A 72,089-nucleotide genomic window follows, 5' to 3' on the forward strand; every position below is an offset into this window, starting at 1 on the left:
TAGGTCAATAGCTTTAAATTTCCTTATCAAACATGATATTGAAATCATGTTTTTATGCAAAAATATGTTAATTTATGTAAATTAGCAGTTGATTTATGCATGAATAGTAAAAATTAGTAAAAAGGAATAAAAAGAAACCAAACTTAAAGAAAATCTCTATCAGATCCATAGATTTAATTTCCCTATCAAACGTGCTATTGAAAATCCCGTCTTCATGCAAAATATGCTAATTTATGTAAATTAGCAATTATTTTATATGTGTAAATTAGTCCCATTCCAGTGGGTTTAACAGTGGAAAAGGGGCCAAACTGTTGAAGTACCTCTATCACTCAGTTCAAATCTTCAATTGTATGCTATTGAAAATCCCGTTTCCGTGCAAAAGTGTGTTATATTATGTAAATTAACAATAATTTATGTATGAAGCTGTATTCCATTGACTGAGATATATTACATAAAGCATAAAGCCGTATGCCAACCAGAACAGTGGCAAAAATCAAGCCAGAGCGGCCAGAATCGAGCCGAATTGAGCCCGAATCCTCTGATTTTCGCCAAATGACGACCTGAATAACGACCAAAATTGAACGATTATGCCCGAATTTGCAAAGTAAGCCACAGAATTTTCCGAAAATGTGCCAGATTCTTTCGAAATGGGCTATAATTTACCGATTCGGCAGCTTTTTGGATGCCATTTTTCTAATTTCTGGCCATCGTCTATATTCTTCTTTCTATTCGAGTAATGATTCGTACGATATGGGGAGGGGGGGGGGGCAAAAGTCGGACCTTTAATTACTCTACGACTGATACGAATCGAGTCTTCCCAAAATACCCCAAAATGCCTCCAAAAATCCAACCGAATTCCATCGGAATACATCCCGAATGTGGCCCGAATGGAATTTGTTGTGGTCACATTCGGGAATAGTCTGGAGGCCTGGATTCGGTATACTCATTTCGGATTCGGGGAGCTCCCGGAATCGCTTCGGAAGGATCCGGGACTATTCTGTTCTCCCTCCCCAACGGAAACATTCGTGGAGAGATTCTGCTTGTCTTGAAAATTTTAAAACCAGCCGAATATCCTCCAAAATACTCCAGAATGTGTCCAAGAAACACTTTTTTTCGAGCCACATTTGGGATGTATTTGGATGGAATTCGGTTGAATTAATTTTGGGGAGGCATTTGGACAATTATTTTGGGAAGTCGATAGCTCTGATTCGGGACCTATTCCAGACAGATTCGACTCTGATTCGGCCTAAAATTGATTGGGAGAATTTGGTCTTGGTGTTACCTTAGTTTTAGAGATAGAGATCAATTCATAAGCCAATAAAGAAAAATCACTGAAATTATTCAAGTCACCTTCAATCAAGGGACGACAGAAAAAAAAGGAGGATCAGGTCTCTTTGCTCAAATCTTATGTGTCCCTGTTCTAAAAAAATGTACATAGTTGTCAGAGGGGCAGACATGGACAGCTTTTTCTGCCATGAGAACCATCCATATACCTCCTCTTTCTGACAGGGGAAAACTCTACTTGGGAAAGAAATCTGACCTCTTGAATTGCTTTGAAAAGAAAGATGAAATACTGTTTATCTTTTCCATATGATTTCGGGGTTTTTTTTAATTGTGAAAGGGGTATGCACAGGATTTTTAATTTGCATAAATTTGCATTTTAAACATGATGCTCTCCTCTGGTCGCATGGAAAGTCACCATAATGAATGAATTGTGTAACAGTGTCTCATATGCATAGTGTTGTGCTTGTCCCTCGGTTTAAAACCTCAAAATAGGATAGTTGATGAGTTTTACACATATTTGCATAAATTTTGCATAAATTTGCATTAACATTTAAAATTGATTCTTATTCAGAAGCTGTATAGAAATCAATCTAGATTTGATGCCCCGCCAAAATAAATCCCAAATACCCCCACCCCATGAAAAAAAAGAAATGAAATATGCCTCCGTCTATAGAAAACTTTAGGTCTGTACTATATATATACATTAATTCAGGGTGAATAGTGTGATGTTGCATAATTTTGCATAAATTAGCCATTTGAAAAAGGATTCCAGTCATTGATATCGAGGCATCCTATCAATAATGAATGCTTTTGGTACCAGTGACACATGTGGAAAAAAAATGGTAATTTTGACAATTCTATATGTCGATATATGGTAATACATGTGTTTTTACATGTGATTTGCATATAATTTGCATAAATTAACCTTAAAAATTGATTCATACTCACCAATTTTATAAAAATCGACCTGCAGTTAAATGCTTAGCAAAAGAAAACCCAAATACACACAAATTGGGCATTTGAAAATTATTTTTAGTGAGATATGGTGAATTATGATTTTTTTTTGCATAAAATTTGCATAAATTAGCATTTTAAAATAGGGTGCCCTTCACCGATTTCAGGGCACCCTATCTAGAATTAATGCTTTTGATACCAGGGACCCACATGCAAAAAATGGCGCTTTTGTAAATCCTGTCCCCAAAATTTTGCTAAGGCCCCTGACTACATTGAGGATAGAAGGAAATATGACTCACTATTGAATGCTATTTATTTAGACTGGTTTCTTGATCCTAAACAAAATAAAGAATTTGTGTCTTGTGAAAGGATAGAAAGGAAATGGGAAGAATGGTTAGGTTTGGATTCCAATGACATTGATTGGCCAGCAGTCCACAAGAGAAATTTCAGATCTACTATAGAGACCCAGTTAAAGTCATTTTATTTCAAATTATTTCATAATGCTATTGCAGTGAAGTCTTTCTTATTTAAAATCGATAGAAGTGAATCACCACTGTGCTATTTTTGTGGTATATACCCTGAAACTTTAAAACATATTTTTTGTGAATGTGTAAAGGTCTTACCATTTAGAAAGAAGCTCACAGACTACATTGATAGTATTATTCATGAAACAACAGTCTATCCTGATATCAGTTTCATTTTTGGTTTTGATATTGGTGGCAAACATGATATGTGTATTAATTTCCTATTTTTATGTCTTAAATTCTATATTATGAGATGCAAGTTTCAAGAAATTGATTTAAACTTTCAGGCTTTCATAACCTTTGTCAAAGTAAAGCAGAAAACAGAATACTATATAGCTGAAAAGAATGATAAGTTGGCACTGCATTTCAAGAAGTGGTCCTTTAATGTAGATTAATGCTTATCCCTCACAAAATTATTGTTTTCTCCATATTCTGGAATCTGGATGCCTTTATGTATTTTTTATTTATTGATTAATTTATTTACTTATTTATTTATTCTTTATCTTTTTGCTACTGAGAGAATCGTGTTTGTCCTGTATATGTGTCGTCTTGTCATCAGTTGTGTAGATATTTTGTGTAGATATCTTAAGTACAGTAGCTATGAAGTTTTGTTGTTATTGAATATATTATTTTGTTTTACAATAAAAACATAAATACAAAAAAGAAACAATTTATAGAGAATTACGGGAAAAAACAGAAATACAAAATAAACGTTTCCGTGAGGAGTTTTAAATTCATTATTCAATATCGCCAACTAAAATGTTTTACTATTGCCTCTTTACGATACGATATATGATTTTCAAAACACAGGGCAGTTCCAAACAATGCGTCTTAACTGCTTGATTCAATTATCACAAAAGGGGCGTTTTCATTGCTCTGCAAATGTACATGTCAATACCCCAAGATATGGGGGCAATGCATGCAAAAAGAAATATCGTCATCATGATACTATAAATTTTGTTATCATTGTTATTATTGTTATCATCAGTATTATATATATATATATATATATATATATATATATATATATATATATATATATATATATATATACAGTGCGTATCAAAAAAAAGTTTACACTTTGAAAAAATCCTGTAAAATCATACATTTGTAATATCCTGAAAATTATTCCACATTTTAACGTTGGTACAGATCCATTTAAGCAAATGACGATATAACTATCGAAAAATATTTCCGCTTGAGTGAGCACCACTTACATTTGAAAAGTGAGTGAAAAATGATTTGCGCAGAACTTTGAAATAGCAATGCGAATAAAAGTAAACCTTTATCATGAAGAACACGTAGAATTTAGGAAGTAAAATTTGTTTGAAGATATCTTTGACCTCTTTTAACTTGTTTCCTTGCCCAATACACTACAAAGAATGCATTGCGCCCCGCCCCACTCCCCCACACACCAAGGCCATCAAGACGATATTTGATTTACACTGAGCTGTGATTTACATAAAATGAATTAGGCTTGATTTTCATTTTGTTAATCATTGTCAAGCTTGGGAAAAGTGTGGAGAAACAAGTCTTCAACGTAAAATTAAATGTCAACCCACTTTTAATAATAAAAACTTAGTGAAAAGGTGCTGGAGATATCTGATGTAAACTTTTGTTCAGATTCAGTTACGTCCTCAGATCCAGCTGGCACACTAAGGGTAAAAGTTGAGCTTACCAAGTGTTGAAATTTCAATTTGGATGGCAAATTTGATTAAAAATGCCTGAATGTATCTGCTTTATCTTAATTGACTAAAAGTGCAAGGGAAATGTAGGAAAAATGTATCGCAGGGTAAGTTTGATTTCGCCCTTTCCCCTTGACACTGCGTGAAAACGAGCATTTCTGCGCAAACAGATTTCTGCGAGCTTTACAAAACTGGACAGTGCTCACTCAAGTGTAACATTCTGTCAAAACTTTTACTTTACCAGAAACGATGGAACAAACTCCCCTTCACTGGCAATGTGCAGGGCGATAATACATGTATATAATATATTGATTGAACAGGTACAATGCATAATGCATAAAACTTAACACATATACATTACACAAGAAATCAGAATATTCAGATTACTTGAATAAATGAAATGAAGTACAGTATGCAGAAAGTGACAAGCAAGTTCAAAGAAAAAGAAAGGTGACAGTATAAACAAAAGAGAGATAAAGAGAGGGGTCAGATAGAAGTAAAATGCAAAAGAGAAACCATCGCTCTCTGATGGAGATATATGCAGTCGTGATACATGTAAGAGTCGCCACAACAAAAGAGTGCTTGTAAGGTTTTTTTTATCATTATTCAGACTTATGGAATCTTGTTATGACAAATATTTCCATAAAGTTAACAGAATGTATAAAGGCAAACACAATCATAATCGAAAATGGTGAACGGTAGCGAGCGGTGATGATTTTTTTCTCTCCGCTCCACGACCACTCCAACAACGCTCGGGGGTGTGACCAGGCTTGAAAGGACAAGTCCATCCCAACAAAAACTTGATTTGGATAAAAAGAGAAAAGATTCAACAAGCATAACACTGAAAATTTCATTAAAATCGGATGTAAAATTAGAAAGTTATGACATTTTAAAGTTTCGCTTCATTTCACAAAACAGTTATATGCACATCTCGGGCGGTATGCAAATGAGGGAACTGATGACATCACTCGCTCACTATTTCTTTTGTATTTTACTACATGGAATATGAAATAATTTGATTTTCTCGTCATTGCCATGTGAAATAAAGTTCCATTCCTTCCTGAACAAATGGGATTCCATTATTTCAACATTTTGTGCTACAGGCATGGAGGTCCTAATCGTCAAATTCGTAAAAATTGAAATATTGTATAATTCAAACAATAAGAAACAAAATAAATAGTGAGTGAGTGACATCATTGACTCTCTCATTTGGATGTAACTGGCTCGTTCATTTAACCATTTTGTTCAAAATAAACGAAACTTTGAAATGTCATAACTTTCTTATTTTACATCCGATTTTGATGAAATTTTCAGCATTGTGCTTGTCTGATTTTTCTCTACTGATCCGAATCAACATTTTTCTGAGGTGGACTTGACCTTCAAACAGATGACCAACGATTTTACAATTCATCGGGAAATTTTAAACATGTTCAGAATTTCCGCGCGAATTTGAATAATCTTTGAATAATCAAAGCTGTTAGTTCAGAAGACATACGAACCCAAACACGAAGGGTAAATATAATTTACCATTTTATGTATTGACCATTGAAAACGATTTGTAAAACAATGCCTTTCGTCAGTCATCTCAAGGCATATTTCAGGCAATTCGGTTAGATGTGAGGGGGTCTTCAGCAAGAAATTTACCTTGTGCTGCACTCAACCCATGATAAGTGTACCAAGCAAGATGAATTCCTCGTATACATGAAATTTTGCAATTTTATTGGCTTGTAGTTAGTTTATAAGAATAAATCTAAAAATTAATGACTTTGAAGACTACCTCTTCAAAGAAACATCAACTTTGTGCGGCCGATTGGCCCCATCCTCTATTAGTGAAAGCTGGATTCACCTCTGTGACACATACAAAAAAATCCCCTCTTAAAAGCAAGGACCCCAAGGAAAAAATTCTAGCTACGCCATTACACTTAAAATGAAATAGTTTATCCTTTTTGAACTTTCGCATTTAAAGGTATTGTTTTAATTTTGTGAGCAGCTCATTTAAAAAAAATCATACCCCCCCCCAAAAAAAAAAACATGTGTACAAGTGCATGTATTAGAACTAATAAAACTTGAAAACAACCATTATTAAAAACGAAAAGCTAAAACTACAAGGCAAACCCCGATTTTGTAAATAGGCGTCTATAAGACACCTAAGTAGTACACAAGTGTATGGGATGAAATTAAGATGGTGTTTCCGATAACTTTATATTTCAATTTTTGAAGCAGTAAGAAATTATTTTCGAATGCAATTTTTCTCGGCTTCATTTTTGTAACATATCACAGACACAGGTGACAAGTGTGACCTTCTAGCTCAGATTTTTAACAAGTCAAACCAATTTTAACCAATAACTTTAATGCAAAATGCGATTAAATAAAAATCGCGTCGCATCAGATCGCAGTGTGCATTGAGCTTTAGACCACAAAGCCGCGGTCCCTCCATTTCTTGGACAAATTTACAGATTTTATATCAAAATTAATTTCGAGCGGTTTCCTGCAGCCTGATCAAATTAGCATATTCCCGTAAGTCTGTATGTTTGTCTTATTTATGAATGCACTTTCTCAAGTATAAAAAAAAATGAAATTGTCAGTAGCTTTCTCATATCAAATTTCCACATGTTATAGACTTGAGCCATTCTGGAAAGAAGATGTATATAAATTATAAACTTTTAAAGGCATTTTCGGGTAAAAGTTGGGAACCGGAATATTTCACACAATTCAAATGTGCTAAAACCTGTTCTAAGCTATTTTCCCATATCTTGATCATCCAGTTTACATGGACAAAATGGCTGACAAATTTACCATTCAGAATCTTATCTGTACAATATTCTTTGTTTTTTTCAATATTCGCTTTCACGGCCTGTCCCCTGGGATTTCTGTCCCTGCTCTTTTTCTCTCTCCAACTCTATCACATACACACTCTCTCTCTCTCTATTCTTTCCGTCTCAGAACTCTATCTCTTTTCCTTCCCCCTCTCATCATCATTATCGTTCTTATCCCATCTATATTGCTTGAAGATCTTGTTGGTTAGCAGTACTCTCTTCTGAAATATACTTACTTCTTAATTAATGAAAATCCAAAAGTAAAGTTCAAGTTTACCCGATGTAGTAATGGTTCCCTCTGGCTAAACGTGTGGCAGTTACAAAACAGACGACCAAGAATCATGAAAACGAAGATGAAAGAGAACGAGTAGAAAAAATTCGTATAAATGTAAAATAATGACCAAATATTTTGACGATTGCTTCTTTAAAGCGTTATTGTTCCTCTTCATTAAGAGAAAAATTAGAAGATATATCCGACACTCTATTGGCTGCAAAGAGATTTCCCTCAATCTATTCTAATCTTAGTCGAGGGTGAGTAAAGCTCTGGGCAAAACGCTTACTTTGCTTTCCAAAAAACACCCGTCATCAATATAACATGCATCACATGACTTCACCCAAAGATTCCTTAGCCAATCAAAATGAATGCAGCAGTTTCATAACCAAATATGGTCAAATTACTTCACAGATCGTTTTTATGGCACCATGGTAAATGAAACGCCCCTTTATTTTGAAGAATAAAGGAATATATCATATCGAGATGTCATATGATAAAAATAACTTAAACTGGATATTACGGGGATTCATTCACACCATAACCTCCTGTGATACATTGGTGCCCATGATGGGGGAGATGACTGATACAAATAGGCCTATTGTTGTCTGGATTTTTTTTCTTATTTTACCTTTTTTTTTGGGGGGGGGGGGCAGTGGTATTAATATAGGTCTAGCATTTTTTAGGGGGGCCAAACATGGCACTAAAGGCAACATTTTTTTAAGCTGCAAGCGAGTGAACTGAGCGAGTAGAATTTTGACGATTTTAATACAAAATCTTATTTTTGTTACAGACATGATAGAGGGGTATTTTTAAACCATATATCATATTACATACTTAATGCAGGAAAATCTTTACTAACGGCGAGATATATTTTACAAATATACCAGGCTTTGAGCAAGTATAGCGGGGATTATTCATCCGAGGTTGGACTGGCATTACTATTTTATCAAATTAGTGATTATGACAGTACAACCGAGGACCTTTTTTTAGTGACTGAATCTAGAAAAATAAGCTTGCTTTTCATGATCGCGTTATCTGATCAGTGAAATACATGTCTCTGTTTAATTGCAAAGACTTTAAGATGTCTCTATTACGTCAGTTTACATCTACATGGAAGACTCAAAATTGTTGCTGCCCCCCCCCCCCCCCCTCATGTCGTGACCCAAGGTACACTACTGTACCAAAAAGTACATACAGATTCAAAGAATAATGAAATACACAAACACTGATTGTAATGTGATACTTAAGGGCCGTGCAATTATTCATAATGATACAGTTCCTATTTGTATAAAACAAATAATGAACATTTCAGCAGAAGTTGTCAAATTGTAGCATAATATTGCAAAATATGCATAGATTTCCATGACCAATATACCGCAAACAAAAATAACCAGTTCTTCCGAATAGTAGACGGAAGTATGTACGATTTTACACTCTCCATGTCTGTGAACGCGAATATTATACATAAATGCTGTACAAATAATATTCTGAAATGTCAATTAAGCAGCAATTTTGTTTACGTAAATTACGTTGTCACTACATTAGAAATCGACTTGGGGACGGGTCTTATGCCCAAACTTTTACCTCCAATTTTTCAAGAACTTAAATTTACTCCATATGGGAAAGTTTTGTGTAATAGGTGCAGTGCTTTCTGCTCGATGGGTGTAGGCATCAAAGTAGTCGCTAGTGCTAAATGAGAATCGAGTTGGAGACTAGCCTAACAAGTACGCTTTTTTCTACCCAAGTTCTTAAAATAATTATGTCGATAAATATTTTTTCGAAATTCAAAGATACACGTGTTAAATACGATTTTATATGTTAATGTTCTACTTTTACCATCATAAAAGACGGAAATAGGGGAGGGGTATTTGGTATTGAGCCCGACCCTTTCTAAAAAGTGGAGAAGGGTCGCCCACACCTGTCCCCCTGGGATTTCTGCCCATGCTCTCTCTCTCTCTCTCTATCCCAATTCCCTCTCAGAACTCTATCTCTTTTCCTCCTCCCTCTCATCATTTTCGTTCTCATCCCATTTCTATTGCTTAAAGTTCTTTTTGGTTAACAATACTCTCTTCTGAAATATACTTACTTTTTAATCAATGAAAATCCAAAAGTACAGTTCAAGTTAACCCGAAGAAGTAATGATTTCCTGTGGCTAAACGTGTAGCAGTTACAATAGACGACCAAGAACCATAAAAACATAGATGGAACAAAATGAGTAGATACAAAATCATATCATGCAAACGGAAATATTGACCAATGATTTTAACAATTGCTTCTTTAAAGAGCTGTTGTTCCTTTTGATTTAGAGAAATTTCAGAAGATATATCCGACACTCCAGACGGCAAAGAAATCTCCTTCAGTCTATTCCGATTTCGTGTGAGTGTGAGTAAAGCTCAAGGTAAAAGTCTTAGTTTGCTTTTCAAAACAACACCCGAATCGCTCGTCATTTTAGCATGTATCACATGACTTCATGCCCAAAGATTCCTTAGCCAATCAAAATGAATGCAGAAGTTTCATAACCAAAAATAGACAAATTACTTCACAGGTCATTTTTATGACACTATGGTAAATGAAACGCCCCTTTATTTTGAAAATAAGTGAATATATCATATCGGGATGTCATATGATAAAAATAACTTAAACTGGATATTACAAAGATTCATTCACCCCGTAACCTCCTGTGATACATGGGTGCCCATCGTGGGGGAGATGACTAGTACAAAACAATAGGCCTATTGTTCTCTGGGATTCTTTTCCTTTTACCTTTTTTTTTGGGGGGGTCAGTGGTATTACAGGTCTAGCATTTTTAGGGGGGCCAAACATGGCACAAAAGGCAATAAGCTTTTTTTAAGCTGCGAGCGAGCAAACTTAGCGAGCAGAATTTTGACCATTTTAATATATTTTTTTTTTGTTATAGACATGATACAGAAGTATTCTTAAAACATATATCATATTTCATAGTTTTTCATGTTTTTCCTCTCATTTCTTTCTTGAGGGAAAGGGCAATTAATTTTGATCTCTAAGTATGGGATAAGTAAAAAAAAATGGTTTTCACTACAAAACGCACGTTGTTTTTGTTATATTTCTGCATTTACCATATATTTTTTTACATAATTCCGAGGGATGCTGCCTATGGATAATAAACACCCAGCATCCCCGCTTGTCAGGGCCATGTATTGGCCCCTTCCCTATGAAATCCTAGATCAGCTATTGCGACATACCCCAACAACACCCCCCATCCCCCCCCAAAAAAAAAATGGAAGACCCATACACACCCTGAATATATAATATGTAGGTTAAAAGCGCACCTTTAGCTCTCGTTTCATCTTAATGTCTGTGATTTAGTCGGGATAAATTGGACAGAATACAAACTGTTGGCAAACAATCACAGGTCGCATGCTTTACAGAGTTGGACAAATATATAACTCCTTGTAACAATATCCAATTAACGGTCATAAATCGATAAGGTCTATAACAATTTCCTCAATTAAGAGTTAATGATCACTTATAGGAGTCTAGTGGTAAACAGAAAATGCACTCTCAGCAGAAGAATATTTATTTTCGGATGATTTTATTGACTTGTATTGTATGATAATTGATTTTCTTATTGCAAGCGAAAATGACGTGCAAAAATCGGTTAATGCTGTTTTGTCAGACTTCTTTATGAGTATTAACAAACAGCTCAGCCCGCCTGTAATATGAGGGTCTTTCAACATGTTCAACGAAGATAATAATGTTTCAGAGAAAAAGAATCAACTAGAACTATATTTCCATCAACTTTAATAGTGCATGATCAGTCTCTAAATTACGGCTTCATATTTTACCAAACACGAAAAGCAGCATTAGTGACGAGACAGAAAGGGGAAATAAATGTTTAAACGAACGAGTTACAGATAAAAATATGGAATGTTTAAACTGAATTGATCATGTGGTTAAGCTATCACAATACCACTAAAAGACTTCATTATAATATAACAAGCTTATTTCATTTCATATTTCCAACTATTTCCAAGGCAAATCAGTTAACCACCCTGACCATGACTATAATTATGTAAAAGGTACATTATATTCAACATAAACTAGACATATTAATTTGTATCACCTGACAAGGACTCGTACAGCACTTTCACAGAACATTTTTATATTCACTGCCACAAACTTTGGAATTTCCTCCCTCTGAATAAAAGAGAGTGTCTAAGCTTAAACACTTTCAATAAACTAAAAGTTTAAGAATTCACCTTTTTGCCTCCTACTCCCAACTCCCCCCCCCCCCCTTCGAATATTGCAAAACTTACTTATACCATCTTCGACCCTTTCCATTAAGATTTTGTTGTATCTTACTTTTTCTTTGTAGAGCACCCGTTCCCATACAGCTTCGTTCAGTTAGTTTTTTTTATCATACATGGCAACGCATTAATAATCCATGAAATCAAATATCGTCTTACACTGCATAATCACCTACTAACGTTCGTTAGCAAAACACCTTTTTTTATTTCACTTTTTTTTTCTCACACAATATCACATATGAAACTTTTCAAATATTAAATATTTTTAATTAAGTTTTAGAAAATATGTTTGACAATTTTAATTTTTTTCTTTAGGGAGGGCAATCCAGCTAAGACACATGACCATGACAGAGTTTCTTTTTGGTGATAAATACTCTTTCCAACATCAAAAAATAAATTTTGATTGCTTGAGAAATGTGAGGACAGCTGAGGTAACCGATGTGAACATGAAAATGTTTAAGAGGTACATTAAAGACACTTTCTTTTCTTGAGTGCTACAATCAAACCTATTAAAACTCAACGTACTCAATTATTCTCAAAATAAAAAAGAGATTTTCCGGATGCACAAAAACACATAATTAATTTAATTTAGTCGAATTTAAACCACTAACAACATTTTTTTCCCATGAAAATTATCATCACCTCGGCCTAATAACTCATATATTTCATATTATAGCAACATAGTCTCGGCGCTGGACCTTACGTCCCACCCCCTCCCTTTTGTTTTGTTATATCGAAACATACATACACTTACATAAACCCATACATGTGCAGTGCATATATATGCACCTGCATGAGGAACGTTTTAGGAGTTTGAAAAATAGCAAAGAAGCAAACATAAAAAACAGAAGCAAAACAAAACAAAAAAAAAAACAAAAAACATAACCCCTCAAAACCCCATGGTACATGTATGTTTGTGTCCCCTGCTTGCTACCCCTCCGCATAGCCCCCCCCCCCCCCTCTGCTTTTTCATGCCCCTTTACCGTCACCACCTTTCCTCCATTCTACTCGTGTGGGGGCGGAAAGCCCTTTTTTCTTCCTGTGATGAGTGGTAAGAATGAAATATATGGACTCCCAAGTTTGATGCCAATTTTCTGTCTTTAAATTTATGTTTAATTTCATTCAAATTTATTTCTATTTTTTTTTCATTTTCCATTGAAAACCAAACACTTCACAAGGATTATGAAGTAATTAATCATTTTTTGTTTTCCTTGATCTGCTAATTTTACCCCCCCCAAAAAAAAAAAATCGTGATGAAACAAATTCGAAGCTATTCTCGCATTCCTTCCATGTTGATTTTGCCTAAGACTCTTCTTTTTTTAAAGTAACCACATAGATCAGAATAAACTTTCCCAAATAAATACAAATGAATGATTCCGTGTATTAATTTAAATCTGTACTCTCTAAGTCGGCTACTTAATCATCTTGTTATCATCTTTCTGTCCTCTGTCTTTATCTTAAAACAATAGTTGCATTTTAGTCTTGTGAATTCTCCATGTGCTATTCCTTTCTGGTAAAGAAATGTATATTTTTAATGCAATATCATTTATCAATGCAATATTTCTTCCTGAAAAATGTTGTCAGGTTCATCAGGAATCATGTATCTATCTTTTCTCCTATTTCTCTTCCGGCTGACGGGAAGTGTATCATAATTTATGCCAATCATTTCAACGTCACTGGATTATAATCTTCGTGGTTCAACATCTTCAGCATGTTCAGGGTAATACAATACTTATAAACACCATCAGTATAATCGATTTAAAGGTCAAGTCCGCCACATATTTTTTTTATTCGAATCAATGGAGAAAAATCTTACAAACAAATCGGATGTAAAATAAGAAACTTATGACACCGTGAAGTTTCGCTTATCTTTTACAAAAAATAGTTATTGCACCACTTAGTGTCATGTATATGACTTAGTTTGATGATGCCCCTCACTCAGTTTTTATTTTGTTTTTTATTGTTTGAAATTAAATTATTTCAATTTTCACAGATCTTACGTTAATGACCAACCTGAATGAGCCACGCGATGTCATAGCAATGGCAATTTTACATATCTAGAAAGGAGTAAAATACCTTTCACATGACAGTGAAAAAATTTGAATATTTCACATTTCGTTTAATAGAATACGACAGAAAAAGTGAGTGGACAGTCTCATCAGTCACCTCATTTGCATACCAACAAGGATGTGCATATAAGTTTTTTTGTGAAATAATGCGAAATTTCAAGATGTCATAACTTTTCAATTTTACATCCGATGGTGATGAAATTTTCAGAGCTTGTTAGATTTTCTTTTTTTTAATTCATATTAACTTTTGTTGGGGTGGATTTCTATTTTCCAAAAAAAAATAAAATATTCTCCGTGACAAATATTCGATTTTTTTTGCCCAATTAACAATTTTTTTTTGATATCTAAAAAAAATTTGTTTTACTATTTTTCAAAGTAAAATGGAAACCCAAAAAAAAATCAACCGACCAATATAACATATGTCTTAAAGTAAGGTCGAGTACAGACAATTATAATCGATTACGAAAACATTATCATTACAATTTGTTTTATTTTTGTTTGTATAGGTATTTTGGCGATGGCTCCGACACACACACACATCCTCACACACAACATCTACAGCCAAATCCCAGAGCCATGGCCGATGTTTCATTCAAAGTAACTGTTTGGTCCAATTGTTGTGTGGTTCAATGGCCATTCAATATATAGTCAATTCGTGTTACAGCCATTTGGTCCGTTCATCAAATACCGATATTGTCTACGCAAAATCTAGAATGTAACAACCATTTGATGGTAACGTCTATTGACCAAATATCTTTCACACTTAACCCCCCCCCCCCCAAAAAAAAGGGGGGGTTAAAAAGATACTCAAAAAAGATGTATGTATTTAATAATACCAATCAATTCAAAACTTCATTTATTACATAAACTGAAAAAAGTGAAAACAATAAACCAATCAATGTTTTCTGAGCTTCTTCATTTATTAACTTTGTCATGTTGTCTCATATTGTGATATTCATCTCTCATTTACATTATAGAAAAGTTTCGTTTAGGCATGCGGTTAAAATATGTAGGCCTATGTTGTGAGAGAATAGATTACATCCTTTGCCATTTATTTTAATTGACATCAAATACATCTGGATTCAGCAGCTTCACACGTTTTGATATATATTTATGCCATAATGTGCGCTCTATGGAATTGTCATTGTTATCCTTCTGTTCTACATATCATACAATGTACATGTATTTTACCACATTACATCAGCATCCTAAATTCAAAGTTAATCATTAGGTTATAGTTCGTATGGTCCCCCCCCCGTGTTGTGATTACCTTACAGAAAGTTGTACTCATAGAGCGATGTAATAAAGACAGACTTTATCATAGCCGATTTTACATTTTGAAAGATATCAATCACGTTAATACACTTATTTGGAATAAAGATAAACATGACAAGACAATATCTTTACAAACCTCCAATTATCATGATTATTGTACTTAAGCAAGGCTAAGATGTTCTAATGAAACTAAAACGCAGCTTTACATTTTCATAATTCTAATTCTATATACATGCGATATAATGACACTGTTAAATGTATTGGAGTTTAGATATTACTTTGTATTTCCTTTGTACAGTTACAGCAAGTTCTGTACAGAAACCATGCTGTCAGTAAAGAGAAAAATGCATTCACCAATAAGCAATGTTAAATGGAACTTCGTGCGCATATACCTTTGATACATATACATAATCAGTCATGAGGTTTATTTTGTTTCTTCAGTGTGACTTTTCATATTTACATGCATTTTTCCCATCGGTTTATCCCTATTTATATATATGTGCAAATCAACTATCGCTTTTTAAAAACGTATGTTTTTGTGTACTTAACATAACATTTGAAATTCGACCATATTCATATTTTTTACCATACACAAATGTAGGCAAACACAAATCTATACACATTTCAACGACTTTTCGGGCACCATTGGCCATTATAACAAGCGGGCATCGTCATTCAAAGATTTCCGATTGATCCGATCAACCACCATTATGGAAAGCCAGTATCACCAACATCTAAAATTCATGCTTTTTTCTAAAATTATTTCTAGATATGGTGTATACTAATTCATTCATTTGTGTCTTGACAATCCAGCGTGTTTTCTATTTGTTTACAAAGAACATTATGCAAATTTCCTGAAGGAAAAATTATGACAATAGCCGTTTTAATACAGTCGAGTTAGTCTGAGTCGTTCGCAACACTTATAAGTCAATATTCCTACTATTTTATTTATTCATCTATTTATTTTGTATCTAGTGGTGTTTATTTGGTAATAACTTAAATTCTTGAAATGAACAAAATGAAATGCCACTAGCAAATAAAACATCACCTCTTTGCAAAGTGGTAGATACATAGTCAATGCACATTTGAAACATTATATATTTTCTGTTCTTCGCTTTTTGGGGGCACTAACATGGTATATCATTTTATTATAACTTGCTACTTCTTTCTTTTCTTACAAATGGTTTAATGATGTATTATTAACCCAGTGACATATCATTGAGTATGTCACTGAAACTCTATTGTACACTCTCTTCAAATACATACTTATAAATTGTATTGATGGTAAATAATATATTTACATTACTGCACATATTCCTTCTCTTTTCGAGTGTCAAATATTCTGAACAGAACATAAAAAAATGTTCCAATACAGAAAAAAATATTTAGGGAAACCTAGCCGAATCATTTTCTTAAAACCCTATTACCTGGGCCTTTTTTCCTGAGATATTCCATATTCTAATAACCTAGCATCGGCCCTAAACCCGACCTACAAACATCCCCCTCGTGCCTCTCCTATAATCCTTAGATGAAAGTTAAACTTTACCATTTCATCTTTATGAATTATTATTTTTACCAGTTATTTGCACCAATTGAACTGATACACGAACTTTAAATGAATAGATTGTGTACTATTGTGATCCATTACAGATACTACATTATATCTATTTACAAGACCAGACATGGCTGTAGAAATTCTCGAAGAAACCCAAAAAAAGTGAGGGAACGAAACGATCAAGCTTGCCATTGCGGCGTTTTGTATACATACAAAATGTTAAATATAAGAACTTCGTGCACACTTTTCAGTATAAAACTGTAGGTTTTCAAAAAAAACAATCCGGGGGAGAAGCAACTGGCCCGTGCCTCAGCCTAACTGTTTACGGTCATGACTAGGAAAATGTTTCCCAACCTGTAATCACAATCAAATATAGGCCTATATACAATGAAATATATATACAATCTTACTCGCGGAGATAGTGAGGAAAAGTCTACGGCTAAATATTATACTCAATGACAAGTCGGCCACTGTCTCAATAGACATCCTTGTTATAAACCATATGTGTGTGTATATAAATCATAACTTTGGAAGAAACTGTTAAATATTCAGCTATATTAAAATGGAACATTGCATAACGTAATTACGGCTTACTGTGAGAATAAGGCAAAGTAAGGTTAACCATACGACCTAGTTGATATTTACAGCGTGGTAAAATGTTTCAAGACCTTGTAAGACACTTTATAAAACCTTAGGGATTCATAAAACATTCAATGTACATAGAAATCGTTAATTGCCCTATATCTAATTAGGAGGTCCAAAAGTTCCATTAAACATTCATGACATTTTGGATTTGTCATTATCTTGATCGTTTCTAGTGTTTATAACACTTTCGTTCCTTCAAAACTTGACAGTTTCCAAACATGCAAATGAACCCTATCTTTTGTTTAATGACTGCACCTCTTTCGCTTACCTTCCAAACGACTTTGCGAAATTTAGTAAATATTACATTGGTTTTGAAAGAACTGCAGCGTAGAACTTATTTTTTACATTTGTTATAGAAATTTAAAGGTTTGTGAAATATTTTCTTGTCGTCTTTCACACGTGTTGTCAGTATCAAAGGTGGTGATATAGGCTTACAAGAGCTTGGAAGCAAAAACAAATAATAATTTAAAAAAAAGAAATAAGGCAAGCACTGTCAAACGCTGATCTCGCAGCGTACATGATCATGATGCTCAAAGTGCAACACTGCCATAAAACGTTGGGATTTTTTTAATTATTATTACTCTCTTTCTCATTTTAATGACTAGATTATAACATTAATCTCTCAAAACTCACTTATTTCGGCAGATGTGTAGAGATTAATGTATTTGATGAGCCTGCGCCTTGAAATGCTTTAAAAAGATAATATGGCGCAATATAAATGCTGTGGATCATCATCAACAAGTTTGTGTTCTAAAGAATTGAACTGATTCAAATTACACCGTCTTCATAAAGACATTTGAATATGATTAAAAAAAGACTTTGTTATAATGATAATGAAAATGATAATATTCATAAGTCTCATTTATCTACGACAATGTAAACACTTTAAATAAGCTGATCTTCCAGCAGACACTGTATTTTATCAACATTTCTGTAAATGTTAAAAGTTATTACTTTTTTCTCCAGTTAAAACTCCATCCATGTTCCTGACAACAAGGTAGAAGTCCCTATATCTTTATTAATACAGGTAATATACAGATATATATAAGAGTCGGGTGCTCTAATTGAGCCACTTTTTTGGTACCTTTGAGACCGCCTGCATCTAAAAAACATGAATAGATGTGACATTTCTTTTTTAATTTCCAGATGAATAGTTGTTTTTCAATTCAATTCAATTATTTTATTTCATTTTCATCCAAAACATAACACAAAGTAATATAAAGCAATACAAATCAAGTACAATTTTATAGGGCATTCTTACTTCGTAAAACAGAAAAAGAAACAGTATAGAGCACAAATGGAAATGAAGGGGATCCACTAAAAAGCAAAGCTTGTAAAGTGTGGATCCCCTTGGAAATGAAGAAATTATAGTTGACTTATTCATTATATGCGTACATACCTGTATTATAAGAAAGAAAAAGAGAACAAAAGAAATCATGTTGATGCAACCATAATTACTGAAATGATGCAAAGCTTTTCACACAATGCTATATGTTCATGTGCAAAAAAGAAGTCGTAGAAGAAAAAAATCCTTGTACACAATTCTTCAAGTCTGTATTTCCGAATGTACGAAATGCTCTAAGATGCTCAGTTTGTCAAATGGCGACCGACTTCATTTCAATTTTCTTGAAAGATAACTTCCGATTCACGTCTCAATCCCGCGGCCTCTAAAGCAAGGCGAAGTTCATTAACCTGCTCACTAGGTCGTACACGCCTTCTCCAGTCTTGAAGCATCTCTTTAAGACCTGATCCTGAGACACTGCTGGCCGAGGAGTCTGCTCTGGAAAGGTACCTGCTGACCATCGAATTGGAGAAACCTAGTTTGTAGCCAAGCTCACGCGCATCCTTTATTTCACAGTCTATACCTGAAAGCATTCGTAGCATGTAGTTTGAAACAAACCGTATTCTGCCTCTTCTGCAAAATCAACATGAGCGAAAGTGAATTGCTATAGATCATACTTTTCAAAGACTTGTAACTATTAAATTTAGAGATTCGTCATGTTTGCTATGTCACGTTCATGGCAAGATTGTTGAAAGATTAAAGAGAAATGCCAGTAGTTGCAGTAAAAACTGGTTTCATGAGAAAGTCTGTACAACCAGGCTTAATTGTCAGAATATCATCGAGGATCAGGATCTGGTATACAGTTACATAAACTGAACTTTATGAAATCTTGAAATCTACGCTGAAAAACGTTCACACTGAAGATTACCAACACAGATAGGCACACGTGGGACAGTGTATTATTATTGCTGGAATAAAGACCCGACGAAAGTGACCGATTCCGTGCTTATTTCTCAGTAATTACACAATTTCTCCCAGAATCCGTTGGCATATATTTTTTATTCATACAAACAGACACTTGGGTGGTCATTATATTAGATTCTGTAAAAAGTGATTCTGAGATCGTTACCAAAACTGGAATTTAGCTTTAAAACATACTATAGCTTAAAAAAGTAGAGCTACTGAGAGTTATTCATCCATTAAGATTTTCAAATTTGGAAGTAAAAGACAAAGAACGTAACAAGACGTCAATAACTATTAGGTATCCCATGGCATGTCATTTGTTTATACGCGATATAATTCTCAAATATATTTTCAATGCCTTATTACCAAATAATTTTACAAACTATTATTACTAGTATTGTTCACTCCTCAAAAAGTATTTGACGTGTCATTGCTATTAATTTAACTTAATACTGAATATGTCACGATACCTTGATAAAAATTCAATATGGCCCTTGGAATTAAGCGGGGATGATGAAGCACCCCGTGATGTTTCCCTTGACAATCAGGTTGATACGCTAATATGTATAGGTTTGATAAATCACCTTCATTTTTAAGCCTTAACCCACTATTTGATACCGAAGACAACTAACTCTTGTTTCATTATATATTTTTTGTAACGAGCACCCCTCTTTAAACATCGTTAATGTTATCTCTGTGATTTAACATAAAAAAAATTTTTGAAAAGATTTAATGAAGCTCTCACCTGTGAGGCTGTTCGTAATTAGGTTCCACTGTACAGAAGAATAAAAAAAAAAATACTCCATGATCTTTCCTTAAGACATCTTACAGTGAGTTTACTGCTCCTATGAACATTGCAAGGATGGCATATTTACAATGCTAAATTTGTTACCATGGATACACTAGATGTCATGCACCTAAGAAATCGAGTAGGCCCGTGCTTTCTGAAAGATTAGTTAGTCCCCGTAGTTTGTTTTCTTCCATTACCTTTACATCCATTGCAAAATCTTGTTTAAATCTGTAGTAATAGTAGGGAGTTACTAGTCACTACAAGCGGATAAGAATTTTCTTTTAATTGTGTTCTGTACTGTGAGGGTGTGGGTCCGTAAGTGGGGTGCAAAATGGTTGAGTCATAACTTTTCATGAATTGCAACCTTTACACGAAAAGAAACCTTCTAGTACTTTGAAGATGAACAAAAAATCTGTAAAACGTTTGAAGTATATCAATATTATCTACAACCTCCCGTCTCTTTCAATCTTGAGGATTCTTTCTCCGAAGTAAGAGTTTTGTTTACCTTCACTAGAAATGTGTATTTCTTGTTCTGCCTGTGTGGATGAACCCTGCTGAATGCTGACACTGACACTTTTCTGGCCGCTAGAGGGCTGTAGATTGAAGTGTGCTGTAATACATCCTCCTGAGAGTAAGGGACCAACTTGAACCTTGAGAAGAAACAAAACGAAAGATGTAGAATAAAGTAAAGAAACATGAAAAAAATTGAATGAATAAACAATACAGCAAAAGAAATCCAGAATACAAAAAGCAGAGAGAAAAGGGGATGCGTAGCGTGATGTTGTTACGATATTGTGCTTATCCTAATAATTTAGACGCAGCTGGCTAGTAGTGTCACCTCTCATATCAAATAAAACATGAATGTGTACAAGGTCTTGTTGGTAGATTAGCAAAAATGTAACATATCGTCCGTCGGGCTAAATATATCTTAAAACTAACATTTGTCATTTATTATTCATCTCATCATTCATGACAACATGTTGTACATTTCAATTATTTGTGTCCTACATGTCCTAGTTGATCATGAAAATAGCCCTTTTAAAAATTAACGTTTTTCATATTATATTTAAATAAAATCTGGAATTGTGACTTGAAACCGAAGGAGGTAGGTGCTACAGGAGAAAAATTAGATGTACATACTACCAACATAGTTTAAAGATGCTTACGGTTTCCTGTGTCTTCTTTGAATCAGAAACACACAATAGCATTATATCGTCTTCTGCTGAATCCAGAGTGAATTTGATGACATTCGTAACTTGGTAGATATCTTGCGAACGACTGTCATTTCTTTGCCGAAATTCCTGAAGGCAAAAGAATTGTTAAATGAGCAGGAAGTCCATAGAATAAGTTACATGTTATAAAAAAAAGGTGACAAACGTTGATGAAAACTTTATAAAAGGTGAATAGATAGAAAAAAAAACATGGACACTTGAATGATGAGACCATCAATCATATATGTACACAGTAAAACAAATAGACAAAGCTGTTTACTATATAAACCTTACAGTAATTGTTTAAACAGTTTAAGCAAGTGTTTAAATCTTAAGCAACAAAGTTTAATGTTCAATATCTAATCTTTGATAAATCAAACATGGTTGTTTAACCGTTAAACAAATAATGTAAGGTTCATATATTAAACAGCGTTGTATAAAATCCTAAACAGCGTTTTCACTGTGTACATCCTCTCATTGGCAAGGGGAACGAGATGTGCGACTAATGTCACACAATATTGTACAGCCTCCGATTAAGTCTGCGTATACTTTGCTTAAACTGCCACTTTTTAAACTTAGCACATTTGTATCTTACAAAGCGTTACGATTGATCCAATCAACCACAACTATGGACAACCAACGGCACCAACATATAAAATGAATGTTAATTCACAATGTTTTCTAGATATGTGATGTATATCCATATGTTCATTGTTTTCTTCACCGGTTCAGTATGGTTCTTTTTGTTTATAAAGGACAATGTGCACATTTCAAAGAAAGAACAAATGACCTTTTATGGATTTCCATACAATTGAGGTTGATCGGATCAATTGCGTCTTTTTGTATAATGGGCCAAAAATAATTCTTCAGAGGATGACATGTAGAGGATTCACCAAAAAACACAATCAAGACAGATGATGTATTTTCATTACTATTTTCAGGTGTACAATTTGCTAAAATTGCAAATACTGGTCGCATCGCCAATGGGTGTGTATACAGTGCGTATCCAAAAAAAGTTTACACTTTGAAAAAGCCATGGGAATTAACAAATACAACATGTGGGTAATTTTTTCACATATAATTATGGGTTTGGGTCTCATCTATACAATGAAAGAAAACAAATTGACAGAATGTTACACTTTAGTGAGCACTGTCCATTTTTGTAAAGCTCGCAGAAATCTGTTTGCGCAGAAATGCTTGTTTTCACGCTGTGTCAAGGGGAAAGGGCAAAATCAAACTTACCCTGCGAAACATTTCTTATAAATTTCTTTAGCACTTTTAGCCAATTGACATAAAACGGATACATTCAAGCATTTTGTAACAATTTTGCCGCCCAAATTTGAAATTTCAACACTTAGTAAGCACAACCTTTACCCTTTTTTGTGCCAGCTGGATCTGAGGACATAACTGAATCTGAACAAAAGTTTATATCAGACATCTTTAACATTTTCACTAAGTTTTTATCATTTAAAGTTGGTTTACATTTCATTTTTCATTTAATACTTGTTTCTCCACACTTTTCCCAAGCTTGGCAATGATTAACAAAATGAAAATCAAGCCTAAGCCATTTCATGTAAATCACAGCTCAGTGTAAAGCAAATATCGTCACGATGGACTCAGTGTGTGGGGAAGTGGGGTGGGGCGCAATGCACTCTTTGAAGTGTTTGGGTAAGGAAACAAGTTAAAAAGGTAAAAGATACCTTCAAATCACTTTTACTAATGTTAAAGGTCTACTTTTTTCGCATAACTATTTCAAACTTCTGCGCAAATCATCTTCACCAACTTTTCAAAAGTAAGTGGTGTTCACTCAAGCGGAAATATTTTTCGACAGTTATATCGTCAGTTGCTTAAATGGATACGTACCAATGCTAAAATATGGAAAAATTGTCAGGATATTACAAATATATAATTTTACAGGATTTTTTCTAAGTGTAAACTTTTTTTGATACGCACTGTATATAGCCTTTGTGTTCTCCACATTCGAATATTCCATATTCGAATTTTGACATGCTCTAAACTGTCCTGGTACTTGCATAATATTTGTCAAAATTTAATTAGTCTTTGATTCGTGGGTTTTCCTATTTCATACAAGCTAACCTGCTTTCAACAGGCTCTAATTCTCCTTTTTATAACAGCTAATAACCATTGTGATACTGGAAAATGAATTACTTATAATTATATAAAATTGACTATTTATAGGTAAATTTAGCATTCCTTCGGAGTGCGGAATTTTCTCGTTCAAATTTGAACTAGACAAGCACTCCGAAGTGCAGTCACTATACACGCACTTTAAGAGCTAAATTAGTTATAAAGTGTAGTTTTATCAGGCATTGGTGTCTAAAATTACTATCAGAAGTAATACACGGTTCTGACTTACTGCAGAGTCTTTGTTGTAAGGATGTGCTATGCGGATTCGTAGAGTGGGCTGTGGAGTGTTGCACTTGAAGAGAGGTTGTGACACCTCACAGATGAAATGAATTCCTCGGACATCATTCGAAGACAAAGCGAAGTACTCAAGATGACGTGTCGAGAATGTAATCCTGTCTTCTGAGATCTCAAAACCTTTCGATGATTCAATAGTCCTGCAACCAAATTGTCCTAATTGAATGGCAAAGACATCAGGAAAGTAACATGGCGTTACAGGTGTCACAAGGATTTCGATTCTAAAATTATATGATTGATTACAATTTATATTAGACAACCGAAAAAATCGTTAGTTTTATAAAGGTGTAAATGTGAATAATATAAAATAATTATTTTCTGTAGGAAATACGTGTAGTTTCTGCAAGGAACCTGCGAAACTGTTTGCTGAAAGATCTCACCTCACTAACCGAATAGAAGCGACACCCTTATTTAATATAAATTTTTTTTCAATATACGCAGGTGCACACATATGAACACACACACACACGCACGTATACACATAACGTACCGCATTTAATACACCACTGCGCCACACACAAACGCATTACTACCGAAGACAACTATACACAGAATCCCCGCATTCAAAACAAGCAAAACCATTCATACATACATTAAAACAAAGGAAATCGCGACAGAAACTCGCAATGAAGCTCGCGAAACACCATCAGACATACCCACTCTCAGACCCCCCCCCCCACTGTCACATACACATACACTTTTACACACCAAACTAACACTCTTACATCACATAGAGTTACGTTAAAACATTTATACCTATACCTTTCTTCTCTTGGTAAATCACAGATTATCCAGTCGTTAAAACATAGCGTTAGGCTTTAAAATAGGCCCAAAATTAATTTCATAGACGAAATGAATATCCCATCATAATACTAAACTTAACATTTTGCAGTGTTACTCGCCGTTCTTTGTTTTGAATTTGGTTTACAAAGATATTTTGAAACTGACATTATACAAACACGCAGTGGCAAAACCAATAAAAAAGTCCACATTATGCCTTATTCTCAAACTTACAGGAATGTCATTTATTCAACAATACCTTGTCCTAGTTTGGTATATAACTTCAAACACAAGTCTTCCTTCTTCTGTTGATATCGATCTGAGAGGATGCAGTGTGGAAGCGTCACAGCCGCGGGTTTACGAAGCTCTTGCGAGAAGGAACATCGGATGATGTGTGTCACGAGAACCTCTCCATTATCCAGGGGAATGTTAAATGAATTACTCCTAGGGACACATAGAGTAGCAATTGATCTCATTCCTTTTGAGATCGCACCCGAAGGAATGGATACTCTGATTCCAAGGTCATGAAGCTTCAACTCTCCACCATTGTGATCAATGGTGGCATGTGAAAACGGATCCGGGAAGCCTGGATGTTGTGAAATTGCTGTAATTGATGGCACAAGAGAATATGTTCAGCAAAACGATATTATCGATTTCCTTTTCTTCTAAAATTATCTCTGCAATTTATGTTATAATAGGAAACAGGTTATTAATGAATATGCTGCTACCTATAAGGAATAGAAGTAGTGCCTGTTATTTCCCTAACTTAGTGAATAATGAAACGTAAATACTTTGACGTTGTTATGCGATTTCATATTACTATTAAATTCTGAGAAAAATTGTGAAAGTACTGGACCCTGAGTTGACAGGAATTGCTATTGATTCGCTTCAAAGGCCAGCAATGTAAATGTTTGTTCGAAATCCTTTTTAGACATGATAAAATAGACAGTATTTCATCTTTGTCTTGACAAGGAGTGTTCTTCCTTTTTATTTATAAACATGATAAAAGGCATTGTTTAAATTTCTGGCAACGAATAAATGGGAACGATGAATTTCCATATAGTTGATGGTAATTGATTGAATTAAGCACAACTCTTTGCGAGACGGGACAAATTAATTACTATTTAGGGGTGGATCCAGGCTTTTCCAGGGGGCTGGGCAAATTCTCATAGGCAATTCTAAGAAGCAAAAAATGTCACTAAAAATGAAGGTATTTTTGCCTGCGGAAAATTTGAGAAAACAGAAAAGAAAATGTACTCATTTGAGCATGAACGACATATTCCCTTTAAAAAATATGTGCAAGGGGGCACACTTGGGCATGGACGACATAATAAAAAAATAATGAGTATGACTCTCAAGGGGGCACGAGCCGGAAATGCCCCCCCCCCCCTGGATCTGCCACTGTGACTGTAACCTGGAATAGTAATGACACAATTTGCCTTATGAATATTTTTACTTACCTGTGGCTATCTGCTCTGCAGCATCGTTAAAATGAAAAGCTCTAGCAATTTCAAGCAACCTCAGTCTTGTTCCTCCTTGTTTTGTCCATTTCTGAAGAATCTGTAGAGCAACCTGACGTATCATGGCAGGTTCCAAGGACAGACATGACGCCATCACCTTCAGAATTTCGGAAGCTGATAGACCCAGCCACTGTGAGAGGTGTAGGAGGTCTGGATTCGTGTGAATCTTTTTGGAGATTTCAGAAATATCTTTAAAAAGAAGGAAATAGTTGTGGTGTCAGTCATTGAATAATAATAATCCTGTACGTCTTTAATTATTCAAGGAAAATTTGGTAAATGTAGATATTTTTTCACCCCCTTACAAAAATATTTTTTAATTATACAACACAACATCATTTTAAAAAGCATTTGTGAGCAAAGAAATATTGAAATCATAGTTGTTATTAAAACCTGTTTGAGTTTCTTCGATGTGATATCCTTGCAGAAGCCTAGCCAACTTCTCTTCCTTCTCCTGTTTTCCTAAACGTCTATACCATTGGTTGATGAGTTGCCATGCTAGTCTTTCCATTAGTGCAGGGTTGGAAGGAGCTATAAGACCTATAATGTCGTCGTCGACACGGAGAGCTCTACTGAGGTCCAAAGCCGTATTGAGATTTCCAACCAGGCGAACGGCTCCACACAGTTCGCCATTACTCGGTGAACCCCCAAGCACGTCGATGTCTTCAACAGTTCCATCTTGGTCTATGATTAGGAATTAGAATTGATAGAATGTTATTAGAAATGGTGATAAGAATAACCGTTACCTGGCTGACCTGTAATATATTCATGAAGCTGGATCGGATATTTACCATGATAATGGTATTTCTGACCACTTGCCATTATAGAAAAAGGCTATTCGGTTTCCCTATAAATATTGATTTTTGACTTTGCTCCTAATTTTGCCAATAAGACCCCACCACCCTCAATATATGTCTCTCTCTATCCACACCCTCTTCGTTTCTTAATATTTATTTCATACCTGACTCTGTGTATTCGATGATCTTCCATTCTTCATGGTATTTGTCTTCATCTAGTTCTGATCCTTGTTGAGGTGATGGGTTGTGATTCTCTTCCGGCTTCAGAGGGGTCTCACCATCAGTTTCCTCTTTTTCATCCTCAGCATCTGCAAGGTATTATGGTCATAGTGTGACAACAGACCGTTTTAGTGACAGGACGTGTTCAAAATGTTAAAATTCCGTCGATCATCTATGTACAAACAGGTAATGTATAGAGTGCAAAATTTCCAGATCGCAAGGTCGGAGTGGAATATCTTGCTTTCTTCTGTTCACAAAACCATACTACGTGCATTTTTATTACGCCAAGAGCATACAGAGGACGGAAGGAACTATCATTGTCGCATATGTAGAATGGGAATAGATAAGACAAATATTTGTTCTATTGATTCATGATGATGTCTTTGGCATTTCCATCCTCAATTGGCCCTATTGTCTCATTGATTGTGTAGGCAAAGTGTACCTATTGGTAATTTACAAATTTTGTAGAACAAAAAAAATGCACCTCGTAATTTGGAGTTTCGGGTCTTTGCTTCATCTGGATAAGTATTCAAAAAAAGATTTTCTAAGTACTGGGCACCTTTTATACGAATTGAAAAATTGCCTTTTCAGTTGGATCATTCGAGTAAAAATTCGACGAAATTCGAATAATTAGGCCCTAAATAACACAAAGGAAATGAAACTGACAATAAGTGCATTTTCTGAAGAAAAACAAAATAGTACTGGATACCATTCGTGCAAGTCGCTTGAGACGTTTCGGTAACAGATTTCCAGACCATGTGCAGTTTCTCCTCTCCTTTATCCATTGATGTTTGGGATGCCTTCCAAATCGAGAGCATTTGGATGTTAGCATCCTTTCTATTGTACAACGATCGTTGTTCGATGTGCTGTAATTCTGTCCTGTCAAATCCCAGTTGATTGCCAATCTCATAAAACTTTTCTTTGCTGATGCAACGGGCAACTTGTAACAACATACTATCAGGAATCTCTCTGTGACGTTGAAATAAGATCATTGTAGGTAAATGAAAAAAATGAACCCAACCCAATTTAAATGTTTATTCTATATTTTTATTACCTCCGGCTTATTTCAGTTTCATAATAGTCCCAATAAAAGAAATAATTAGGTTGGTTGACATGAACCTATCGAAATTTTAGGTACAAGAAACTTGAATGTAAAGCTAGTCCACACGTTGTTTGAGACCATTTCTGAGAGGGTATGATACGAACAGACAGGGAATAATATAAACGCAATGCATTTAATTTGACTGAAGAAGACATATTGACGGAAAATCTTTTTATTATTCATATACATTCTATTGGTCGAACATTCTGAAAATCGTAAAGAGCATGATAAATATAAGGTTTCGGCTGCTATTTTTCATATATTAAACATTTATTTAACAGAAAATACAAACTTACTCATTCGGTCCAATGTCTTGATGACCGCAGTCAAGTCCGATAAAGTCCGATAAACGATAAAGAGAAGACAAAATACTTTAAGCCACACAAGTATAGTATAAAGCCAATACTAAGCATTTTCTTTTCTTCTTTAAACTATAAAAAGAACTACGCATACATTCGTAATTCCGAAGCTTCGTAGTTCCGAAGGTTCGGTTATTCCGAAGGTTCGTATTTCCGAAGGTTCGTAATTCCGAAGGTTCGTCAATCCGAAAACGAAATAAGGTTCGTAATTCCGAAGGTTCGTCAATCCGAAAACGAAATAAGGTTCGTAATTCCGAAGGTTCGTTAATCCGAAAACAAAATGAGGTTCGTAATTCCGAAGGTTCGTCAATCCGAAAACGAAATAAGGTTCGTTAATCCGAAAACGAAATAAGGTTCGTTAATCCGAAAACGAAATAAGGTTCGTAATTCCGAAGGTTCGTTAATCCGAAAACGAAATAAGGTTCGTAATTCCGAAGGTTCGTTAATCCGAAAACGAAATAAGGTTCGTTAATCCGAAAATTGAATAAGGTTCGTATTTCCGAAAATGAAAAATTATTCATTTTTGTAACAAAAACGGTGTTGTCATTACAAGATTACACGATATTATGCAATGACGATCGATGATACATGCATGTGTTGTGGCCCAAAAGCATGCATTTCATTAAGAATAAGCGCCCATCAAGCATAGGCTAATTTCGATTTTATCTGAGCAATTGCTGCCTAAGCAAATGGTTTAAAGATGCAGGGGATCAAGTGTGTTGGTCGCGTGCGAGTAACCTCTAGATAATAGGATTTGTATTGGAGGGGATGTCATTTTTAATAACAGCTTCTGTTGGTAATAAAAATAATACTATAATAATGATCCTTGTGAGATGTTGAAAACGCGAATCGCAAGCTCAAACTAGTAGACGTTTCATGTAACACCACGTGAACTTAACATTCTGAGCAGTTTTTTAATCGTGAGAAAGATGTGTATCTTTCTAAAGAATTAACTCGAGGGCGAGCTGTAATTTGTTTATATTAATAAGCATAAAACTTTTTACCTGAGAAAACTCAGGATGTTTTTTTAGCGGAGTTTTTGCCCTGTGCTAAAGTCAATGGCGGAAATCAGACTAACCTTAATAGTTATCAGTTTTTACCAGAGTTTTCTCAGGTAAAAAGCTTTATGCAACAGGTTTCTAAGTAATCTTTTAAGGACTGCATTTAGTGACTTATGAATAGAATATATATCTCACGAACTAAATAATTAGAGCGCGAACCGCAAGCTTAAAATTTGTGATATTCCACCTGAAAACTGGACATTTTATATTTTTTGTAACCAACAATAGAATGAGTTCCTCAATAAACAATACTTGATGCGAGCGATACACGTGTGCCAAGATTTTCCGATTTTCCAACCTGAAAACTGGACATTCTAAGCATTCTTGTAAAAAAAAAATAATAGCTTGGAGAACAGCTTTCAGAAATGAATTGGCTTCCCTGGGTAAATAATATCTATATCATTATTATCATTCTAGGCCTACATGAAATTTCCAAAAGTTTGAGCACGTGATTCGCTCGCAACATCTCACAAGGATGCCCTTTTAACAGTAATTGACCAAAAAGGTGAATTTTACATCTTCAGATTTGACTTTTTCCCTCAAACCGCTTGCTCGCTACGCTCGCAGAAATGAAACGTAAATATATAATTTATCAATCAGTGATCACTTAATTTTTTTGCTCAATTCAATTACTACAAAACACACAACCTCTTTACACAGATGATAATCTCATGGTGAAAATATACGTTTGCACCAAATTGCCCCTATTGGCCCCTTTTTTGGCTTTGCCCCCCCCCCCAGGAAAATATATTCCGCCGCCACTGGTTGAAACACGCATCGTCTTCATGGCTAACTGCAAAAAGTTCTTTAAATGTCCCCTTTAGATCAGGTCAGAGCTTATATATTTAAAATTTCTGTTTGCGATCTTGCTCGCAGTTATTATCTAAATTTAGTTACATAGGCATCTCGTTTTGAAGATCACAAACATATTGCCCATCATTTAAAAAAAATATATAGCTCGCGCTCGCATTATTTAAAAAGGGTTTATTATGTTATTACATATTTACTTTATTTTATAAGTATAAAGCTAATTATTGACTGTTAGGACTACCCTTTCAAAGAAACAAACAAAAATCAACTTTAAGCTGCCGATCGAGGAAAATGTGGCTGAAAAAAATATTGCCCCCCCCCCCTATTTGACGAAAGTTGGATCCGCCGGGAGGGAGGCAGGGGCACTTGCACCCCAAAAATGAATTAAAAAACAGGGAAATTAATATTTTCCAAAATGGGAAAGTTCCTTTTTCAAAAATAAATATGCCGGTTTTCGTGTTTTTTCGAAATAAAATACTCTTTTTAAAGTATACAAGTTAAGTTTTCAGGCTGGAATATTGCAATTTTTCAGCTTGCTCTTCGCACTCTCATTCGATTGGTGAAATATGCATCCTAAAGAGGTCACTAAATGCTTTCTTTAACAGGTTCCTTTTCTGGTCAGTATGTTTAAGCTGCGTTTTGCGCTCGTGTTAATTTTTTTAGTTAGATGCACATCTTTTTAATGACAGCAGAAATCTGCTCGGATTTTTAACAACTTATTTTCATTTTTTTATTGAAATACCCTAAAGTTTTAGCTTGTGATTAACGCTCGCAACACCTCGCAATTATGCCATTTTAAGAATAATTGACCCCAAAAAACGTTTTACAACTTCACCTTTGAATTTGTTTTACCAAGCCGCTCGCTCATTACACTCTCTCCCGAAAAATAAAGCCTAAATATACGTTTTGCCATAATAAGAAATCACTTCAAAAAAGGTTTTTCTCTACTTAATCACTATCAAACAAACAATGACTTCAAGCAGATGATAATCTTAAGGGGAAAATATCACCAAAGTGTCCATTTTGACGTATGAGTTTCATTTTTTGGCTTTACCCCCCAACGAAAATTCGTTCGGCCGCCCTTGCCTTCCCATCCTCATAACAATTGAACGGCAACAGTGTCCCCGCCCGCCCCCCCCCCCCTCGCCCTTGCCTCTGCTTTCCCGTTTTTCATTTTTCGGATTAACGAACCTTATTTTTTTTTCGGATTAACGAACCTTATTTCGTTTTCTGATTAACAAACCTTCGGAAAAAACGAACCTTATTTCGTTTTCGGATTAACGAACCTTCGGAAAAAACGAACCTTATTTCGTTTTCGGATTAACGAACCTTCGGAATTACGAACCTTATTTCGTTTTCGGATTAACAAACCTTCGGAAAAACGAACCTTATTTCGTTTTCGGATTAACGAACCTTATTTCATTTTTGGATTAACGAACCTTCGGAAAAACGAACCTTATTTCGTTTTCGGATTAACGAACCTTCGGAACAACGAACCTTATTTCGTTTTCGGATTAACGAACCTTCGGAACAACGAACCTTATTTCGTTTTCGGATTATCGAACCTTCGGAACAACGAACCTTATTTCGTTTTCGGATTATCGAACCTTCGGAATAGCGAACCGTCGGAATAACGCCACAAATGTTGCTGTTTCTGTTTGTGGTAACTCCCGTAGGAACTCGGCAGGACAGCATTTTGCTGGTAAACGCCAAGCTGGTATATAACCAATTACCAATGAAACATTTAACGTCTATGTTAATCAGTCATAGTGGCTGACGTTATAGACGACAGATATCACTCTCGGGCCTTTCTATCAAAGTGGAGACAATGGCAGAGTTGGGATTCGAACTCACAACCTTGCGATTATGAGTCCAATGCTCTAACCACTGGACCACACGACCCGTGTTCGGATTAACGAACCCTTTTTTGTTTTCGGATTAACGAACATCGAGGTATAGGCAATTTACGTGTTTCGGAATTACGAACCTTCGGAATAAAGAACCTTCGGAATTACGAAGTGTAACCAAAAGAACTACGTCTTGATATATACCCCCACAGAATTTTTAAAGCTTGCGGCAAGCATGCGAGAAGCTTGCGCAAGCTTGCGGCATGCTAGTAACTAGCATGCGGCTGGCTTAATAAGCGTGTAATACGCGTGCAGAGTAATAGTTAAGCGATATTTTAGCGAGGAGGGACTGGTCGCTAGCATGCACTCGCTTCTTTAGCGACCGCCTTGCTAGTCGCATGCTAGTTACTAGCATGCGGCACGCTTAAATTTCTGTAGGGGTACATTGCAAATTTAGAAGTCTTGGACGACTAGAGATCATAAAGATATATGTGTCAATTTCCCTAATTTCCTTCCTGAATTAGAATTCAAAATTATTCGAGGGTGGAATTGTACCATAAATCTGAAAATTTATTTTCTCAAATAAGTATACTTTAAAATCTTTATTTTTTGTCATTTTAGGGGCAACTAAGGAACCATTCGTGACCTGGTGATAGTCAAATATGATAAACACGAATAGAGCGATACCCGAACCTGAAATAGATATATCAGTTGCTGATGATTGGAAAGATTCCATGAATGTGATGAGTGTGTTCTTTGCTGCTACGATAGATTCTTGTCTCCCTCTCCATGCCACGAGCATGTCATAGGTGGCTTGTTGTCTGTCCTTGAATCTCCTGTACTCTATGCGATCCAGTTCAGCAATGGTGAAACCAAGAGCTACGCCTATGTCATAGAACTGATTTACATCCATTGATTGGGCTATTGTAAGGACATCAATGTCCGACTGCAAGTCACTTTTCTGGACTTTTTCTAACGTCCTGGATGTTACGATATGAACGACAATAATTTCCATATTATATTATTTAATCCTATTATGATTGTGGTTTACTGGTTTCGCTGCCAATGCCATGAGCATGTCTTTTCATATTGTTTCAATCTTCTTGCTGCCATTATGTACATGTATATTTTGTTAGTATACATTTTTAAAAACAACAGATGGGGAAAGCATTTATACTAAAATAATTATTTATTTAGAAAATCCTCAGCCATTGGTCATTCTTTATATTATCATGTACACTGTGAGAAAATCTATCTTTATATAAAAGACGTTCCTGCATTAGAGCCTCAATGACACCTGTAATCTTGCCAGATTGCGAAATCTTACAAGAAATTGGTATTTGGTGCATGGCAATTTTCCAAATTTCCTTAAATAAAACATCTTTTCCCCTTTTTAAACAGACCTGTAAATTGCAGAAAAAATTATGTTCTTTTTTTAATTTGCAGAATGATCCTGTTATGATATTGCTTTCTGCAAAATATTTTTTTTCTGTAAAATCATGGGGCTTTTTCAACACTGTAGATTCATTTGAGAATTTGCTCCATTTTATTATACGTACTGTGTTCCTTGAAATGAAATTTTAAAAAAGCAAAAAAAAACAAATTAATATTCAATCGATATATCCAACAAATTGTAATTACGCATTAGCTTTCAGAAAGTATTGTTCGTGTATTGTGACAATGACATCGCTATGTCAGCCGATTCTAAAATGGCCTTTCTTTTCTTGTTAAGTTTGAAGAAGACCTGACGGGCTTTCTCAACCTTAACAACCCGGCTTCTAAACGTTTAAACTGATGGAGACTTACCGATTGAAGTTTATGTCTGCAGATGGAGATGGCCACTCTGGTCCATCTGGAAATACGGATAATAAGTATGACGAAATTTGAAAATAAGAGAAGCAAACCTTTTCGAGCCATTTTTTATTCATGGCTATAAGAATATCAACTCCGTATTCTTTTAACACGAGTAGGCTTTTCACTCACAGCAATCGTTTACAAAGTCTGCATATATGTAGCTAGTATAGTATTTTCTAATGATATATGGTTAAATACTATTTTATTTTTCTTTGATGATATTTCATTGACATGAGTGATCTAGAAAATAAATACAACATCAGGATAATAAATGATTCTACCAATCGCGTGTATTTGTTTTAAGATTTGATAGAGGAATCTTATTATTGAAATAGAGAAGTCGAAATAAGGACAGTTTTATTACCTATGTATCTTGGGACAAAAGCAATAGATCGTGATATCCCGTGCTTTCCAGACTGTGCAATTGTTATTGTAATCACTGTAAAGTCAACATCATCTGCACATGGAGGTACGTATAGTGTAACACACTGTTTCATCTTGGTTTGAAGATCCCTCACAGAGAGGACCTATTTGACAAACAGCAACAACAAATAAATATTACTGAAATTATTTTGCTTGAAACACCAGGGACCCCTTTTTAAAACGTATTTTATTTCAGTTAATAGTCAAGGATTTTATACTTGTTTTGTATGTCGCATTTAAATTTTATAAATATAAACCAATATAACAATATATCATGCATGTTAACTTTACCTGGCTTTCGATTTCTTCTCCATCACGTTGGCACGTGATCGTGACGTCACCAGACCTGGGTTCAATGCTGAAAGGAACTGAGCAGTGACATCTGTGGTAAAATTGTTGCTTCGCCTCCTCTCGTAAAATCTGTTCAGAATATTGATGTTTAATTAGCATCATTAAATATATTACATTTACCACTTTACCATAATAATAATTATTGTGGATATATTTTAAATGCAACTTGTTCAAAATTATCTGAAAATCGATTGAATTTCTGTTCCATTTTTAGAAATTGTCAAGTAAGTTAATTTTGCACCCATTTGGAAGGGGTCAATAGCTTGATCAACATGATCAAGACAATATACAATAATACCAATAATCATAAGAGTATTGAAACGTCGTGATTTAGTGGTTAAGTCTATCGCCTTTCAATATGATGGACATCGGTTCGATTCCCAGTCATGGCGGGTTTTTCTTCAGCAACTGATTTACACTCAGTTTTGTTTCACTCAACCCTGATGAGGTAAATAGGTACCGGCAGGAAGTAATTCTTCAAAAAGCTGTAAGCACCGGAATCGGTAGTCTAGCGTAGCCCAGACATGTAGAAGCGCCTTGATATTCTAAAGACGATATGTGCGCTATACAGTGCGTCCCACAAAAACCGAAACCGAGATTTATCTACGGTTTATCACAATTTCATCACGAATGCAATAGACAAATTACCTACCACTGTAAAATTTATAATCTCCTCTCTCACCTGAAATTACTTATATTATTTTTCATTCACGCATGAGCGAAAAAAATAATTTGAAGAAGGGATACCAAAATGTCATTTTTGGGCTGTATCTTGGTTTCAAAAAGAAAACCACATTTTTAAAAAGTTCAATATCTGCTCTTTATTTTGATACCTCAATTACAAAAAAATGGTCGAGAAATAAAAAAAAAGTTCTGGTAATTTGAAATAAAGGCTGAATTTCAATAATTTCATAAAATGAAGAGGTTTTACAGGCTGACGTTTGAACTCACTCGACACTCCGTTTTGTTGACGATCAGCCATGCATTAAAGAGAAATTTATTTATTTATTTATTTATTTCAAACATTTAAAAGAAGGGTAGCTCAATCAGCAACAAGCTGGTTTTCGTTGAGACCCTTCGTGAACAAATAGAAATATAAAACATGGTAACATATTCAAATATAAACAAAGAATAGAGCATAAATACTAATATTGAAAATAAAAATGAAATGAAATGAGCATAATTAACTATGGAAAATAACAGAACAAATAAAATATAATACTGTAAAGATGTTAACTAAAACTAAACGAAAATATATACACATGAAAAGAGATAAAATATGTACAAAATGAGGAGAAAGAATAAAATAAATTCCACCATTAGTCCCTATTACATATTAAAGGTTTTTTTCCATTTAACCATTTCCTGTTTGAACTGTTTAATGTTTTCTATGAATCGGAGGTGTTCGGGTAGTTTATTCCAGTGTAATGGGCCTGTGACAAAAAATGATTTCTGATAAAAGGTTGTACGAGCATATGGCACTCTGATTATCATCTTATTTGTGTTTCTAGTTGTTCGGGAGGATACTTTCTCTATATAAATAAACTTATCACAAAGCACCTGGGGAGCAGCTTCGTGTAAACATTTATGAACCATTAAGCAAGATGCTCTAAAAAAGACATTGCGTATTTTGGGCCAGGATAATATTTTGAAAATTTGTTCAGATGGAGTTTCCCAAGAGAAGTTAGATACCATGTATGCCGCCCTCTTATGTAATCTCTCTAACTTACTGTGATTAATTTCAGATCTTCCCGACCAGACGGTACAGCAATACATTATATGGGGCATTACAAATGCCCAATACAGCTTATTCAATTGTGCTTTATCAAAATACTGTTTACAGCGACGAATAGTTCCTAGTTTTTGTTTTACAATTAAAGCTATGCTGTCAACATGTTTTTTAAAGTCGAGATTGTTATCTATAATAACTCCTAAACATTTATATTCATTTACACATTCCAATTGACATCCATTTAACACTATCGATAGCATATTGCTGTCTAGTGTTCTTAGCTTTTGTTTTGATCCTAGTAGCATCGTTTTGGTCTTGTCACTATTCAAAATCAACTTGTTTTTATTGAGCCAAGAGTCCAAATCCCTGAGAGCTTTTGACAGTTTTAGCATTAAAGAGAAATGCCAGCAGTTGCAGTAAACACTGATTTCATGAGAAAGTCTATAAAATCAGGCTTAATTGTCAGTATATCATCGATGATCTAGATCTGGTACAGTCATATAAACTGAACTTTGTGAAATCTTGAAATCTACGCTGAAAAATAATTACACTGAAGATCACCAACACAGATAAACGCACGTGGGACAGTGTATTATTATTGCTTTGAATGTCGTGCCCGACGCTTGACCCGAATCATGTGCTTATTTGCTAATTTCTCAGCAATTAAACAATTTCTACCAGAATCCTTTGGCACATATTCTTTATTTACACAAACAGACACTTTGGTGGTCATTTCATTGGATTTTGTACGAACTCATTTTCATATCGTTACCAAAACTGGCATTTACCTTTATTTCTTTTGTTAACCATGCGATAGCTTCTGTGGGAAACCGGTGAAAACACATTTATTTAATGAAATTATTAAAATACAACCATTGTGTCGAGGGAACATTACTTTTTTATTTCTTGGCCATTTTTTGTGACTAAGGTCACAAATAAAAGAGCAGATATTGAACTTTTTCGGCATGTGATTTTCTTTTTGACATTTAGATACCCCCACCAAATGAGTTTTTGGTTTCCTTTCTTCAAATTGTTTTTGCTCACTCATGCCTGAATGAGGAATAATCTAAGAAATATCAGATGAAAGAGGAGATTCTAAGCTTTACATTGGTAGGTCATTTGTCTATTGTATTTATGAATAAATTTAGGATAAATCATCGCTTAATATCAGTTTCGGTTTTTTTTTCTGGGACGCACTGTAATAATCCAATATTGTTTCTATTATTATCATAAAAGCACCAAATATAAACATATCTTCGTTCTACATATAATTACCATGGTATAATCAAGACAACAAAATGAAAATGGGCGAGCAATCAATTCCCTTCGACAGGCAAGTTTTTTACCTCATCTACGATTGAAGGGATGAACAGATGATGTAGCTTGACACCATACTAATATATATATGTAGCCCAAGCCATCAGCTTAAAATGAAAATTGTGGCAAAACAAATTTAAACTTAAGGTGACATTTTAGTAGGGTTTTAATGACAAGTGGTGATTGCTAAATTATGAAATCCTGAAAAGTATTCCAAGATGTCATCAACATTGATTATTCTTACCCGTTCGGTCCCAGGAAGATCGTTATACATCTGGAGATTTATTGAAAATTCTTGACCCTTCTCTATCTTATCTGGGATGTATGGAGTGCACATAAGTTTCTGTCGGATCACCTGTTGTTCAAGAGGAATAAGAACCCACCACTCAGCACAGTGGGTGATGTAGAGCTCTAGATGCCTTTCGTATATTCTGCAGAATGGTGGCTCGTCCGATGAGTTGGATGATCTCTGTCTTGAAGTTCTTGGTAGATCTTATGGAGATAAAACAATTTATACAATCGAATTTACATGACTGGAGATTCTCATTAATTGTTAAATTAAGATAATAATCTCGAACCTTAAAGAAGTACTCGTCTCCCCCCCCCCTCCCTCTCCCTAAAAAAAATCTTACACGCAATTCTGGGGAGGGCTATGCTAGGTCTCGTGCTGCCATGCCATGCAGTGCTTCAGGAGATGTGGTGACCCTTTGTTAATTTTCTTGGTGCACTATGTATGCATTGATTATATACGACAATTAAAATGGCATTGACGGTCTAATAAAAATCACTACCCTAATGCTGTTGATGTCAATGCGATGTCAATGACTGACCATATGTTTATTAATGATGGTGGTGATGATGGAGATGATTATGATGATTTAAAATTGCTATGATGGCGGATGATGACGTTGAGAAAAGTATGGAGGGTGATAAGGAAGATTAGTGATGATTATCATGATGATCGTAATGACGGTGATGTTAATGATGATGGCGAAGACATTTGGGACTTGGGAGGGGTTCTTGACGGTGACGATAATAGAAATGAGTCAATACAGATGACGTGAAATGGGGGCGAGACTTAACTTTGATGAAATTAAACAAAGTTGATCAAACCTGACGACGCAGATTAACTTACCATTGACCGAGTCCCATACACGAGAAACGATGTCTGGTTTCACTTGATCTGGATTAATGACCACTGAAGAGTGTGGTATTTTAATTTCAACAGGATACTGGAAGACCATATGTGGAGGATCACATCTGATTCCATAGCAGGCAACTGATTCATCTTCGTGAAGGTCGAAACCGGGTAGCTCTCGTAAGACTGTAAGTGTGATCTCGCCCTTGTCATCATGGAGAACAGCGCCAGGAGGGATAAAGATTGACACGTCATGGTATCCTAGATCAACTTTTTGGTTGTTAGATGACTTGACTTCAACGGAAAGATTACTAGTACTTGGTGGTGCATCTATTTTTTTTTTAAGATAGTAAAACAGCATTACAATATCAAACTTAATTTTAAATGTACATACAAATTTAAGTATAAAACATATCCCTACGAAATACGGTAAATTACAGAATCTGCAATTATCATTACGAATTGTTTGACGAATTTTAGTTACATGAACATTACATTTTCCCATTCGTGTTCACGTTTGGAACTGATATCAAACACTTTTACTAACTTGAAATGTCAAACTAGACTGTAATATTAAGAAGAAATTTGTCAATTGAATGTTTCATACCAGGAGATGGAAACATTTTTCATGGTGAGCAAAAGCAAATATCGATACAATATCAAGGGGGTGAATTTAATGAGGAGCAATAATAAATGTCTGAAATTTCAAATCTTACCTTTTGAATATACAATATCCTCTATAGGTGACCTAAAATAAGATAAATAACATTCATAATTACTTTAGTATCTAAATAATTTTATGTATTGTAATATAAGTAAATAAGTTCATGCATTTCCATAAATTATGCAATTTACAAATTACTAAAATGATAATGCATCAACTTTTGCAAAAGAAAATATACAATTTGTTGGAATTTGTTTACCGTATGTATATAGAACTTTAAATTTCGCAATATAAGTGCTGGCTTTGTGATAGCTGAAGGAAGTTCGTATTAATGTTTTCAAGAAAAAAAAATCAAATTAAATCAATTGAAAGCATAAAATACGTTTTCGTTGACCCTCATAATACATCTCAGAAATTATATCAAAACATTTAGCTAGCAGTTTTGATAAAATAAAACCAAGTGATACCAAAGAATACAACCTTAGCAAGATCATCTGATTGATCACGTGGTCCTTAGCATAGTCGATTGGTAGATTGCCTGCATCGTCCTTTATATCTAAACTAGCTCCATTGTCAAGAAGATAGAACACCATTCCCTTCTCAGGAGGTAACGCCCCATTGTAGTATTCATTGGATATCTGTAAAAGAATAACACGTAACTCATTTTCCTGCAGGAGCTGCGTTCAAACTAAAGTCAAAAGAATGTCCTTTCTGTGCAGATTAATTACTTAGCCATTCTAAAGTTTGTTAGTGTGAACTCTCTTCTTCAGGTTTTAATTTAGAGATTTGAAAGTGACCTTAGAAAATATGTCCAGCTTTTATTTAGCATCAACTATGTCAGCAAAAAACATAATGTGATTATTCCAACTCGTACCAAGAGCTTAAGAACAATTTTCAATAGTATGCCAGGGAATGTTAAAATATTTTGATCATTTGATTAGATATCCCTAAAAAATACAATATTTTGTTATAAAATTTTGTTGAGGTATGCATACGTTTCTCTTGCCTTAATTTCAACCCACTGTGTAGTGGTACAATAGGGAATTCATTGTTGAATACATTAATAATATTAAAGTGAAAGGGTGTGTTACAGCTAGGTTAACGTTAAAAACCCTGCTGCATCAGTTTCCAATTGAACAAAAAAGAGGGGGGAGAAACAAGAAGGAAGATTATCAAAAAAAAAATGATACCCTTGTAAACTCTAACTCTACATTTACTCTTGTTAATTTGTTTCAAAATATGCAGGAGCAACCCTGTCAAATCAGTTTTCAATTTGTGGGAAAGAACGGGAGGGGAAGACACGAAAAGGAGGAAGGTTATGAAAAAACCCTTTATTTTTATATCTATTCCTGTAATTTATTAGACCAAAATATGGATGCCCATGTCACCTTTTTTAATGTGTCAGTTTCCTTCACAGTCCACTCAGTCCTGTAGCATAACTTAATGGCTTGGTGTAGACACGTCTGACCGTCAGTTGATTGGTTGTTCAGATCACATCCATAAAGTATTAATTTCTCTACTAGGGATGCATCACCGCGGAGGACAGCAATGTGGAGAATCGGTAGATTGTTCTGAGGGATTTAAATATGGAATGCGTTTTTTTTTTTTATTGATATGTGAGCCAGAATGACCGAACTATCTTGTAATCCTACGCAAGACCATAAATAAATGTAGATGATTTTCCCCTTTCTGTTGATATGCCACACACAAACATGACATCGTATCTATATGAATTGGAATATAATTAAGAATCATATTCTACTTTGTATTCTAATTTACTTTATTTTTTCTCGAAAGCAGTTTACTCGACAAGCCTTAAAGATTTCTATTACGTTCAAACACGTTGCCATAATTAAAATAATGCATTACGTTATCTAATTTCCTTATTATCATTGTACCAGTTATACAAATATGTAGCCTGTACAGTGTAGTTTTTGTGGTCAACTTGATTTGAATTATGTATCAAACGCTACTATATTACTACTCTACAACTACTGCAAAACAATAGTTATACTTTTCATGATGATGATGATGGTAATAACGATAATATTAATACCTTTGAATTCCAATCAGCAATGAGTAGATCGGTGATATCTTTGAACCCAAGAGTCAATGCATGGTGTAATGGCATCTGGTCGTCCTTGTCATCAGAAAAACATGCTCCTTCTGAAAGTAGAACTTGAACAAGCTCGAAGAAACCTTTTTTAACGGAAATGTGTAATGATGTATCACCCTGGTTATTTTCTTTGTTAACCTTAGCTCCTTGACGAAGCAAGTGTTTCGTGATATCGAGATTGCCATTTTCAACAGCAAAGTGTAAACCTGTGCAGCCCTTGTTATCAGCAGAATTAACCTCAGCTCCTTGAACAATCAGATACTCGCATATATCAAAATGACCTCTTTCAACAGCAACGTGCAAGGGGGTCCATCCCTGATTATCGGCCGTATTGACATCTGCCTCATAACTTAAAAGACACTTGGTAACTTCAAGATGGTCGTTCTGAGCAGCAATGTGTAACGCAGTTCGACCATTGCTATGTATAACATTTACCTTAGCACCTTGATTGATCAAATATTTGGTGATGAATTGGTGACCGCTTAGAGCAGCACTACAGAGGGTCCAACCATCGCCATCTCCCTTGACAACCTCAGCTCCTTCACTGATCAGATATTCGCACGTGTCAATATGACCTTCTTGAGCAGCAACCTGTAATGGACTGCAGCCGTCACTGTACCCCTTATTAACCTCAGCACCTTGACTGATCAGATATTTGGCGATGAATGTATTACCGTTGGCAGAAGCACTAAACAGAGTCCAGCCGTCACTATTTCCGTCTTTTACCTCAGCTCCTTGGCTGAGCAGATAATCGCAGGTGCCAAGATGACCTCCTTTAGCAGCATAGTGTAAAGAAGTACAGTCCTTCGAATCTTCCTCATTGACTTCTGCTCCGTGACTGACAAGATATTTGACAATGAACATATGACCGTCGGAAGCAGCACTTATTATATTCCAGCCACCATCATCTCCGTTTTTCACCTCAGCTCCTTGACTGAGCAGATAATCGCAGGTACCAAGATGACCATCTTGAGCAGCATAATGCAAAGGGTTCAAACCATCACCGTCTCCTTTATTAACTTCAGCTCCTTCACTGATAAGAAATTTCAAGACTTCAAGATGACCACTAATAGTAGCATTGTGTAATGCAGTCATACCATCATTATTTCCTTTGTTCACCTCGGCTCCTTGACTGATCAGATATTCACATGTATCCAGATGACCTTCTTGAGCAGCAACGTGTAAAGGGGTACAGCCCTCATTATCTCCCTTATTGACCTCAGCTCCTTGGCTGATCAGATATTTGGTGACCTCAATATGACCATTGATAGCAGAACCACGCAATGCTCCGTAACCATTATCATCAACCCTATTGACCTGAGCTCCTTGACTAATCAGATATTTGGTGACTTCGAAATTTCCTTTCTGAGCAGCACTGTGTAATGCAGTCCAACTATCATTCATTCCTTTATTCACCTCAGCACCTTGGCTGATCAGATAAGCGCACGTGTCAATATGACCTTCTTGAGCACAAACCTGTAATGGAGTGCGACCGTCAATATCTCCCATATTAACCTCAGCACCTTGACTGATCAGATATTTAGCGATGAATGTATAACCCTTGGAAGAAGAACGAAACAGAGTCCACCCGTCATCATCTCCATTTCTTACCTCAGCTCCTTGTCTGAGCAGACAATTGCAGGTGCCAAGATGACCTCCTTTAGCAGCATAGTGTAAAGAAGTACAGTCCTTCGAATCTTCCTCATTGACTTCTGCTCCTTGACTAATGAGATATTTGACAATGAATGTATGACCGTCGGAAGAGGCACTTATTAAATTCCAGCCATCATCATTTCCGTTTTTTACCTCTGCTCCTTGACTGAGCAGATAATCACAGGTACCAAGATGACCCTCCTGAGCAGCATAGTGCAAAGGGTTCAAACCATAACCATCTCCTTTATTGACTTCAGCTCCTTCACTGATAAGATATTTCAAGACTTCAAGATGACCACTCATAGCAGCACTGTGTAATGCAGTCATACCATCATTATTTCCTTTGTTCACCTCGGCTCCTTGACTGATCAGATATTCACATGTATCCAGATGACCTTCTTGAGCGGCAACATGTAAAGGAGTCCAGCCCTCATCATCTCCCTTATTCACCTCAGCTCCTTCACTGATCAGATATTTGGTGATATTAAGATGACCTTCCTGGGCAGCACTGTGTAATGGAGTCGAACCCTCATTATCTTCCTTATTCACCTCAGCTCCTTGACTAATCAGATATTCACATGTATCCATACAACCTACTTGAGCGGCAACGTGTAATGGAGTCATGCCCTCATTATCTCCCTTATTCACCTCAGCTCCTTGACTTATCAAATATCTGGTGATATTAAGATTACCTTCCTGAGCAGCACTGTGTAATGTTGTCCCACCATCATTCCTTCCTTTGTTGACCTCAGCTCCTTGACTAATCAGATATTCACATGTATCCAGATGACCTTCTTGAGCGGCAACATGTAAAAGAGTCCAGCCCACATCATCTCCCTTATTCACCTCAGCTCCTTCACTGATCAGATATTTGGTGATATTAAGATGACCTTCCTGAGCAGCACTGTGTAATGGAGTCGAACCCTCATTATCTTCCTTATTCACCTCAGCGCCTTGACTGACCAGATATTCACATGCATCCAGATGACCTTCTTGAGCGGCAACATTTAAAGGAGTCGAACCCTCATTATCTCCCTTATTCACCTCAGCTCCTTGACTAATCAGATATTCACATGTATCAATATAACCTTCTTGAGCAGCAACGTGTAATGGAGTCATGCCCTCATTATCTCCCTTATTCACCTCAGCTCCTTGACTAATCAGATATTCACATGAATCCAGATGACCTTCTTGAGCAGCAACATGTAAAGGAGTCATGCCCTCATTATCTCCCTTATTCACCTTAGTTCCTTGACTGATCAGAAATTTTGTGATATTAAGATGACCTTCCTGAGCAGCACTGTGTAATGGTGTCCCACCATCATTCGTTCCTTTGTTGACCTCAGCTCCTTGACTAATCAGATATTCACATGTATCCAGATGACCTTCTTGAGCGGCAACATGTAAAAGAGTCCAGCCCTCATCATCTCCCTTATTCACCTCAGCTCCTTCACTGATCAGATATTTGGTGATATTAAGATGACCTTCCTGTGCAGCACTGTGTAATGGAGTCGAACCCTCATTATCTTCCTTATTCACCTCAGCGCCTTGACTGATCAGATATTCACATGCATCCAGATGACCTTCTTCAGCGGCAACATTTAAAGGAGTCGAACCCTCATTATCTCCCTTATTCACCTCAGCTCCTTGACTAATCAGATATTCACATGTATCCATATAACCTTCTTGAGCAGCAACGTGTAATGGAGTCATGCCCTCATTATCTCCCTTATTCACCTCAGCTCCTTGACTAATCAGATATTCACATGTATCCATATAACCTTCTTGAGCAGCAACGTGTAATGGAGTCATGCCCTCATTATCTCCCTTATTCACCTCAGCTCCTTGACTTATCAAATATCTGGTGATATTAAGATGACCTTCCTGAGCAGCACTGTGTAATGTTGTCCCACCATCATTCGTTCCTTTGTTCACCTCAGCTCCTTGACTAATCAGATATTCACATGTATCTAGATGACCTTCTTGAGCAGCAACATTTAAAGGAGTCGAACCCTCATTATCTCCCTTATTCACCTCAGCTCCTTGACTAATCAGATATTCACATGTATCCATATAACCTTCTTGAGCAGCAACGTGTAATGGAGTCATGCCCTCATTATCTCCCTTATTCACCTCAGCTCCTTGACTTATCAAATATCTTGTGATATTAAGATGACCTTCCTGAGCAGCACTGTGTAATGGTGTCCCACCATCATTTGTTCCTTTGTTCACCTCAGCTCCTTGACTAATCAGATATTCACATGTATCTAGATGACCTTTTAGAGCAGCAACATTTAAAGGAGTCGAACCCTCATTATCTCCCTTATTCACCTCAGCTCCTTGACTAATCAGATATTCACATGTATCCATATAACCTTCTTGAGCAGCAACGTGTAATGGAGTCATGCCCTCATTATCTCCCGTATTCACCTCAGCTCCTTGACTTATCAAATATCTGGTGATATTAAGATGACCTTCCTGAGCAGCACTGTGTAATGTTGTCCCACAATCATTCGTTCCTTTGTTCACCTCAGCTCCTTGACTAGTCAGATATTCACATGTATCTAGATAACCTTCTTGAGCAGCAACATTTAAAGGAGTCGAACCCTCATTATCTCCCTTATTCACCTCAGCTCCTTGACTAATCAGATATTCACATGTATCCATATAACCTTCTTGAGCAGCAACGTGTAATGGAGTCATGCCCGCATTATCTCCCTTATTTACCTCAGCTCCTTGACTTATCAAATATCTGGTAACCTCAATATGACCATTGACAGCAGAACCACGCAATGCACTGCGACCGTTATCATCAACCTTATTCACCTCAGCTCCTTTACTGATCAAATATCTGATGACTTCAAGGTGACCTTTCTGTGCAGCACTGTGTAATGCAGTCCAACCATCACCCTCTCCTTTATTCACTTCAGCTCCTTGACTTACAAGATATTTCACTACTTCTGCATGACCAGATGATGAAGCGCTTGCCAATGGCAATAAATTGTTTTGCTGAGTGTAATGTACATCGGCTCCTTCACTTATCAAGTATTTCAACATGTCAATCCTGCCATAACCGGCAGCGATATACAAGGGTGTCCATCCTTTACTATTGACCTTATTAATACTGGTGCCCTGACTAAGGAAGTATCTCACTACATCCTTGTGACCATTCCTTACGCTTTTGAGTAATGCATTGTAGCCTGTGTTGTCCTCTTTGTTCACATTTCCACCATGGCTAAGTATTACTTTTGTTGCTTCAAGGTTACCATATAATGCAGCAAGATGTAAGGATGTCTGTCCATCTTCATTCTCCTTTTCTACATCACCACCGTGTTCAATGAGAAACTCCATGATATCTTCCTTGCCACGTTGTGCGGCCATGTGTACTGGAGTGTTTCCGTTTTTATCTGATTGGTTTACGTCAGAACTTTTTTGTAATAGGCCTTTGATCGCTTGAAGATCATCTAGCGATACTGCACTCTGAAGATCTTGATTCTGACGATCCATACTTGCCATTGCATGACTTCACTTACTACATTTCACCAAGCTCTCTAGAACACAGCCGGATTTCCTTGGGTCTAATGTAAACGTCATATCACTTATTTCGGTTGCAAAAATGTGTTTCTATTCTGATCTGATTGATTTTTTGTTTTGAGTCTTGTTGCAATCAAGTTTCAATTGCTTTTTATTGATTAGCTCAATAAATTGCAATGCAAAGACCTTGACTGTGTTGATCAGTACAGGCAAGTTAATGACAGCATGTATCGGACTCCAGTTACTAATCTAACAGAGCCCGACGACCGTAGGTGTACTGTAAACCGAAAATAAGTTATTTTGGTTGCAGACACGTATTTCTACTGTGATCTAATTGGATTTGCGCTTGAACACTGTTGTAGACTGCCAACTGCTTGGAGATCACCTCTTAACTTGATAGTGCACTCTGAAGACCGTGATTCGGTTGATCTACACTTGCATACATAAAACGTCGTATGGGACCATGCATCAGACTTTACCTACACTGTTAAAAGAACCTGATTTTACAGAATAGAAAAAGAAGATTTAGCAGAAAGCAATAGCAGAATCATTCTGTAAATTCATAACACCGGATTTTTTTCTGCAATTTAACAGAACAGGTCCGGTTAAAAAAAGAAAAAAGGGTGTTTCATTTAAGAAAATTTGTAAGATTCCATACACCAAATACCAATTTCCTGTAATAGTACGTGATATAATGTAAGATTACGCAAATTGGTAAGATTACAGGTGTTCTCGAGACTGTGCCGCATGAACTTTTATTTTAAGGATAAATTTTCTAACAGTGTAGTGCTAAAGATCATACAAGTCGAAGTTAGGTCTAATTTGAACTTCAAAGGAATTTTCTTGGTAGTCGAAATGGGTTTCCATCAGCGGCGGGTTGATTGATGTTTGATCCTTGCTTTAACGGACTTTCGGTTTCTTGGTGATCACCTTGCAATAATACTGCACTCTGAATACCTTGATTCTGCTGAGTTATAGGCCTACCGGCCATAGTCTGGTATCACGCGTCGAATCGACTTTGCCTCGTACTCTACAACACAGCAAGGTATCCGCGGGTCTAATGAAAACTTCATGAGATTTAGTTTCGGGGCAGAAGTATTATAGTCCATTGCTCCGCTCCCAAAGACACCTATGGTCAGGTTGATCAGAATGAAGTTCTTGAATCTTTTGTTACCTATAACGTTGCTACGACGAAAATGTGTACTTTCACAGGTAGAACCGAGGATACTACATGTATACAGCAGAGTATTTGCGAGGCACGTTCTAAATCATGGCAGTGCATGCGCATTGTATATCAGCACATCTCAAAATTTCATGTGATAGTTGTCATTACTGTATATCAATAGTGATTAGTGAACTTAAGATCCATAGTTCTATGTATTCAAAATGATAAACCTACAAGATTATCATCTATCTTTAGGTTGTTTTGAGCGCAAAAAACAAACATCATGATACTGCCTAGATAGTGTTTGCATCTTTTAAACAGATAAAAAATATTTTTACAAGTTATTATTTAAGCTCCGTTTTATTACTTGACTGGGGGAAAAAAAGAACTCGGTGATTCAGGAAAATGTCGTTTTATCTCAATTACAGGTGATCACGTGCGAACATATTTCCTATTATTTTCAGTTCGGTGATCATTTTCCATTTTATATGACGTTTAATACTACTTTTTACATTGTGTCATTTTATCCAATTACTTTCTGGGGACCATTGACCCGTAATCATGATAATATTTTAACGTTTGTAAGCACAATAAGAGCAACTTAGTTCGATAACCAGTATTCTTATTGGGTGAGAGGGAGGGGTGGGGGCACTGCTCGTCGATAAATTTCTGATTTGAATCCCCAAGCTACAGACATTATATTATTATCCGTGTAGGCCGGAGAGGATTTATTTCTCATATTTTAAGCCAACGACTCGATCAGATGTGGCACAGGGGGTATAGCCCCCGTTGTTATAACCATTGCCCCCAATATTATTTTGTTAATGAAGGGGAAAAATTACATTGTAGATTCATCTCATTTTACCCCGGCCCCACATTATTTGTTTGTCCCACCCCCGCCCCCTCATCCTAGGGAAGCATCTCAGGAAAGGATTTGTCATGCTTGTCGGACAATTTATCCAACTAGTCTCATTTCATCCGACAGATACCAAAGTAATAAATAATTTTATCCAATCACAATCAAGGAGTGTTGTCAGATCGGACTACTTGTCAGACAAAATGTTGATGAAACGCTGACCTGAGAAAAATAGGGTCAGTGGAGGTTTGTTTCGTCGAAGTTTTCCTTAAATGAGGGGTGGTTTCGGTATGAAATGAAAATACTTAATCAGTATTTCTGTCTTCGACATCGAGGGCAGTGATTTCATACACTGTTAGAAAGAATAGAAGACTTTACAAAAGAAGAATTGAAAAAAACTACAACAGATTTTAAAGAAAGAAATAATCAAATGATTCTGTAAATTGTTATAACAATAAAGTTCTTATACAATTTTCTACAATTTAAAAAAGGCGAAAACTGTTGTATTACAATTAAATACACGAAATACTGATTTTTCTGTCATTTTACACAAATATATACATCTACATGTAAGATTACAAAGTGCAGTAAGATTTTACAGGTCTTCTCGAGACTCTATTGCAGGAATTGACGTACTTTTTTTTCTTCTCTGTTTAGTACAAAATTTCTATCATTTAAGTAAATACTTATCCTGAGAGTTACAATTTCGGGTAACCTAAGGGGAGTCATGTTGTTAGATATCGATGTAAATTGTATCAGTTCAGGCATTGACCTATACTTCATGGTTCAGGTATACAGGTTCTTTTTGCACAGTAAGAAAAAATATACAACGCTGTTTAACAGTTTAAGATATGAACCTTGCAATAATTGTTTAAACATTTTAAACAAGTGTTTAAATCTTAAGCAATAGAGTTTAATTTTCTTATCCAATCTTCAATAAATTAAACATGATTGTTTAAAAGGTTAAACATATATTGTAACGTTCATATAGTAAACAGCGTTGAATTAAATCTTAAATAGCGCGTTTACTGTGTACCAAATGTGTAAAACTGTGTACCTAGCTACTAAACGTAAAGTTTGTAGGCAAGATCAACTGTTACATGTTCTTCACAGTTAAGAACTTACTTTGAACGGTTCTTTTCGACAAAATTAAATATTTATTTATCAAATTTCTTATCAACGCGTTCGACTCTCAGACTTTCAAGATAAGCGATAAGCTGTAGTCACACTATTGGCGGACCCTCAAATCGACCAAAGTATGTCATAAACATATCGCAAGAGTTTTCTGTGTCGCGTCTGTTTTGTTGTTGTAACTGGGGAATTAAGTAAGCCCAAGAGTTTATTTTCGACTGCTTCCATCTTCAGTTGATCCTACACAGTCATATTGGTTTATAGATATTAAGCCTTTTTCATAATAAAAAAAATATGATTGAGACAACTTAGCCATTAAAGAAATAACTATGGTAACATGACCCAGTGGCCAATCTAAATCAAGGTTTAGCAAAACGGATATTTGGCCAGTTTCTATAGAAACCAGTGACAAGACAATCATACCTTTCCGCGAAAAAAATCGTCTTGAATCCGCTTCGCGAAGAGCTTAAGCGCTATCTTCATAGTTTGCATTGGCATAGAAACGCTCGGAAGAAGGATTAAACTTTTAATAGTTTTTAGTCACAGCTATTTGCTGAAAAAGGAAGCACTGATTAAAGTGCACTTATTAGTCCCGATATTGGCAAGTTATTAATTGGGTGTCAATCCTGCCAAAAGTGCTCACAATATTTACATGTACTTGTTATGCCGTAAAAAAATCATTTCACGCTTCAGTTCAATCGTTTGATCAGATACCTATTGTCTTTATGGTTACAAATTAAGTATGCCTCCTCATAGAACATCATCTTTTAGTACATGGTTAAAAAGCGCTAAATTTTTCCAGTTGAAAAGTAGAAAAATCTTTTCTTTTTTTGAGGGGGGGGGGGTCCTACTTTGCGCTCGCATCAGTCGATGAGATACCTATTCTGTTCATAGTTACAAAATGTGATAAAAATTTCAGGTTTAAAAATCAGAAAATCATGAACTTTCAGCTCCTGCTTCGTGCTCCCATCAGATGCTTAGCGAGATAAGAATTATTTCCATGGTTACAAAGAGTGTTGAAAATTATTCAGTCTAAAAGTTAGAAAAAATAAGAACGTGCTTCGTTTTCGCACAAATTAGGTATCAACCTGTTCAAAAGTGCCCAGAATATTCGCTTTTCGGGTCAAATAGATTTTAAAAATAAAATCATTTCAAGATTCATTTCAATCGTTTAATCAGATACGATGCATTCTCTTCATGGTTACAAAAAGTAGGCCTTCTCATAGAACATTAACTTTCCTGGTCGGAAAATCAAAATCTTTAGCTCGTGCCACAGTGCTTAGCAATTTAGTTAGATAGCTATTCTACTATTCTGTACATGGTCAAAAGGTGCTGAATATTTCAGCTTAAAAGCCGGTAAATCAAAATTTTCAGTTTCTATTTTGCAATCGCATCAATATTATTAGTGAAATATATTCTCACCATAGTTACAAAATTTGCAGTTTAAAAGTCAGAAAATCAAAATTTTCATTTTCTATTTTGCAATCGCATATTATATATGCGATTATTATATATGTGGAGGAGCCGTGGTGTAGTAGTTCTGACTCTCGCCTTGTAAACAGAGGGTCGTGTGTTCGAATCCCACCGCGGTCTGGCGTCCTTTGGCAAGGCGATAATCCACACTTTGCCACTCTCGACCCAGGTGCTAAATGGGTACCCGGTAGGATGTGAAAGTCATTGTAGCTTGTCCAGTATTGTGTGCGCCTCACAGGCGACTGACTGGAATACTCCCCAGGGAGTGGAGGATGTGCACACATTGTGTGCGGGAATGACTGATTGAATCCGATGACCGGGATAATGATATATCTGTAAAGCGCTTAGAAACGTCGTTCCGATGGATTAAGCGCTATATAAAAGCGGATTATTATTATTATATAATATAATATCATTAGTGAAATATATTCCTGCCCATAGTTACAAAAATTGCAGTTTAAAAGTCAGAAAATCAAACATCATTTAATTGATACATATCCCCTGTGATAATTACGAAAATTATATTTCCAGTTTTCAAGTCGGAAAATGAAATTTCTTAGCTCGAGCTTCACCCTGGCATCGATATTCTTTTTTTAGATATACCCATTATGTTCATTTTGCACTATGTGCTTTAAGTATTCTACTTGCGCTTCGCGCCCGCATCATAAGCAACAAAGTTTATTTCCAATATCTTATCTCCAATAAATTAAACAAGATTGTTTAAATGGGTTAAACAAATACTGTAAGGTTCATATAGTAAACAGCGTTGTATCAAATCTTAAACAGCGCTTTTACTGAGTACCAAATAAGCCTACATGTTTAGGAATGAGAGGCACAACCTGTAAATTGATACAACAAGAAAGATTTTATACAATTTTCTACAATATTCTGAAATATCCTGAGAGTTACGATTTCGGGTAACCTTAGGGGAGTTATGTTGTTCAATATCCAGGCGCGGATCCAGGAGGGGGCCGAACCGGCCCCGCCCCTATTTTTTGACAACCTGCAGAAAAAGTGTACTATTTATCTTGATAGAAACTACGAAAAACAGAAAGAAAAGTAAGAAAGAGGTATTATACCCATGATGTGTAACTTACAGTCTCGTAACGGCCGGCCCGACCCCGAAAGGAAACAAGAAAAATTGCCTGTGTAATGAATCCCATTCAAGAGGATTAAATGACACTTCCTATTATATCCACTTCTGAAATCAATTTGCACACAATATTTGCACATCAAGCTTTCATTATTTTGTTTGATTTACACAAATTGTTATATCAAAATTCTCAGCTCGCGCTGCGCGCTCGCATTGTTTGGTTTGTGAGATATGTAGCTTCTTTGGAAATTCTTTCCAAAATTTGTCAAAATGCTCTTTTATCATGTCAGTATATAAACAAAGTAAGCTCATATGCTCGCGCTCGCCATTTAATTGCTTGAGACACACAGCTTGATTTTAATTTAAATAAAAACGCGCTAAGACAGTCAAGTTTTCAGGTCGGAATATCAAAAATTTTGAGCTCGAGCTTCGCACTCTCATTATTTATTGCTGATACCCTCTTTAGTAATTACTAAAACAGTCCTAACATGCCTAATTGAGTCCCTCTTCACAATACTATAATCAAATTTCGGCTCGCGCTTCGCGCTCGCATTGTTTAGTTGGATACTGTTTTTCATTATTATAAAAACTGCTCAGAATATTCAGTTCTATGGACATAAAATATCAAAGAATTTTAGCTCGAGCTTCGCACTCGCATTATATATTAAGACCACATGAGATACCCTATTTTGTTTATAACAATAAAAACTAACATATATTTAAACTTCAGTCTTTAGTTAGGACTACTCCCTGAAAAACCAACAAAAAAATCAAATTATAGCGACTAATCGAGAAAAATTTTGAGGAAAATATGTTTGCCCCCCCCCCCCCCCTATTGGCAAAAGCTGGATCCACCCCTGATATCGGTGTAAATTATATCAGTTCAGGCATTGACCTATATACTGCATGGTTCAGGTATATTGATATGTTTTTTTTTACCGAATAGGCCTACATGTATGAGAATGAGAAGCACAGCATGTGATGAGCGATGGTAAGTCGGCAATGAAGATAACACAATAGGCCTATACGTAAAGTTTGTCGGCAAGATCATGTTCCTAACAGTTAAGAACTGACTTTGAACGGTTATTTTCGACATAAGTATTTGTCTATCGAATTTCTTATCAACGCGTTCAGCTCTCAGACTTTCAAGATAAGCGATAAAATTTATACTTTGATTTATTTATTTATGCGGCAGTCACACTATTAGCGGACCCTCAAATTGACTAAAGTATGTCATAAACATATTTTAAGAGCTTTCTTATGTGTCGCGTCTGTTTTGTTGGTGTAACTGGTGCATTAAGTAAGCCCAAGTGTTTATTTCTTGACTGCTTCTGATTATTTTATTTTCAGTTGATCCTACAACTTTTGATTTAGATCTTAAGTCTTCTTCATGAATGAGAATTTAGGATTAAGACAACTGTGCCATTAAATAAATTACTATGGTAACATGGCGCAGTGGCAAATCGTAATCAAGGTCTAGGAAAATGTGGAATGGGTATGATGGGCCAGTTTCTATAGAAACCAGTGACAAGACAATCATACCCTTCCCGCGAAAAATAAAAATCGTCTTGAATCCTTGTCACGATGACCTTAATCATGTTCATACAATTTCTTTTTGTCTGTATTAATGTAAAAACTCTCGGAAGAATGGGTAAATGTTTTTAGTCACAAAACAACGGCTTTTTTCTGAAAAGGAAAACGATGATTAAAGTACACTTATATTTTGGTGTAATAGACAACTTGAACATCAGAAATATTAGTACAGACAAAATTATAATAGGGCTGTATTAAGACCACGAACACATGACTGTTTGAAGGGAAAATATAAATAATGTGTTTTGTGATTTAGAAAAAAATATCATGTGGATGCTGAGATTTTATTTTTAAAGTTTACAAAAGAAGTCGCTCAGAGTGAATTAAAAACGAATTCAATGTCTGAAGTAGATTATTGAAATGAAAATGATTAAACTGTAGATAATTTTGCATGTACACTTAAGAGTGTAATGTGAACCACGGATTACCTGATGTTTTTGTGACATACGTTAGAATACGTTTTCATCAAACTCTTTAGATGGCATCTGTTCATAGATTTTTTTTCATTTTATTGCGCTTATTTCACAAATTTTCAAAGACCCTATATAAAATCATTGATGAGATTCGGCACTGCATGCAACCGGAGAAAATAACAATCAAACACGATTATGGAGTCGGTGATGTCATATTTTTATTAAAGGAGAATTCCACCCCAACAAAAACTCTTTTTAATAAAAACAGAATAGTCCAAAAAGTATACACTCTGAAATTTCATCAAAATCGGATGTAAAATAAGAAAGTTAAAATATTTTAAAGTTTTGTTTTATTTGACAAAACAGCAGTTTTATGCACATCATGGATGGTATGCAAGCAGGGAGACTGATGACGTCATCCACTCATTTTGTTTATGTTATTATATAAAATATGGAATATACCAATTTTCTCCTCAAGTGAAACAAGAATATTGATTCTCCATGAACATGTGTAATTAGCATTGTCAAATACTGTATGGTACAGTCAAGTTGGTACTCACTGTCGAATCAGTAAGAAAGAGGACATCATCAATTGTTTCATATGCATATTACTTATATATGCATATAACTGATCTGTGAAAAATAAGCGAAACTTGAAAACTATTTTCTTTATGATAAGATTGATTCTCTCCTTGTATTTTGTTTCCTTTAAACCTAAGAAGGACGATCACAGAGCACTCAAAAACAAAAATCACAGTAATGACGAAGTAATAATGAAGTATTCTATATGACTGTAGAGTTTATTCAAAAACTAGTTTTTACTTGGATATTACTTATACAGTTCTAACGATTAAAGGTAAGTGGAAGTTGTGGTAACTAGTTCAAAATGAGTCCATACAGAATCCAGTAAACTGACCAAACAAGTGTGTTTATGTACATGTATGAACAAAACAAATAATATGTGCCAAGGGATTCTGCAAGAGTGGGAGATATTGTGTGAATACTGAGAAATAAGCAAAATAAACAAGACAATTCACCAAATTGTCAGGTCTTTCAATCAGTAATAACAGTATACTGTCCCACGTGTCTTTATCTGCATTGGAAATCTTCAGTGTGAGCGTTTTTCAGCTTGAATTTCATGATTTCATAAAGGTCAGTTTATGCTATTATTCAAGATGCTCTTTTCTTGATGATTTCTGACAATAACAAATGCACAATTTCTATAATAAGTTTACAATCTGATAACCCAGCATCGGCCCTTAACCTGCTTTATCAACACCCTACCCCTCCTCCTTCCCTTATAAGCCTTAGATGAAAGATGAAAGATTTCTCATTACGTCTTCATGAATTATAATTTCTATACCAAATACTTGCACCAATTTAACTTACAACCTTTAAATGAATAAAATGCGTATCCAATACAATATTAAGCTCATCAACACTATATCTGTTTACAATATATTACAGGGCCGTTAAAATTCTCGAAGAAAGTAAACAGGGGGGGGGGCAGCTTAGCTTGCCGTTGCGGTGTTTTGCATATTTGCAAAATGTGAAATATAAGAACTTCGTGCACACTTTTCAGTAAAGAACTGTAAATTTTCGAAATTAAGGGGAGTGGCCACTGCCCCGTGCTCCCCCAACTGCTTACGACCAAATTAGGGATTTCACAACCTGTTGTAGAAATTCAAATATAGGTCTATCATAATCAAATATAAATACAGATAATTTACTCGCGGAGAGAGTAAGAAAAAGTCTACGACTAACTATAAAACTCAATGCCAAGTTGGCCACAGTCTCAATGGACATCCTTGCTATTAACCATATGATATATACAAATTTTTCATTACTTTAGACGAAACTGTTAAATCAGCTATTAATTGGACAATGCATATTAAATACGGCTTACAGCGAGAATAAGGCGAAGTTTAAGTTAACCATAAAACCTAGCTGATATTTACAGTGTGAAAAAATGTAAGACTTTGGAAGATACATGTACTTTCGAAACCTTTAAGACCTTTACGAAATTCCAGAAACACTCAATGTACACAGGACTCGCTTATTGTCCTATATCAAATTAGGAGGAGATCCAGGAGTTTCATTGAGCATTCATGACATGGATTTTTCACTATTTTGATCGTTTCTGGTGTTTTTTAATAGCCTTTTTTTTCATCAAAACTACTGCCAGTTTCTAAAAAAAACATATGAACCTTTTTTTAGGATTGCACGTCTTTCGTTTACCCTCCAAAACACTTTGCAAAATTTGGTAAATATTACATGGGTTTTAAATAATGACAGTAATAATAATAGCCACTTTTTATAAAGCGCTTTTCCCAGAATGGCCCAAAGCGCGTTACAGCATATTATTACCCCGGTCATTGGATTCATTTCAATCCCGCACGAAAAGTGCACAATTTCCACTCCCTGGGGAGCATTCCTTGCATTCATCGCAGCCTCACTATGGCGCTGGCAAAATCAAACATACAATATCTTTCGCATCCTACCGGGTACCCATTTAGCACCTGGGTCGAGAGTGGTAAAGTGTGGATTAACGCCTTGCCAAAGGACGCTAGACGGCGGTGGGATTCGAACACACCACCCTTTGTTTACAAGGCGAGAGTCAGAACCACTACACCACGGCTCTTCCACTGCAGCAAATCAACTGCAGCGTAAAACTTTTTTTTTATTGTTATAGAAATTTCAAGGTTCATGAAATATTTTTGTTTATTGTCTTTCACACACGTTTTCAGTATCAAGGTGCTGCTATAAGCTTACAAGAGCTCTAAAGCAAAAAAAAAAAATTATTACAAAAATAATGAAAAAAAATTGAATAAAATAAAGCAAGCACTGTCAAACACTGATCTCGTACTTTACATGATCACGATGCTCAAAATGCAACTCTGCAGTTAAACGTTGGGATTGCTTAATTTGTTATCCCTCTTTCTCACTTTAATGACTAAAGTTTAACATCAACGAGTTCGTGTCCTACAGAATTTAATTGATTCAATGTACACCGTATTTATAAAGACATATCTATGATTTAAAAACAGGCTTTGTGATAATGATATCAATGAGACTAGTAATATTCATTAGTCTCATTTATCTACAACAACCACATGGAATATGAAATAGACTGACCTTCCGGCGGACACTATATCTTATTAAAGGACAAGTTCACCCCAACAAAAACTTGATTTGAATAAAATAAGAAAAAAATCAATAAGCATAACACCGAAAATTTTATCAAAATCGGATGTAAAATAAGAAAGTTATGGCATTTTAAAGTTTCGCTTATTTTCAACAAAATAGTTATTTGAACGAGCATTTTACATCCAAATAAGAGAGTTGATGACATCACTCACTCACTATTTATTTTGTAATGTATTATATGAAATATGAAATATTTTCATTTTCTCGTCATTGTCAATGAATGAAGCTTCATTCCTCCCTGAACACATGGAATTCCATTATTTTAACATTTTGTGCTTCAGGCAAGGAGGTCCTAATCGTCAAATTCGTAACAATTGAAATATTTTATCATTCAAACAATAAAAAACAAAAGAAATAGTGAGTGAGTGACATCATCGACACTCTCATTTGGATGTAACTGGCTCGTTCATATAACTATTTTGATGAAAATAAGCGAAACTCTTAAATGTCATAACTTTCTTATTTTACATCCGATTTTGATGACATTTTCAGCATTGTGCTTCTCTGATTTTTCTCTATTGATTCCAATCAACATTTTTTCTGGGGTGAACTTGACCTTTAACATTTCCTAGTGAATGTTATTTTCCTTCTCCACTGTAAAACTCCATGTTCCTGACATCATCCTGACTTGGCTCGTTGACTCAAGAGTCTGGTGCTCTAACTGAGCCATTATTGTTTGGTACCTTTGAGACGGCCTGCATCTAAAAAACATGGATAGATGTGACAGTCTTTTTTTTTTAGATGAATAGTATTGATATTTATGTGCGAACAAGAAGTCTTAAAGGAAAATATTCCTTGTGCACTGTTCTTCAAGCGTGTAATTCTGAATATACAAAATGATCTAAGAGTTCAGTTTGCCAAATGGCGACCGGCTTCATTTTAATTTTCTTGAAAGATAACTTCCGATTCACGTCTTAATCCTGCGGCCTCTAAAGCAAGGCGAAGTTTGTTAGCCTGCTCACTAGGTCGAACACGCCTTCTCCAGTCCTTAAGCATTTCTTTGAGACCTGATCTTGAGACACTCCTGGCCGAAGAGTCTGCTCTGACGAGGTATTTCTCCACCGTTGAGTAGGATAGGCCGAGTTTGTAGCCAAGCTCACAGGCCTCCTTTATTTGACATACTAAACCAGAAAGCATATGCAGCGTGTGGTTCGAAACAAACCGTATTCTGCCTCTTCTGCAAAATCAACAGCATTGAAAGTTAATTGCTATAGATCATACTCTCCAAAGACTTAAGCCAAACTATTAGACATAGAAATTCGTCATGTTCATTTTGTCATATTCATGGCACGACGCACTGTTAAAAGCATTTTATAGCTTACTGAAAATATTGCTACTGAGAGCTATCTATCCATTCAAATTTTCACATTTGAAAATGTATGATAAAGGCATGAAGGTAGCAGGACGTCAATAACTATTAGGTATCCACTAGCATGTCATCTGTTTGCAAGATATACTTGTTTAAACTATTTTTTGTTTCAATGCTTTATTGCAAAATAGGTTCACAACTCATTATCATTATAATTGTTTATTCAGTCCTCAAAAAAGTATTTGATTAGTTATTGCTAACAATTCAACTTAATACTGAATATGTCACAATACCTTGATGAAAAATTTAAATGACCCTGGAGGGATGCTAGAGAACCCCATAATATTTAACCCTGACAATCAGGTTAATACGCTAATATGTAGAAATTTGATAAAATCATCTTCATTTTTAAGCCTTCACCCATATTTTTGCTTGTCATATTCTTACCAAAGTCACCTTCATTTTCTAGCTTTTTTCTCATAGTTTTTTTCAAAACGAACCCTTCTTCAAACATTGTTACCATTACTCTGTGATTTAACTTAAGTTGTTAAAAAATAATGTTAAAACTCGTACCTGTGAGTGTGTTCGTAGTTAGGTTTCACTGTTTAAAAGAATAAAAAAAAGTGTGCAATACTCATTGTCTTTTATGAAGACGCCTTCCAGTGAATTTACTGCTTCTTTCAAGATTCAAATATTTATTGTCTGTAAAAACACAGAAATTCGGCCTCCGCTGGCACTAAAATTTACATGACAACAATAATATCATCAATATGGATATACTCCTTTTTTCACTACACTGTAAAACATATAGGGTAACATTTTTATCACAACGAGGGTTATGTTTCTAAAATATTTTCCAAAGTATTTTACCCAGTTCGGGAAGCATATTATCCAGTAAGGTTAGAATATAAGCAGCAATTACATTAGAATGGACAAAAGTTTCATCACACTGGATACATAAAAATAGCTAAAAGAAATGCCGAATGTTGGTTGGACACATAATTACCATCATTGATCATTTTTACCCAATATTTTCAGAGTGCACCCTCACAGTACCGAAAAAAAAAAAATATTCGTATCCACTTGTAGTGACCAGCAACTCCAAATATGAATATTAAGGCAGGTTTAAACAAGATTTTTCAACAGATGTAAATGTAATTGAAGCATATATACTACGAAGACTAACCCGATTTCTAAATGCATAGGGTCGGTTCGTGGGACGCAAAATGGTTGAGTCATGATTCTCATGAACTCCGACCTTTACTCGAAAAGAAACTTTTTAGAACTTTGCAAGATGAAAAAAAAGGGGTAAAACGTTTGAAGGATATCAATATTATCTACAAAACCTCCCGTGTCTTTCAAAACTTGTAGATTCTTTCTCCGAAATAAGAGTTTCGTTTACCTTCACTAGAAATGTGTATTTCTTCTTTTGCCAGTGTGGATGAACCCTGCTCAATGCAGACACTGACACTTTTCTGGCCGCTAGAGGGCGGTAGATTAAAGTGTGCTATAATACATCCTCCTGAGAGTAGGGAACCAATATGAACCTTGAGAAGAAACAAAACGAAAGATGGACATTTAAAAACGAAAGATGTGGAATAAAGTAAAGAAACACGAAACAATTTTTTTATGAATAAACAATACAGCAAAAGAATACACGAAGCAGAGAGAAAAGGAATGCGTAGCGTGATGTCGTTACGACATTGTGCTTATCCTAATAATTTAGACGCAGCTGGCTAATATTGTCACATCTTATATCATATAAAACATGAATGTGTACAAAGTCTTGTTGGTAGATTGGCAAAAATGTAACATATCGTCCGTCGTTCTAAGTATATCTTAAAACTAACATTTGTCACTTATTATTCATCTCACCATTCATGACAGCATGTTGTACACTTCAATTATTTGTGTCCTACATGTCCTAGTCAATCATGAAAAAATTAATGTCTTTCATATTATATTCAAATTAAATCTGGAATTGTGACTTGAAACAGAATGAGGTAAGTGTTACAGGAGAAAAATTACATGTACATACGACTAACAAAGATTAAAGATGCTTACGGTTTCCTGTGTCTCCTTTGAGTCAGAAACACACAATAGCATTATATCGTCTTCTGCTGAATCCAGAGTGAATTTGATAACATTCGTAACTTGGTAGAATATTTCTTGCGAACGACTGTCATTTCTTTGCCGAAACTCCTGAAGGCAAAAAAATTGTTAAATGAGCAGGGAGCTCATGGAATAAGTTGCATGTTACAAAAAAGGTGACAAACGTTGATGAAAGTTTGAGAAAAAGTAAATAAATGAATATAATAATAATAATAATAATTGGATTTGTATAGCACTTTTTCCAGAGGATACAAAGCGCTGTAGATGGCATAAGACAAGTTAAGTTTTATGGTTATATAAGTAAGTTTTGACATGTTTTTTGAAGAGGTCAAGAGAAGAGAGGTTTCGAAGAGTTGAATGGAAATTGTTCCAAAGACGGGGGCAAGAGATTGAATGAAGTTTAAACCGGCCTGTTTTCTGGATTTTGGAATGACATAGGAAGGAGCAGCTGCAGCACGAAGAGGGTATGTAGATCTTTATTGCTGAGATAATGAAGAAGACAGAGATTTATGGGTGTGAACAAGTATCTGATAATAAAATAAAATAAAAAAGAAATTAATGTGCATTTGAATGATGAGACACCTGCCTTATGTACATCCTCTCATTGGCAAGGCGAATGAGATGTGCGACTGTCACACAATATTGTACAGCCTCCGAATAAGTCTGCGTATACTTTGCTTAAACTGCCACCTATTAAACGTAGGACCTTTGTATCTTACAAAGACTAACGATTGATCCAATCAACCACAACTATGGACAACCAACAACAACAACATATGAAATGAATGTTAATTCACAATGTTTTCTAGATATGTGATATATATCCATATGTTCATTGTTGTCTTCACCGAATCAGTGTGGTTCTTTTTGTTATAAAGGACATTGTGCACATTTCCAAGAAAGACAAATGACTTTTTTTATGGATTTCCATACAATTGAGATTGATCGGATCAATCGTGTCTTTTTGTATAATGGGCCCAACATAATTCTTCAGAGGATGACATGTAGAGGATTCACCAAAAAATACAAACAAAGACAGAGGATGTATTTTCATTACCATTTTCAGGTGTACGCTCTGCTAAAATTGCAAATATTGGTCGCATCGCCAATGGGTGAATATATAGCCTTTGTGTTCTCCACATTCGAATAATTCAATATTCGACTTTCGACATGCTTTAAACTGTCCTGGTACTTGCATAATAGTTATCAAACTTTCATTAGTCATGCTAGTCTTTAATTCGTGGGTTTTCCTATTTCATACAAGCTAACCTGCTTTCAATAGGCTCTAATTTTCCTTTTCTTTACAGCTAATATTCATTGTGTTACTGGAAAATTAATTACTTATAATTATATAAAATTGACTATTTATAGGTAAAGAATCAAAATTCGAGGTTTTCATCATTTTTATACATGTAGTAAGAGCCGTCAATCAAATATCCCTGCTTTTTAATATCAAGTCTAGAGGGATTATGAAAGTTGTTCATAACAATACATCTATTTACAAACCTATTTAAAATACAAACAAAGGGCAATGATTTAATAAAGGAATGGATTCTAGCTTCAGTATTCAGATACATGTAATGTTTTGTTTAGTCTGCGTTTATTGGTTTTATTTTAAAGTAATCAACATAATACATTAGATACAACAACATAATATACGTCACGGGAAATGCTAAAGAGGAAATGCTATTACAGATCAAAATCATTTCCACTCTCAAAACTACACTTTTACAAACGAACAACTACGAAGAGCTAATTTACCTCTTAAATTCAACATTCCTTCGGAGTGCGGAATTTTCTCGTTCAAATTTGAACTAGACAAATCAGCACTCCGAAGTGCAGTCACTGTACACGCTCTTTAAGAGCTAAATTGGTTATAAAGTGTAGTTTTATCAGGCATTGGTGTCTAAAATCACTATCAGAAGTAATGCACGGTTCTGACTTACTACAGAGTCTTTGTTGTAAGGATGTGCTATGCGGATTCGTAGAGTGGGCTGTGGAGTGTTGCACTTGAAGAAAGGTTGTGATACCTCACAGATGAACTGAATTCCTCCGACATCATTCGAATACAAAGCGAAGTACTCAAGATGACGTGTCGAGAACGTAATCCTGTCTTCTGAGATCTCAAAACCTTTCGATGATTCAATAGTCCTGCAACCAAATTTAGATTAGATTTAGATTTTAGATTTTATTCATTTTCCGTTCACAAAGCACAACAAAATCAAACAATACATAGTCAAATTTAAAGTACAACATCAATCGAAATAAGGTATACACAATGAGAATTAATGCAAACTAAAGTAACTCTGACTATAATAACTATATAAAACAGAACGGAGGGGCTTGCCAAGAAAAGCGAAGCTTGTATGGGAGGCAAGCCCCCGTAACTTAGTTTCAATACGTATATTACAAAACTATAGTATAAAGGAGAGACGGAAGACAGTTTAAAAGGAGGCTATACAAAATATCGAAGGTAACAACGAAAGAGTGAACCAAATTAGAATAAATGATAATAGTAATAACAATAATAACAATAAAAATAATAAAAAATAAGAACATGGTTACAATAATTGTGATTATGAGGGAAGAAAAGAGGCAAATATAGGGAGAGAAGGGGTGCAGGTTCAATTGGAGGTGCAAAGAAGTGCATGGCAGGTGCGGAAACAGGTAGCAGGCAAGTTGTATGATGGGAGGAAAAGAAAAAAAATGTATATGGTTTTGGTTATGTGGTAGATTGACTTGTTTGTGTAAAGTATTGGCAAATAAGCATCTTTTTAAGGTTATGTTTAAAAATTGTGATGCTTGGGGATTCCTTAAAGGCGTTGGGCAAGGAATTCCAATATACAGGACCAGAAAAAACAAAAGAATTTTTTGCAAGTAAAGTTCGGGTTGGAGGTAGGTGATAAGAGTTTCGTTGTCTTGTAGGGTAATCGTGTACAGAGGAGTTTTTGCAGAACATAATTGAAAAAATTGCGGGGAGATCATCTTTATTTAGTTTGTACATAAATTGGCCGAGTTGGAACAGATATATATCATTAACTTTAAGGATTTTGTTTTCAAAAAATAATTTATCTGTGTGACATCTGAAATGTGTATGAAATATTATCCTAAGTGCTTTTTTCTGTAACAAAAGTATCCTATGTAATTGTGTTTGAATTGCACAACCCCATGCCAAAATACCGTAATTAATGTATGGTAATATTAAGGTGTGATATAATGTAAGTAGTGTACGAGATGGAAGAATAAATTTGAGCTTGTTGATAATTCCAATATTTCTTGAAATAGTTTTGCATATATTATCGATGTGTGGTTTCCATGACAATTTATTATCAATAAGTACACCCAAGAATTTTGTTTCAAAAACATTTTCAAGGACAGTGTTATCAAAAATGAGATTGCCAGGCAAACTATTTACTCTATTACTAAATAACATGTAATTGGTCTTTTGTAAGTTAAGTGAGAGTTTATTTGCCTTGATCCATAAAGTCACATGCATGAGTTCAGAGTTAACGATCCTAATAAGTTGGTTTATGTTATCGTGAGAAAAGAAAATGTTGGAATCATCAGCAAAGAGTATGAATGAAAGTAAATTTGAAGTTTTGTGGATGTCATTGATGTATGTGATAAAAAGAAGAGGGCCTAGTATGCTACCCTGTGGTACCCCGCATGTAATTGGAAGGTTGGATGAATTGTGATTATTTATTGATACAAACTGAGTCCTATCTGTAAGGTAGCTCTTGAACCACTCCAAGGCCTTCCCCCTAATACCGTAATGAGATAGTTTATGCAAAAGGATTTCGTGGTTAATGGTGTCGAAGGCCTTGGAGAAGTCCAGGAAAATACCGACAGTATGACAACCTTTATCAGTGGAAGTAGTGATTTTGTTAATGAAAGATAAAATTGCATGCGAGGTGCTATGATTTTCGCGAAACACAAACTGAAAGTCCGAAAAGATATTGTTTATTTTAAAGAATGTACTAGTTCGTGTATGGACAAGTTTTTCAAGAATTTTTGATAACGAGGTGAGCAATGATATGGGACGGTAGTTGGAGACGAGCTGGTTATCTCCTTTTTAAAAAAGAGGGACTACTTTTGCGATTTTCATAAGATTGGGTACCCTTCCTGTGTTCAAAGAAATATTAAAAACATGCACCAAAGGATCGACGATAGCCAAAATAATTTTCTTAAGTAGGAAGTTGGAAATACCGTCAAATCCCGGGCACTTTTTGGACTGCAGACTGTTAACAATATTTATAATTTCTCTTGAACTTGTGGGATTAAAAAATATGGAGTTTGGGTTTGGGTTGTCGAGAAAATTATTGTAAGATTTGTTAGTTTGAGGAATTTTGCTTGCTAATTTGTTGCCAACTTGTGAAAAATGTGTATTAAACTCTCTTGCTATTATGTTATTGTCATCAGTGATTGTATTGTTTGATTTTATTTTTGTAATTGCAGAACTCCTCTTTTTATTGCTTAATGCCCCATTGATGATTTTCCATGTGTTCTTCATATCATTTTTGTATAGATCGAGTTGAGAAGTGTAATATTCTTTTTTCGCAATACGAAGTAAAGATGTAAGAGTGTTTTTATATGAAGTGTACTTGTGGCGAGATGTATCACTTGGTTTAGTTATGTATTTGTAATATAAATTGTTCTTGCGGTTGATGGATCTTAAGAGTGATTTAGTAATCCAAGGGTGGATAGGGATCTTTTTATAATTTGATCTTCTGTTAGTTGTAAAGGGAACATGTGTATCTAGAGAAGATGTTAGTAAGGTAATAAAACAGTTATATGCATCGTCAGCGTCCGAGGAGTCATATACAGTAGACCAGTCTGTTATGTTTAAATCATTAATCAAATTGGTTATGTTGTCGTCAGTTATCTTTCGGAATGAAGGATTAAATGTTTCTTTATGGAGAATTTTATTAGTAGATAATTTGGCAAAAAATGGAAAGTGGTCGGAGATATCACTGAGAATGATACCAGCTTTATGATTTTGTCGAATTGTATTACTGAAAATGTTGTCAATTATAGTGGCCGAGTCATTCGCCACTCTTGTCGGCTTAGTTATAAGGGGCAAAAAAGAATGTGAAAGAAACATTTCAAGAAACTCTTGCGAGGTGCTATTAGAGTTGCAATTTACTAAGTTGATATTGAAGTCACCCATAAAAAAACAATCTTTATTTTTCAAAAGAGGATTTAGTAGAATTTCATTCAGTTTTTCTAAAAAAGCATTTGCATTTGAATGTGGAGGTCTATAAAATACACCTAGCATAAAGTTTTTACCCATCGGATTTATGATTTCAACAAAAAGTGTTTCTAAAACATCGTTAGATATTGTCATGTTAGCTATAGGAGTATAATCGTATTGTTGCGGTATGTAAAGTGCGACACCACCCCCTGGTCTTCTTGTTCTGTTATTAACAATCAAATTAGAATTGGGGAGTGAAAAGAGGGAACATGGATTGTCCGAGAACCACGTTTCAGTTAAACCAATGAATGACGATTTCGGAAACTGGTTGTTATCTAGAAATAACTTAAGTTTATCAAAATTTTTGCTTGCACTGCGAATGTTTATATGGAGAAGAAAGGGGTTGTCCTCCGCTTTATCTGACGTAACGAATGATTTGAAATGTTGTTCTGTGAAATATTGTGATGTAACGAGCTGCCCGCATTGATCATTGGAATCGAAATTGTAATTAAGATTAGCGGTATTGTTATTCATAAAATTTCGTATGTATGTATCGTATTTGGAATTTTCATGATTATCTAATGTTTGAGAAGTGCCACGTTGCGCCGAGAGAGACAACAAGTCATCATTGTTCAAGAAACTAAATGGAAACTTAGTCAAGTCGGTCATTAAAATGGGAGGAATTAAACAATAGTACCTAACGAATCGAATACACTATGCCATATACTTAACTACCTTTAAATAATTTACAAAAAAAAAAACAAGAAAAAACAAACAAACAAAAAAATTGTGAAAAAAAGCAAGAAAGAAAGGAAGCAAAACGTAAGTGAACAAAATAGGAAAATAATATAGACAACAAATCTTCATCCTGTATCCGTCTCTCCTGTAAAATTATGACATAATTAAATCAAGTGAGGATACATAAGTACAAATAAGAAAGCCGTATACTAGTAACCAAATACAAGATTTAAGCCTAAATGATCGGAGAAAGCAAAAGAGATCGATCAACCATCAAGCGGACCGAGAATACAGATATCGTGGTCTCTATACTGTAAATTTTATATATAAAAAAATAAATACCAAAGATAATCGATTGGAAACAAATTAAAAATGTACAGAGAAGACACTGCGCATTAATGGAGTCACGTTACAATCAAAAGAGATATACGGTCAATTCAAGCGAAGAGAGAAAACGAGGACGAGGGACCAATAGTCGTATGCACCGCCATGTTGAGGAAAGACATGCATCATTGCATGAGATGTTGTATCAAATTATTAAGTTCTTGTAAACACGATACATTTATAGATTGACTGCACTTTTTAAAATATTTATTTATTATCTATAATAGTGAAGTCATCTTGTTTCATATGTGGATTTATCATATTATCCAAAATCGTAAAATAGGCCTTCTATGCTGGAAAATATTTGTTTAAAATACTTAAAAGATATTTGCATGTCGGCAAAGACACATGGTGCATCGGAGCCTCGTAAAACATATTTTTCACATACGCTTGAATAAACGTAGTACACGAGAAAATTAACAGTAGTAGAAGTCATGTGATCTTCGACCAAGAAATTATTGATTACCAATGTTAGATGCTTAAAGCAAGATCAGCATGTTTTGCATCGAATTGAATATAAAAACAGTAAGAGTAATATCGAGCCGATTTTTTTTCATTTGCAAACCATACTTTTTCAAACAATATAACTAACACGATTCCGTTACTCGAACTGACGGTACGTGTGAGGTTGCGTAAGCCGGGTCGATACAGAAAAAATACATTACTTCAAGATAATAATTCAAGAAAACAATATATGATTCTGAAAGCAAACAGCTGGGTGTTTCAGAAGGGTAGCCGGAGCTACCAACGGCCTACGCACGACTGGCATCCCTTTATTGAGAAAATCAGCAATTATGAGGGGTATAAATGAATAAATAATAAATAATGAGGAGTATATCCGTCGAGTTACCCGGTGGGAATATTAAAAAAAAAAACACAAACAAACAAACAAACAAACGTGAAGATAGTGCCACCAGTCGCGCGCGCAGCCGCGAGCAGCCCACGGACAGCCTTATGAAATGGCTCCCTGAAACAAAGTATAAAAAAAAGAAAAGAAAAAGGTAGTTCAGTTAGGCGAAAACGCCGAACGTGGATAATCCAGGTGTACAATATTGACTAACTGCATTCAACCAGCACGAACGTAGAATTCCGATATAAAAAAAATTACTCAAAGTTCAGAATGAATATTAATAAATGTAAATATATTGATATGACATCCAAGGTAGCATCTCCGGAAATTACAATTTATAAATAAATATGAGTGCGTCTAGTCAGAAACTTGTGCTATTTTATTTGTTTAGATACGCACTGATAAATCAGTTTCTCAAGCTCAGAGGGTTGGACTCACTCAGGCGTCAACATGATAGGAGATGTGTTTACAAATTACATCATAAAAAATTGTGCATGAACATCCGGTAATTGCGCAATAACAGGTAAGAAGTTTTGATTTGAACTGTCATTGAATGAAATCGGATTAACCGACAAAGTGCGACTTCATTCAGATCACTCTATAATGCGTATATTTCCAAAGACATAAGATTTAAAACCAAGAAGCATCACGGAATGATCACGGAAACATAGGGCACGATGTATACCAGACCATGCACTCACGCTTGTAAATTTGTGAACTCAATTCCTTGCCAATCGGCAAACATATTGTTATGCGAAGAGATAAAATGAGGATAAATACGCAAAACGTATATATGTCTATGCACATTACTACCAGGGAAAATTTAGTAAAACTAAAAACATCAAGTTTTTACATTTAGTCGAAATGCCAGGGCCACAGCTTAATTGGTAACTAATTACTCTATCAGGGGAAAAAATGGGACATTCTCATTAAGGCGGAAAATTGTGGAAAAGCATCCCTATGATATAAACCACTCTCTGATCGACTTTACTTACAAAAAATATTGACAATTGCATGAGAGAGAACCGGAATATGAAGCAAGCATAAAATGAAAACGTGACTGAATTTGCAATTGAACCTAGCGTTGAATACAAGGGGTTGATAACAGATGAATAAAAAATATATGTATATATATATATATATAGTTCAGTACCTCAAGCTGAGGATTATGGGTCGAGTATGAATGATTGTACGTTGTACACAAAAAATCTTTGTGGAAAGCTACACGAGTACGTTGAAGTCAACAGTGCAAGAGGGAACCCTTAACATTCGAAAACGGACTCCCACAAACAAATAAAACCAAATACTGCAACATGCCAACGGCTGTTACCATTTCCTAGATAAACCAAAACAACATGATGATGACTCAAGAAAGTGTTGCATGCCGCTCATCACACAATTCAGATCTCTGAGCCCACGGACAGCCCGAGGAAATCCCCCCCCCCCCCCCGAATACAAATTAAAGGGGAAATATGTGCTAAATTAGGGGAGATCGCCGAACGTTCATGGTTCCACATGTACAAGGTTGACAGGATTAATTCAACATAACAACTATAATTCTTACATGTCCCATCGCAATGTCGATGGAGTGCGTCCAGCCGGAAACATAAAAACATAGATCTCTAGATGCGCATTCGTTCAGAGGGAAGTATGTCAGGTTGGACTCACTCATGCATAGGCAGCAACAAATGAAAAGTGTTTTAAAGAGACAACATCACCAAATGTGAAAAAAGTAAAAGTTTTCATTTGAACTGCCACAGGCATCAAATTGACTGATAAAACCTTTTCTTTCTATAAAGATTGTATAATTAGTTATATTTTTCAATAAACAACCATGAAGGATCAAGGAACATGGAAAGTAAGGCACGGTGTACCAACCAAACTCGTTGTAAAAAAAAAACAGTAACTCAATTTGTTATATATCCAGGTACAGTATGATTTTCAAAACTATATCATATAGGAGCTCATCTCTTAGAGTAGCAACTGCATGAAGAACTATTATTTTAAGACAAAGGTTGCAAAAAACCCACGTTTTGAACCATTTTCTTGTTCAAATATGTTAGTGAAAAATATGGAGAAGAATACCCACTTCTCCCAAGCTTGTTATGACAAGATTATCTCAGTTTGAAAAACTTTGTATACAATTCGGCGAGATGGAATGAAGTATAGACACAACAAGAGGTATTTAGTAACTCCAATAGTAGAACGAAAATGTAGCTTATAATAAAAAACGATCGCATCTATATACCTCAAAGAAACGAATATGATAAATTCAAATCAGATATGACACTGAAAGCATTAAGCTGAGGTGGTGACAGAGTAACAATGCATACACTCCATTGCCAAAATGAGTCGTGAAAGTGACATCAGGAGGTTTAACTAACCTGGTTGGTCGGAAGAGTTATTACTCATTACTCCTCACCGGCTGCTGAATTATGTAAGACATCGTGGGATGGGGTCTCAAAATTATAGGCATCTCCTCCACGGAGGCGCCACTTCCCGGCGTAGAAACGCATCCTCGTACCTTGGGCATAGAGCGCCTGAACTTGCTTAGCCCATTTGCGCTTTTCTTGAAGATCTGCGCTAGTAAGATCATCGATGATGAAGAACTTCTCATTTTTTTAGGACATTTCTTGCTTTCTTCATCACTTCAACCTTATCGCGGTAGGATAGGAGCTTTACAAGAATGTGACGTGGTTTTCCAGCAACTTTCCTACCATCGCGGTGAGCACGCTCAACATTCGCGTTGATGCCGAAGAGGGATCGTAGCTTTTCTTCAACTAACGCGATGCAATCTTCACTTTGATGAGGTTGGGCGGCTGCTAGAAGCTGGGAAGATGATCCACTGTCGTCAAGACCTGTCGTTGGCTGGAATTCATCGACCCCGACAAGACGAATGTTATTCCTTCTCGAAAAACGTTCGCTCTTGTTCGCGGCTACCTCGGCCTTGTCGGCGTCGGCGCGGAGTCTGGTTACCTCTTCATCTAAGGCCTTTAATTTTGCTTCAAGGCGGCGTTGGTTGTCCTGGAGATCGTTAACCCTTTGTCTTTCAAATTGAAGGGAAGCTCCGAGAAGAATTTCAACTCCCTCAATCTTTTTCTCGAGACGGCCAACCGCCCTATCAAGCATTTCTTCGAATTTCTTTGTGATAAACGAGCTGTATTCATGTTGGAATGCTTGCTCGGGCGGAGAATCGCTGGCGACTGTTGTCATGGTGATGACGTCTCTGGGAGTGGTTGATGAGT

The 72,089-nt window shown here is 35.5% G+C and overlaps 2 protein-coding genes across 2 annotated transcripts; both read right to left on the reverse strand.

The window, feature by feature from the left end:
* Positions 1-18,984: 18,984 nt before the first annotated feature.
* Positions 18,985-40,619, reverse strand: LOC121417738. The gene is made up of 18 exons (XM_041611470.1): positions 40,507-40,619; positions 40,079-40,110; positions 39,360-39,692; positions 38,469-38,716; positions 35,116-35,244; positions 34,766-34,928; positions 34,354-34,399; positions 33,241-33,527; positions 28,767-28,782; positions 28,078-28,337; positions 27,314-27,457; positions 26,746-27,036; positions 26,296-26,544; positions 25,095-25,439; positions 23,991-24,211; positions 20,908-21,052; positions 20,358-20,385; positions 18,985-19,282 (listed from the first exon to the last, which is right to left on the reverse strand). Exons 1-18 carry the CDS (start codon positions 40,617-40,619, stop codon positions 18,985-18,987), a joined length of 3,348 nt encoding a protein of 1,115 aa, XP_041467404.1.
* Positions 40,620-42,413: 1,794 nt separating this feature from the next.
* LOC121417739 (serine/threonine-protein phosphatase 6 regulatory ankyrin repeat subunit B-like) lies at positions 42,414-47,302 on the reverse strand. The gene is made up of 2 exons (XM_041611472.1): positions 42,578-47,302; positions 42,414-42,425 (listed from the first exon to the last, which is right to left on the reverse strand). Exons 1-2 carry the CDS (start codon positions 47,300-47,302, stop codon positions 42,414-42,416), a joined length of 4,737 nt encoding a protein of 1,578 aa, XP_041467406.1.
* Positions 47,303-72,089: the final 24,787 nt, after the last annotated feature.

This window comes from Lytechinus variegatus, chromosome 6, assembly GCF_018143015.1.
Source record: "Lytechinus variegatus isolate NC3 chromosome 6, Lvar_3.0, whole genome shotgun sequence".
Lineage (NCBI taxonomy): Eukaryota > Metazoa > Echinodermata > Echinoidea > Temnopleuroida > Toxopneustidae > Lytechinus > Lytechinus variegatus.

Coding starts and splice junctions, on each gene's coding strand:
- LOC121417738 (XM_041611470.1), bottom strand. CDS start 40,619: ATGGTGTTCTATCTTCTTGACAATGGAGCTAGTTTAGATATAAAGGAC. Junction 40,111..40,506: donor AATCAGATGATCTTGCTAAG/GTTGTATTCTTT, acceptor ATCTTATTTTAG/GTCACCTATAGAGGATATTG. Junction 38,717..39,359: donor TGTATGGGACTCGGTCAATG/GTAAGTTAATCT, acceptor TATCTCCATAAG/ATCTACCAAGAACTTCAAGA.
- LOC121417739 (XM_041611472.1), bottom strand. CDS start 47,302: ATGGATCGTCAGAATCAAGATCTTCAGAGTGCAGTATCGCTAGATGAT.